This window comes from Trichosurus vulpecula, chromosome 5 (genome assembly GCF_011100635.1).
Source record: "Trichosurus vulpecula isolate mTriVul1 chromosome 5, mTriVul1.pri, whole genome shotgun sequence".
Taxonomy (NCBI): domain Eukaryota; kingdom Metazoa; phylum Chordata; class Mammalia; order Diprotodontia; family Phalangeridae; genus Trichosurus; species Trichosurus vulpecula.
Window position 1 is genome coordinate 96336157 of NC_050577.1, and position 72089 is coordinate 96408245.

Sequence of the window (72089 nt, forward strand, 5' to 3'; positions counted from 1 at the left end):
TGTCCCTTGCTATAGTGCTGATTCAAATCATGATTCTAAGCTTCACCTCCACTCCTTGACTGTGGTGCTCAGCACTTCCTTTTAGTTGCAATGCTGATTTCTGCAAGGACCTGGACCTTGAGAGACTAAAGAGATTTCAACAGGCAATATTAGGGGATAATGAATGTGGGATGGGGCTGAGGGGTGGAAGAACAAGGAACATGATGAGGATAATTTTAATGACACACGGAAGATTTGGCTTGTTCTATGTATAGCTCTAGAGAGAGTAGAAGAGATAGAATAGGGTGAATGATAGGCATTATAGAAAGGTAGATTATAGGTAGGTGGGGGGGGGGACACTAGTGAGCAAGGCAAACTAAACTGCCAGTGTGCCCAGGGAGGCTGGACTTTCTTTCTGTTCACTTTCCCTCAGAGAGGAGTGCCTTTCCTTTCAAACCCAACTGGCCAAGAACAGCTGCAGGCAGTTTGAAAATGAAAGCATCCTTACCCATTCTTTGCTGCCAATTCTCATTGCCCTGTGATTTGTTTCTAGGAGGAGCTGAATCATATATTATATGCCAGGCTTGTAACAGTGTTACACCTTTCTTCCACTTGGTTCTAGCACCTCCAATCCTAAGATTACCTCCCATAGTCAAACATTTAGTATCTATAAATCAAGGAATCCTCTCTCCTCCTTGTTTTCACTCTGTTTGTAAGCTTAAATACTGCTAAGCATTTCTGATGGCCAGCAAGTTTACATTAACAACCTCTACATTGAATGCAACAGAGTGAAGACCAGTTGGTTTAGCCTGCCAACTGTAAGAGAGGAAAATACCTTTGCTAGGAAGTATAAGAGGTCCTTGGTTCTTAATACCCTGGAGCAGATCACTGGCATGGGGACTCTGACTATGGCACATATAGTATATGATCAATCCAAATCTGATAGGCTGTCTTGGCTTATCTCTTTTGTCATACTGCCCCTGTCCATGCTCAATTCTCTGGTCTCTCTCTTCTGTTTACCCAGCTCCCAGAAGTAATTTTTTTTTCTTCCAAAAGAGTAAGCAAGGAAAGTCTGAGAATCAAGGTCACATCTTCCCACAAGTCTTTCTGTCTCAAAGGCAGGGCACATAGATGAGAACTATCTAACAGAGCTGTTCAAAAGTGGAAGGGGCAATATTGTGAGCTAGCAGTCTCCCAATCACTGGAAGCATTTAAACAGGCTGGATGACCCCTTAATGTTGCTGAAGCATTTCCTGGGTAGCATGTTGGTTTGGAAAGACCTCCAAGAATTTGGAATGAATCTTTGTGCTTCACATAATTAAATGTGATTTTGTATTTTTGTAAGATTTTTTCATAGACATAAACACAACTCAAGAACACGTGTTGATTTTTTATTTAGAAAATATAGCAGGGCAGCTGGGTGGTGCAGTGAATAGAGCACTGGCCCTGGAGTCAGGAGTACCTGAGTTCAAATCCAGCCTCAGACACTTGAGTAGCTATGTGTCGCTTAACCCTAATTGCCCTGCCAAAAAGCAAAAAAAAATATGTATATATACATATATAGCTACAATATCTTTATATCATGCTATGTGTTCTTAGTGATTGTCAGTGGGGTGATAGGTTGCTGAACTTAAGTAGATTCCCAGCCTCATGCTTAATTAGGAGACAGCCCTGAGTAGTAGGAAGCAGAGACAGATTCAAAGGTTCTTGTCAAAATGAACCTTAGAGATTATCTAGTCCAACTACTTCATTTTACTGGTCAGAAAACTGAGATCCAGAGAGGTTAAGTGACTTGCCCAAAGTCACGCAGGTGACAGAACCAGTGACAGAGCCAGGAACCAACAGAAATCCTTTGACTACAAATTGTGTTCTTTTTCTGATTCAAATTCTGTTATTCTTTTTACTGCATCCCAAGGAAGTACATTTTCCACTTAAGTAAAACAGCCCTTATCAATGCTAGGAAAGTAGAAAAGCCTAATTACAGATTAAGAGAAAGAGATGGGTTTGAAATTATTTTAATGTCTCCAAAAGCATTTTTATATTGTTAGAAAAGTTTTCCAGTGTCTTTATATCTATGACTCAGAACTGCAGATAAAATTCTTAGTATTTTAAAGTACAATTAGTTCATAAGAAGAATGTACAGGAAAATAGAATGAAAGAAAATGAAAGAAAAAATACAGGAAGTATTTAGATTAGGCATAACTAGGAATTTCTTGGCATTCAGAGTGGTTAATCTGGGTCAGCAAATTATTGAGCTGGAAGCAATCTGAGAGATCATCTACTCCTACTTATTCATTAATATTCAGAACCCTAGGAGAGCTCTGGAAATTTCTGGGAAGATCTTGAAAAATAAGAGACATCTGTCTCTTTTTGAAAACTTAAGTTATTTCTTCCTGAGATGTATGAGGGATGGCCAAAATGATCTTGCAACGTTGCTTCCAAGTCTGTAATCCTATGAAGAATATTCTAGGAAAATTTTGGCCTCCTATGCACATCAGTTGTTGAAATTGAGAATGGTAAGGAAGGAAAGAAATGTATTCCTGTACATAAACAAATCAATATGGTTTAAGCATCCCAAGCTGCACCCTAAAACACTGACCTCTTATAACTCTACTGTTCTTCTAGTGATGTGATATGGCTGTGAATTATTAACTACCACAATTTCCAAAGTAAGTTGTTAATCACCCAAAAGAGCAATGGTGAGAAGCTCGGGGGACTAAGTAATCTACTGAGTATTGTCAATAAAGAAGTATGTAGGAGAAGTGGCTCCATAGAATATCATCAAAGATATATATGAGGTGGGGTAGAAACATCTCCAGAGAGTTAAAAACAAATGACAGACAGATAGCCCAAGGGCTCCACTGCTACCTACTCAATGTCAAGAGATGAAGAAGATAAAACCCATAATGATGAGTGACTCCCTTGGGAAGGATTTACAGGAGGATGTGGAAAAAGCCTGGTGTAATGAGAAGAGTTTTTTTTTTAATCTTCATCATAGAACCAATGACTTTTGGAAATACTTTTTACCAAGTTTCAAAGAATATTTACAACTACAGATCGTGAAGCATTCCCCTAAAGCCAGACAACAGTCATAGTTGACTTAAGCCCCGTTTTTGCACACTCCTCCAAGGTTTCAATCAGTTGTCAACAAGTATTCATTAAGTACCTACTGTTTGCTAGGCAGGGCAGCTAGATGGACACAGTGGATAGAGGGCCAGATTTGGAGACAGAAAGACTTATTTTCCTTAGTTCAAATGTGGCTTCACACACTCACTAACCGGGTGACTCTGGGCAAGTCACTTAACCCTGTTTGTCTCAGTTTCCGCATCTGCAAAATGAGCTAGTGAAGGAAATGGCAAACCACTCCAGTATCTTGTCCAAGTGAACCCTAAATGAGGTCACAAAGAGTCAGACACAACTGAAACTACTGAACTGATGGTGTTGGGCAGTAGTGCGAGGGGTGGGGATAGAAGAATGAATAATGAAGCAGTCCCTACTCTCAAGGAGTTTGTCTTAATGGGGGAATCAATAAGCACTTATATAAATACAGCATAAATATAAAATAAATATAAATATATACAAAATAGCTAAATACTATTAGCGGGAGGAACTGTATAATACAAGGCACAAGCAGTTGGTAGAGGAGAGATCAGAAAAGGCTTCATGTAGAAAATAATGCTTAAGCTGCATCTTGGAGGAATTAGAATTCTGTGATCTAGAGAGAATGCATTCCAGACATGTGGTATAAGCTGTGCAAAAGTGCAGAGATGGGAAATGGAGGTGGAGAGTCACATTCAAGGACCAGAGAGAAGGCCAGTTTGATTGGATCAAAGAAATTAAGAGGGGGAGTAATATCCATTGAAAACTGGAAAGGTAGGTTGGGATCAGGTCTTTAAAAGATAAACAGAAAAGTTTATATTTTATCCCAGAGATAATAAGAGTCTATTCGAGTTGGTTGAGGAGGAGCATCTCAAGGTTAGATCTGTGTTGAAGGAAAATTACTTTGGCAGCAGTGGGTAGCACAGAGTGGAATGATAAGACTTAGAGGCACACAGGCCAATTTGGAGACTGTTGTAATAATCTAGGTGAGAGGTCATGAGGGCTTGAACCAAGGTAGCTAATGTGAATGGAGAGAAGGGTGCAGATGTGAGAGATGTGAAAGTAGAAATGGCAAGATTTGATAATTGATTAAATATGTGAAGTAAGGGAGAATGAGGAGTTCAGGCTAATGTTGAGATTATGAACCTGGGATAATGGAAGGATGATTGTGTCTTAAGGGGAGAAACAATGCATTCAGCTTTACAAATGTTGAGTTTAAGATGTGTTTGGGACATCCTTTTGAAAGTATCCAGTAGGCAACTGCCAATGTGTGACTGAAATGCTAAGGAGAGACTAAGCAGGATATATTGATGATAGGTAAATGACAGTTAAACCCATGGGAGCTGATGAGAGAGAGACAGATAGAGACAGAGATAGGTGGAGGGAGAGACAGAGAGGCAGAGACAGAGAAAGAGAACACCTTGGGGAACATCTAGAGTTTGGTCCAGTGGCAGGAATCATGGCAGCAAAGGACAGTGAGAAGGAGCAGTCAGACAGGTAGTGGGGGAGCCAGGAGAAAATAGTCCTGAAAACCAAGGGAGGAAACAGCATTCAAGAAGAAGGTATGGTCAACAGCCAAAAATGCAGAAGAGAAGATTGAGAAGAATGAAATCTGAGAAAAGGCCATGAAATTTGGCAACTTTGGAGAAAGCAATTTCAGTTGAGTGATGAAGTTGAAAGCCAGACTGCAAAGATTTGAAGGGAGAGAGGAAAGACAATGAGAATCTGTTATTTTTCTTAGGCATGAGATACAGCTGTTATGGTAGGTAGTCTGGTCCAGCAAGCCACCAACGCCCCCTTTTCTTACTCTTCTAGCCCAGAGGCACTGTTTGACGAGAGATTTCAACAAGTGGCTGCTTCTAGGGAGGTCAGTTGGGGGTGGGTGAGAAAGGAGCAAGAGTCCCAGGATGCACCGCGTGGGCCCAGCAACAGCTGTCGTGGGCAGTAAGAGACAACTGAGGTCTGATTCCGGGTGCAGGTGCTGAGGTCTCAGGCAGAACAAGCGGGAGCCAGAGCCAGAGCCAGAGCCAGAGCTGGGCGGAAGGCGTTTGCGAGAGCGGGAGCAGCGCAGCCCAGCCCAGGGGCCTCAGCGCGGGCCGGCCACCAGCTCGACTCCCCCTCGGGACCCGCCACCGCCACTAGCCTCTGGCGCCCTGGACTCCGCGCCCTCCCCGCTGACAGCTGACCGCATTGCAGGAGGGAAGACGGAGCGTAGGCGGAGAAGAGTCCAGACTGTCTGATTCCTCTCTGCCCAGTCTTGGAGAGGGAAGGAAAGGGAGGGGGGCGTAGGGGAGAAGGTGCAGCGTCCTCAGACTCGGAAAGCAGGACGACAAACCATGGCCAAGGCGACTCCTGTTAAGGTGAGAGATCTCTTCCCACAACACCCCCTTCCCCAGGATACACGCATTGAGGAAGAGACTGGGGTCCGAGAGAGACCCCGGCTCTAGCTTTGCACAAACGTAGATGAATGAGGGGAGCCTTTGACATTGGAAACTGGGAGAAAAGGGCAATTTGAATGACACTGCCTTGTCATGGTGTGTGGGTGCATCTTGACAATCCAGCCAAAAGACATGAAGCCTCTTCTGGCCCAAGCCATTCATGTTAACAGTTGTGAAACTGAGGCCCAGAAGAAATGAACCCTCTTTTAGCTCAGCTTTTGGCGGCAAAGCTCAAACCAGAACGATGGTCTTTAGGCTCTCAGTCCAACCCTCTTTACGCTGTGATCTCAAGACAGCTAGGATGGTAGGGTCAAATTTCCCTTTATAAGGAATGAGGATAATAATAGCTAACATTCATCTAGTGCTTTAAAGTTTACTAGGGTCTTTATACATATATATATATATACACATATATATATATGTTTGTGTATACATATATGTATGTGTGTGTGTGTATATATATATATATATATATAAAATTCCATGCTATGATAAGGAAGATTATTTTAACAGAAATCCTGCTCTTGGGAAGCTTAAACTTATTATACTAGAGGTTTAAGCCTTGGAAGCAACTATTTGTCTACTTACTGTAACACTTTAGATAAGAAAAATACAAGCAATTTGCTCTACACAAATTGCCTACTTAACAATCTTACCAAGTAATCTTACTTTCCTTTTTAACAGGAGTTCTGCCTCTCCTACCAGCCTTCCCCTCATTCCCATTTCACAAATGGCAAACTAGCTGAAATTTTCCTCTCTTGGGCCTGTCTTTTAATTTCCCAAAAGGGCTGTTTTGATGCTCTCCCTCCCTCCCTCTCTCTCTCTGTATGTGTGTGTGTGTATGTGTTTAACCTGGGAAACTGGAACTAGTTTCACATTAGGCATGAAAACATATTTCATTTCTTCTAAACTGGTGAATTCTTTTCTTGGTAAATGATGGATTTCTTATTCATTTCCCTCTGCTTTGGGGACAGATCAATGATGGTCTATCATATCTTTACAGGTAAGATATTAGGCTTGTTTACATATAAGAAGCACATATAAAAAGATGACTATTTTGAAACCATACCTTTTTATTACAACTGTAACTAAGTACTGTGAACGTGTGGTGGTCCTGCTGAGATCACTGTACCTCCAGTACTTCTCAGCCAAGGCCTGTGTTTCTGTCAATCCTCCTGGGTCCTATTTTGGGCAGCATGACTCTGCTTTCCTATCACTTGCTGCCAACATTTTGGTTGCAGTTGAAAAAGATCCCATGCTTTCTTGAAAGATGTATCCTCTAGGTGTTCCCCTGGAATACTTATGTCAAATAATGAAAATAAACACTGAGAAGTATGCATAAAATGTATCTCGAAAAATATAGTACTCTATTTTAAAGGAAAGTCCTTCATAGATCATTTTAAAATATGATAGAGGCAAAGAAGATGGAACAGAGGACTATCTTGGGCCGGAGTCAATCAATCAATAAGCATTTATTAAATGCCCATAGAGATTTTACCACTTAGTGGTGAGAAGCTGTTGTGGTTCTGATGAGATAATTTCTAATTCTTTTCTCCTAAGGGTCTAAATACCAATAGGTCTATTTTTTAGCCACCTAATCGACCTTTTTGACTCTGTGTGTGACAGGGAGAGAGAGAGAGAGAGAGAGAGAGAGAGAGAGAGAGAGAGAGAGAGAGAGAGAGAGAGAGAGAGAATGAGAATCTGTTCTGTTTTTTGTTGCAAATGGGAAAAGATCCCCAGATGTCTTAGATGTGTCTCCTCAAGTGGTATGCTGGAATGCTGAAATCAAGACCATTTTTAAGATGCTAAAAATTTACAATGAGTGGAATGTGACTCAGACACTTCCTAGCCAAGTGACCCTAGGCAAGTCACTTAACCTTCATTTGTCTCTTTCTTTATGTGCAAAATAGGGATAATAATAGTACCTACTTCTTCAGAGTTGTTGTGAGAATCAAATGAGACAATTGTAAAACAATTTAGCAGTGTTTGGTGCATAGTAGGTGATATATGTTTAAATTTTCTTTTTTATTATCAACTTAACAAACAGCAACAAATGAAAACATTTCAATATACAAAGTAGAAAAAGAAGATTGCTACAAAAACGTGAACTTCTACTATGCACAGCTTTTTTAAAAAATATATGTTCAGTATGAATATGATAATAACTAGGCTGTACTGCTTTTCTCTTCCCCCTTCTAAGCTCCTCCTGCTTGTGTATGTGTGTATTTTCTTAACATTTCATGGACATGTTTTGTTCTTTTCCTTTTTAAATAATCACCATCACTTCTGGTAAACTCCTCTCCCCACCCTTTTTAAGAAATAAGTATAGATAAGCAAAACCAGTCAACATATTGGCCATGTCTATGCATACCATGAGGCAGCTAGACCTCAGAGAGGATAGTGGGGTGCTGGAGTAGGGAAGACCTGAGTTCAAATGCAGCCTCAGACGCTTACTAGCTGCATGACCCTGACCAAGTCTGTTTGGCTCAGTTTCTTCATCTGTAAGTTGGGAATAATCATTGCACCTACTTCCCAGGATGGTTATGAGGATCAAATGAGGTGATGCCTGTAAAGTGCTTAGCATGGTTCTATGGCACATAATAGGTACCATAGAAACATTAGCTTTAATAATTATGTCTGTAAATATATATTTTATTATATTCTAGTAGGTGATATACAAATGTAAGTTATAATTATGTTTATGATTCCAGGTGTCTGTGACATTTGATGATGTGGCTGTGTATTTCTCAAAGAATGAGTGGAAGAAACTGGAATGGTCCCAGAAAGAACTTTATAAGCATGTCATGAGGACTAATTATGAAACTTTGATCTCTTTGGGTAAGAAAGGTTCATTATACATTTTGAGAATGACTTTATGGAATCAAATACTGCTAGATAGCTCACTTAGCAAACATTTTGAGTATTAACAATATGTAAGGCACTATACTAGTTGTGATGTATACAAAGATGAATTAGCCATTGTCCTTGCTCTCAAGGAGTTTCTAGTCTAGGCAGAGAAATGATATGTACACATTGTGTTTCTAGCCAAACTAGAGATGCAGACTGACACATGGAAATGAAATATTTGTTTTCTTGATAAAACTGTCTAAAATGATCTCACCTATATAATTTGATCATCACAGTAAGCTTCTCAGGAAGTAGCCAGGCCAAATATTAGCTGCAGTAGGGGGACCCAAGGCAGTGAGGCTGAACCTTGATTTATGTGCTTGTGGCTAGAAAAAGAGTCAAGTAGTATAGTGTAGCAAGAGTTGTGTGGTACAACAGCAACAGTGAGGCCAGGTTGTATAGTGACAAAAAGTCCATCCACAGAAGGGCTTCGGGTCTGGGCCTGTTGGTGCTTGCCTGAGCTCAGGGACATCCATCGGCTGAAAAAGGTGAGTGCAAAGGATTATTGTTATGCCAAGCTCAAGGCACAGCCTGCTTGCTGGGCCTTAGCTCTGGAAAACAGGGTGTCTCTTAATATCTTGACATTTCCCCCTTTTGGCCCTTTAAAGGGAGGGGATCTGACCTTCTGGCCAATAAAGGAGAGGCAGGTGTAAGCTTCTCAAAATGCCATGAGAGGTCTTTTGGGCCAGAACAAGATGTTGAGTTAAATAGGTCTTGTCTAGCCATTGTCTATTTGCAAGCAGAAAAGAGAGGGGGGCCAAGAATGTAGAGAGAGAAAATGCCAACACATGCTTGAATTAGGGCCTTGGTGGCTGGGCACATAACAAAAGGGAAGAGGGAAAAAATCCTATGTCAGTGTACTCAGCCCTCATCTGGAATCTTGGGATAGCTGTCTCATCTGGATGTTGGCTGCTTCTGGCTCTGTACTAGACAAACCTTGACTTCCCTGGAGGATTCTGCCATCTACTCAGGAGCAGGGGATTTCTTCAGATGATCCAAGAGTCCACATGTACAAGTCTGGCAGTTGTGGGAGTAGTCAGAAGGGCCTGGTAGGGGCCCTTAGCTTGAGATGTACAATTGTGAGAAAATTCCCTGCATCAATCTTTAGATCTGAGTTTCTGGTCAGCATCCTGGTCATAAGTCTCTAAATAGCACATAGAGATGGTCCAGTTTCCCAGCCACGCAGGGCTGGTTTCAAACAATGCAATAAGGTTTTCTCACAATTACCATAATTGCATAATTACATTAGGTCAGATCACATTGATGTCACATTACAGATCAAACTACTTAGAGGGCTCACAATGGACTAGTTTTGAGAAGGGAAATTTACATGTCACCAACATAACCAAGAAAACTTAAACATCAAAATCTTAAAACAAAAGACCAAAGCAATACAATAGTTATCATCAATATCAATTAGCATCAAGTCTCCTTGTATCCTAGTGACCATTCTCAATATCTATTTAATCAGTACGTTTTGAGTCCTAGATGTCTCATATAGTTATCTGGTCCTTAGATATCTTTTCTTGGACAATAAATAGGCTTTATTATTAGAACAACTGCAAAGGGGGCTCTGCTTTTCTGGTTCCAAATCTAGAGGTTCCTAGATAATTCTGACTTAATATAATTTAGTACAATCAGTTAAATTTGGCTCTTCAGTCTTGAAACTTCAGAGAATTTCAGTTTACATACCATTTGCTATTTCTATCCATACCTAAACTGTCTACCTAATATAAGAATCTTTTAAAATTTTATAAGGATCCAACCATAAAATGAGCTCTTCTGCCTTTCAAAGTTATCAGACAGATACTTTAATAATGGGAAAATAATTTCACTTTCTTTACCATTATCCATATAATTTATGTGTAAAATCTTAATCCAATTTTGAGAATTTATTACTAAAACATACTGAAAGCCTGAATTTCCATGATAGAAAAATTTGGAAACCAATCATACAGTCCTTTCTTTCTCAAAATTTACTATTCCATTTATTTAGAAAAATTTTTACATCTTTGTCAAATCATTACCCCCTTAGGAAGATATCATCCCTATAACTGGATCACAAATGAAGGTTAAAATTGTAAGATGTTCATACTTGCATCCTATTATGGTAACTCAGAGATGTTTCAATATCAGTCTATTGTTTAGTAGATTTAGTATGGTAGTTACAAAACTTCTTGATTATAGAAATTTTGTATAAAAGGTAAAAGAGGGACATAGTCAGAACAATGTCATATATCATAACAGGGGAAAACACCCTTAGTTCTTCTTGATTCCAGGCAGGAGTTATAACTGATAGCCAATCATATAGTCACAGAGTGGTAAAAAAAAAAAAAAGGCTCAGGATTAACCAGGTGGGGAATTTTCCTTTTCAGAAAGGAAATAGCACTATGTGGAAATAGATTCAGGAGGATATTACCTAGACCATGCCAAGGTCATACCTAAAACTTTTCCTAGGCACAGATATCCACCCAGACTGCAGCAATGCTATTTTCTGCTATTGGCTTCATGACAATTCAGACAACTATCCCTGTAATCAAAACTCTAAACAATAGTAAACTGCAGTCCCAAGAATTTTTACCTTAAATAGCAAAAGTTCACTAACTACAACTTAGGGCTTGAATATCTTTCCTGATGTTTCCCTAACAGTTAACATTTCATTTATCCTTTACTTATAAATTAAAACTACCCGTATTCTGGGGCTTCAGACGTAGATCAAATACCTGATAATTGACTCATCATTAATACATTGAAGCTACATTTTTAAACCACCCTGTACGCTTTCATAATAGCCGAGAATTTAAAATGAAAATTTGCTATTATATACTATTATCATCTGATTTATAACAAAATATACCTTATTAAATATTTTTTAAAATTTCAAATATTTATTTTTTATCACATCCTTTTAAAAGCCCAATTCATGTATAACAGCATCCAGATTAAAAAGTTGTTTTATCTAACAGCATTTCTGTTACAATAGTCTCTCAAATTTCACAATATAAGAGAATTTAGAAATACAATAATATCACAAACAGTATTATGTATTTAAAACATGAAATAAAACTTCACATGACATCCATTTCCAAATTATCCCATAAACCTTTGACATTTTAAAACCACTTTAGAGTTATCAGGTATGGAATAATTACATTCAATTAAAGAAATAATGTAGTGCTTAACATATGCTAGTGACTCTGTTAAGCACTTTACAATCATTATATTATTTTGATCTCACAAAAACCCTGGGAGGTGGGTACCATTATTATTTTTCTCTTTACAAATCAGGAAACTGGGGCAAACAGAGATAGGATAACTTGCTTAAGATTACACAGCTAATAAATTTCTGCAACCAGAACATAATTCAAGTTTCCCTACATTTTTCCAGAATTTTTAACACCTGTTTTTGGGAATCTGATCTGAGATGAGAGGTGTTAACAGAAAGAGGGAGTGCGTCTCTGACCTGGAGGAGTTACTAGAGATCCTTGGTTTAAACAATCTTTTCTCTTTTCATAGTCAGATATGTCAAGGAAGGGTTAACAAGAGGTTGCTATAAGGTGTAAACTGTTTACCTAAATTTTTTTTCATCTTCACTGTAGCAATACTTCTAAACTAGCTGCCTTCCTTCATTGCCCAAGAACAATGTGGCTATTAATCTTGCCATTTACTTTTATAAAATCTAATCCTTATTTTTCCTTAAAACACATTCTATATAGTGATACCCCAAAACTTACTAAGTAATTTCAGAAATGAGTGAGTTCCTGGAATTAGTCCAAATCCCAGGAGTTCTCCTCTGCGATCTTAAAATGATTAAGCTTCAAACTTCCAAAATACGTACAGATGTTTTTAGCAGTTCTACAAACTTTGATTATCTGACTTATTTTTCTTGTTAGCTGATCTCCCACATAAAGCCTAAACCGGGAGTTGGTCCTGCTTACTGGGACTATTGCTTCAAGTATAAAAGTTCATTAATGCTTCCCAGTGTTCTAAACTCTTTGGCTATAGCCCTTAGAAGTTTTTTCTGGCTGCTGCATTTTAAATCTTTCAAGGTAACAGAATCTACACAGACATTTTACATTACATAGTCATTTTACATTTTACAAAGTCACAAACACAGTCAAAACGACAAAACAGGTACAAACAGAACAAAGTGTGTAGTCACAGTCCATACAGAGGCACACAGTCACAGAGACATGCAGTTTCAACTTTACAGAGGTGTGCAGTTTAAAAAACAACAGAGGCATGCAGAGGGGCAAGAGGCACGCAGTTACAAATTTATAGAAGCATGCAGTAAAAAACCAAAATAAAAAAATAAAATAAAAACAACACAGCAGAGGCACGCAGAGAGGTCAATTAATAGAGGTGTGCAATTTAAGAAAGAATATTCTTACCAGGGTGAGCTGAGACAAACCGGGTCACTGGAGGGGCCCTGGAGTTTTCCTCACAAAGAATGATGAGCTCCACCAAGCCAGAAAATCGAGATTGGAGCAGGGAGAAAGACAGAGGACTCACCAGATTTGGGGGGTGAGAGGAGGAGGGGGCGGAGTCAGATTCCACAGAGATAAATCCCAGTGGTGCCTAGTTCATTCCCTCTGGTGCTGGGGAGTCCAAGGGCCCAGTTCCATGTCTAATCCCACTTCTGATACCAATTAACGTAAACTGGACTGAACAGGTCTCTAAGCTGTGGATGACCAGAGCCGAACAGAACAGGCTACAGACAGGAGAGTCAGGAATCAAACAGAAGTTTAATTTCAAAGTGAGGGAAATGACTTGCAAGTAAGGAGGCAGATTAGACACATGTGCTGGGGCCACACCCCTAGTGGTAGTGTAACAACAGTGCATAGGCACAACAGCAACAGTGTAACAAGGTTATCTAGTGACAAAAAGTCCATTCATAGCAGGGCTTCCTGTCTGGGCCTGTTGGTGTTTGCCCCAGCTCAGGGACCATCAGTTTCAGAAGGCACAAAGATTGTTGTCATGCGAAGCTCAGGGCACAGCTTGCTTGCTCTGGAAAACAGGGTGTCACCTAATAGCATCTTGACACAGTTTTCTAAGGGGCAGCCAGCAGGATCTTTACAAATTGTTTAGTGTCCTATAGTGTGTATTTCAGCTTAATGCTATTGATTTAGTCCATTTTTACCTTTTTCTCTGCAGTATTTTTCCCTGGTTTGGGTATTAGTACTGCATTTATCTCTTAAAACAGATCTGGTAGATTGATTTATTTCTCAATTACTGAAAATAGGTTGTGTGGCTTTTTTTTTCCAGTAGTGTAGCTATTAACTATTCTTTAAACATTTGATAGAAATTTTCATTGTAAAACTCTGGAAGAGTTTTTGTTTGTTTTTGTAACTGTTACTAGATGGCTTCCTAGATTTCTCCTTCTGAGATTTGGTTATCTAAGGTCTCTTTTTCTTGCTTTGCTAATTTGTTATATTTTTTGAGGACGTTGTGGGTCAAGATATTGGTAGAAGTGGTAGATATAACAGCATCCTCCCTCCTTTTCCTCCTCGCTCCCACAACACCCAACACTAGGAACTAGTGAAAGTGAGGAAGTTGTGTTATGCACCTGAGGCAGTTGTAGTTAACATTGCTGCAGGTGGACACTCAGCTGTGAGCTTTTGGGGCAAGAAGAGTATAAAAGTAGTTTTTTTTAAGACTTTGGCTTGGAGCTCTTGACTCCAATCCTTCTTGACTACTTTTTAAGCCTTCTTTTCTGCAGGTTTTACTTGTCTTAATCTCCTGGATAAAAGAATTGCTTTTACCTAAGGGTATTGGAATACCATTTTTGTAAAATCAATCAATAAACATTTATTAAGCACCTACTACGTGCTAGGCATTATGCTAAGTGCTGGGGATACAAAAAAGTGGTAAAAGACAGTCCCTGTCCTCAAGGAGCTTACAATCTAATGAGGGAGACACATGCACACAAATCTATTCAAAGCATGCTATATATAGAATGAACAGGAGATAATTAACAGTGGGAAGGCACAGGAATAAGAGAAGTTGGGAAATCCTTCCAGTAGAAGGTAGGATTTTAGTTGAGAATTAAAGGAAGCCAGAGAGATCAGTAGTCAGAGCTTGTTGTTGTTTGTCCTTTGTTTTTGAAGAGGATGGTGACCTCAGAGAGATGATGCCATAACTTGCAAGTGAATTGGATTTAAGTAAGGGAGGGCTGTGCAAAGTCACCAGCCTCACTTTCTCCTCCGGAGCCATCTGGGTCCACGGGCAAGATATAGACCAGGACAACTGGAGATGACCCCCAGACCTATGCTTTAGTGGCTTAATGGAAGCTGAACTGGAGTGGGGAGAGACCTGAAGCAGGCTGATGACCAGTATGCTATTGCAATAATCAAGGCATGGGGTAGTGATGGCCTGCACCAGGTGGGAACAATGTCAGAGAAGAGAAGGGGACTATTCCAGAGACAATGCAAAGGTGAACTTAACAAGCCTTGGCAACAGATTGGATATGGGTGGAGACAGCTGAGAGAGAGTGAGAAATCCAGGACTCCTAGGTTGTGAGCCTGAGGGACTGGGGGGATGGTGTTATTGAATAGGGAAGGAGTAGTGTGGGCGGAGCAGGGTTTAGGAAAAAAGTTAACGAGTTCTGTTGTGGACTTGTTGGGTTTAAGATACCTACTGGACATCCAATTCAATATTTCTGAAAGACAGTTGGATATGTGAAATTAAAGTCAGCAGAGTTTGGAACAGAATAGGTAGGTCTAAGAATCATCAGCATAGAGATAGTAATTAATCCATGGGAGCTGATGAGATCACCAAGTGAGTTAGAATAGGAGAAGAAAAGAAGGCCCAGGACAGATTCCTATGGGACATCGATGTTTAGAGAGTGTGATATATAGGAGAATCCAGCAAAGGAGACAGAGAAGGAGCAATCAGATAAATAAGAAGAGAACCAGGAGAGAGAGGTATACCAAAAACCTAAAGAGAAGAGAATGTCAAGGAGAAGAGGATGACTGACAGTGTCAGAGACTGCAGAGAGTTAAAAAAAAAAAGCATGAAGATTGAGAAAAGGCCATTAGATTTGTGGATTAAGAGATCATTAGTGATTTTAGTGACTTTGAAGAGAGCAGGTTAGGTTGATTGATGAGATAGGAAGTCATATTGCAAAAAATTAAGAAGACTAGATGAAAGAAAGTAATGGCAACTATTACAGATGGCCTTCTCAAGGAGTTTAGCCATAAAATGAAGGGATGATATAGGACAATAGAAGTTGGTAAGACTGCTGACCTCTCCATGAATTCAGATCTGGCCTTAGATACTTATTAGTTATGTGATTGTGGGCAAGTCACTTAACCCTGTTTGCCTCAGTTTCCTCACCTGTAAAAGGAGCTGAAGAAGGAAATGACAAACCACTCCAGTATCTTTGCCAAGAAAACCCTAAATGGGGTCATGAAGAGTCAAACACGACTGAAACAATTGAACAACAACTTCCTACTGAGTATTATCCTTTCTCTTTAACCTCCATTAACTGAACCCTGATTGTATCTTTGTGTTGCTATATTCTAGACTCACTCTCTCAGAGCAAGGATGTCTCAGATACTCCTTAAGACTGAGGAAACTGAGGGTGGAGCTAAGATGGTGGAGAAAAAGCAGTGACTTGCCTGAGCTCTCCCCAAAGCCCCTCCAAACACCTTTAAATAATGCCATAAAACAATTCCTGGAGCAGCAGAACCCATAAAAGGACAGGGTGAAATAATTTTCCAGCCAAAGACAATTTAGAAGGTCAGCAGGAAAAGTCTGTTTCACCTGGCTGAGGGTGGAGCACAGTCCTTCTCAGGCAAGCACAGCCCCAGCCCCAGCAAACTAGGCCTTGGGAGTCACTGAATCATCAGTGGTAGCAGCTGCTTCTGGAGCTCTCAGCCCACAGACAGTAAGAGGATCAAACAACTGGTCAGAAGGAGATTACCAGAGTCTCTCTGCTAGCACTGAGGCAAGACCCTGTTGCTTTGCCCATACTTGGATCCAGGTCACAATCCTGGGTGGCAGTCCCAGGGTGAGGAGGAGCTCTAGCACACCAGAGCTTGCAGCTGCAGTGGAGAAGGTACCCTTGTCACAGTTGCAGGGCAAAAAAGAGTGCTTGTGGTCACCCACAGACCAGAGCATAGGCCAGGAGAGTAGCAAATACACCTCTCCTTAGATCATACCACCTTGGAAGAACTGAAAACTTACAGGTCCCTAGAAATATCTCTGGAAAAGCTGCACAAAACTCCTGAAGCTTGGACAGTGTGCCTTTCACCTTGGAAGCAGAGCCCTACTTTAACAAAGAGTTAAAAGTCAAGAAATAGTCTAGGAAATGTGAAAACAACAGAAAAAAATCTGACCATAGAAAGTTACTGTGGTGTCGAGGGAGATCAAAACACATTCAGACAAAGTCAAAGCTCCTACATCCAAAGCCTCCAAGAAAAAATGTGATTTGATCTCAGGCCATAGAAGAGCTCGAAAAGGATTTTGAAAATCAAAGAAGAGAGGTAGAGGAAAAATTGGGAAGAGAAATGAAAGTGATGCAAGAAAATCATGAAAAACAAGTCAACAGATTGATAAAGGAGACACAAAAAATACTGAAGAAAAGTTACACCTTACAAACAGACTAGGCCAAATGGTAAAAGAGGTACAAAAAGCCAATGAGAAGAAGAATGCCTTCAAAAGTAGAATTGGCCAAATGAAAAAGGAGGCACAGAAATTCACTGAAGAAAACTACTTATAAAGTAGAATTGACCAAATGGAAAAAGAGGTGCAAAAGCTAACTGAAGAAAATAATTCCTTAAAATCCAGAATTGAGCAAATGGAGGCTAATGACTTTGTGAGAAATCAAGAAACAATAAAACAAAGCCAAAAGAATGAAAAAATAGAAGACAATGTGAAACATCTCATTGGAAAAACAACTAACCTGGAAAATAGATCCAGGAAAGATAATTTACCTATATCTAATTGCTTGCCTTCTCAATGAGGGGGGTGGGTGAGGATTGAGGAAGACAGAGAATTTGGAACTCACAGTTTTCAAAAATCAATATTAAAAATTGTTTTTACCTGTTACTGGGGAAAATACTGAACAAATTCAAAAAATAAAGGAAGACTGAGGAAATCAAGAGAAAGTGATGCTTGAACTGCATTGTATAGAAATAAAGGAATTCTTTAAAGTAAAATTGAGGATAAAGTATATTCAAGGCATGAAAGACAGTCAGTGAAAAGGTACCAAGATGGAATATGGAGACTATTGTCTGTGAAGAACAGAGAAGAAGGCCAGTTGGCTGGATGAGTATGTGAAGGAAGTAATGTATAATGAATCTGGGAAGATAGGTTGGGGCCATGCTGCAAAGGGCTGCAAAACTAAACAGAAGAGTTTATACGTAACCCTAGAAGAAATAAGGAGCCACTGGAGATTTCTAAGGAGGGGAATGATGTGGCCAGATCTACACTATAAGAAAATTACTTTGGCTACCATATAGAGGATAAACTAAAGTGGGTAGAGGCTTGAGAATCGACCAATTAGAAGGCTATTGCAAAAATCTAAGTAGGAGGTAATGATGGTCTGAACTAAGGAAGTAATCATATATGCAGAGAAAAGGGGTCAGATGTAAGAAGTATTGAAGGGCAGAAATGACAGGATTTTGCAACTAATTTGATATTTTGTGTGAGAGAAAGTGAGGTGTTGAATTTAATACTAAGATTATGAACCTGGTAGCCAGAAGAGTGATAGTAACTTTGACAGAAAAAGGAAAGTTTGGAAGAGTGAAGTGAAATAAAAATAGAGAAAATGGTGAGTTTTATTTTGTATTTGTTGATTTAGAAGATGTCCAGTAGGAGTAAAACTCAGGGAAGAGACTGGGATTGGACATAATTAGGTGTCATCAGCCTGGAGATGATCATTTAACTCCTGGGAGCTGATAAGGTCACACACAGAGAGAATAAATAGAGGACCAATAATAAAGCCTCAGGAATGCCTAGGTGGCATAATGTAGATGAAGAACCAGCAAAGGAGAATGAGAAGGAACATTAAGCAGACAAGAGGAAAACCAGGAAGGAGCAGAAAACCCAGAGAGGAGAGAATATCCAGGAGATGTTCGATGGTGTCAAATACTGTAGATAGGTCAAGAAGGATGAGAACTTTAAAAATGATCAAGAGATTTAAGAATTAAGATATTATTAGTAATTTTGGGTCGAGGAGTTTCTCTTGTGCAGTGAGTTCAGAATTCAAATTGGAAAGGGTTGTGGCATAAAGGAGAGGAAAAGAAATGAAGGCAGAGTATGTAGAAAATTCTTTATATTTTGATTATTTTCCTTGTATTCATGTATTAATGGCAACTATGTTACATTATGGTTTATTAGGAATGTGTTTGATATTTTTCTTTTTAATATTTGTTAATGATTTCTTTGTGTCCTGTAATATGATGAGTTTTTGTAAACATATTTTGTGATGAAACATACCTTAAAAATGCATATGTTCTCTGTGATTCTTATTTGGAAGATTCTATGTCTTTCCAATAAAAGTCTGTTCAAGTCTATTTTCCTTTACTGTTTTTTCCAGCATCGGAAACATATTTCTATAATATTTCTATTCCTATATTTATTTCTATATTTTTCTCAAATATTTTAAAATTCAATTAGATTTTCCTTTATGAGCTTAGGTGAGTTGTAGGTCACAGCAACATAGATCTGTAACTAAAAGGGACCTCAGAGGTGATCTAGTCTAAACTTCTTATTTTACAAATGAGGGAACTATAGCCAATGGAGGTTAAGTGACTTAACTTGCCCAAGATCACATGGGTTTTATTAGAGGTAGAATTTGAACTGAGTTCCTCTGACTCCAAATTCAGTGCTCTTAATGCTATTGCTCATCACCTGATAAGCTTATAAGCAGAAAATTATTTTCATATTTATCTATCTTGACATGATGTTTTTATCTTACTTGAAATCATAAGTAAAATTTCTGATTTGGGGGAGACTCAATGCATAGTAAAAATATTTTCTAGCCCTTCATTTTTCCTCTGTCTAAATTTTTAAAAAGTGTTTCTTGTATATGGCAAATTGTTAGATTTTATTTTCTTTCATTTCCCAGGGAGTTTAACCCATTTACACCCAAGGTTGTGATTTTTAAGTTAGTGCTGTTTTTTATTTAATTCTTTCGTATTGATTTTACATCACCCTACTTCTACTTTTTTGTTTTTCCTACCTTCTGAGCTCAGTACTTGGTCTCTGTGCTTAATTTTGTTTATGATAATTTGATTCCAGTCTCCTCTCCAACCAGATTCTTTTTCCTACCTCTTGTTATATTGGCCTATCCTAGGTCCCTTTAGTTGAAAGTAATTGTGATTTTCTCTTTCTTTCTTTTTTTGGGGGGGAGGGGAAGGATGCCTTTTTTTCTCAGTCCAAATAAGGGTACAAATCAGAATCCTGCCAACTCTTTTATATTCTCTCCACTTCTACCTCATACTTCGCTTGAGTAACATTCATTTGTTATGCCCTTTTCTGGGAACTTCTTATTTCACCCTTCATGATTCCTTTCTGCTTATAAGTTCTTAAATCAATCTACTATTTATAGTTGGCACTTAAGGTTGAAATTATCGTAATCATCTATTATTAGCTGTACCATTCAACTAAAATCTAAATGGCTCTTGGAGGTAGGCTCCTGAATCTAAACTAACAGGGTACCATTAGTGTGTGTGGCACACTTCATTAGGGTGTAACCCTGGAGAATTTTTTGAAAAAGTTTAAAAGGCAAACATTTATTGACTTCTAATTCATGTAGGACATTATTTTTATTAAGCAAACTAAAGCTAAAACTTAACTAAAGTTTTAAAATTAAATTTTACTTTAAAAATATAAACTTTGCAAAGACTCTTTTTAAAAAAATCATTTAATTCTTACTCTTATCCTAACAACCTTTTCAGCCTTATATTCTTTAGCCCACGAAAGCATCTTTCCACCTAGAACCAGTATTCTTAGCCCTTATTTTGCCAGAAAGAGCCAGCAGTGAAATTTAAGCACACAGAACCAAAGGTGCAAACCTTTAAAATTTTAAAGTTTTTCCTCCTTGCTCATCTATGCTAACTGAAGCCTTAGGGCTATGTATTACAAACTGAACCGTGGAAAACAAAGTGACCAGAGGAGTCAAAGGGGGAAAAATTAGTCAATTTTTCCATGACTGTAACAACAATGCTACTTGCCGCTACTGTGGCTGTGTAAGGCCAATAACACCAGCACACACAGGAGGGCTGCTAGAACAGGTTCCTTCATCTGTTTTTCTAAGGAAAGCAACTTTAAGGGGTTAACAATCTTACTTTAATTAAACATACATATGTCATTCACTTAGTTCAGGGGAAAAACCAGCACCTTGAACTTCAGAGAGAATACAAACAGAAAGTACGAGCATACATTATATAAACAGAGCAAATAAACTCAAATCAGTAGAGAGGCTTCTAACCGTGTAACCATAGCAATACATACAGTAACCAGAGAGAGAGAAGCACCAACGTCTAGGTTTTCAAAGCTGGAAGGGCTCCTTGACGGCTACCCAGAGTCTCCATACCAACACTCTTCCAATGAGTGCGCCCTCTGAGTATATATACACTTCTTTAGGGTCAGAGGGCATCACAACTTTGAGACTCAAACCCATGTGACCTAGGCTTTCATGTGATTTAAGCAGGTCATCAAAGAGTCAATTCAATCAAAGACTCTTGATTGAAACAAAGGCAAGGCTCAATCAAACGCACTTGATCTCCTTAGTGCTGAGAAGCACTCAAACAAAAAATAACAAAAAGTCCCACTTTGCTTGCCATTACATTTGAAAGGCAAAACTCATCAAAGGTACTTGATTGCATCAGTGCTGAGAAGCACTCCAAAACAAAAGACAAAAGGTCCCAGTTTACCTGCTGGTTCAAACAAAGGTGAAACTCTGCCTTAGCATTCCAAAAGAGAAAACAATAAAAAAAAAGTCCCACCCTTCTTACCATTACACTGACCTACCTGCAGCCACCTGATGTCCCTGGGCAGGAGCCTTTTAGGAGTGTAAGAAGGAATGCAAAGCTCCCTCCTGACCCAGATATTGTTGTTCCTGACTCAGAACCAAAGCAGGGCAGGCAGTAATATGCAGAGTTCAGAAGACGATTGTTGAGAAGGCTTCAGACCTCCAAGATGGCAAAGTCACTGGATATGTCTCCTTCTTCCTTCCACACTAGAACCTTGGAGAAATGAAGGAGTAGGCATAAGTATGAAGTGGAGAAGGAAGTAGGAGTATCAGTGCTGGTGACTGCCGAAATCATCCAAAAACCCTCACAGACTAGGAGTGCTCTTCTAACTTTTAGAAGGCTCTAGATCCTAAGCATCAAGGTGAGAGAGGGTTGCTGCACATTAGAATGTGTCTGGGCACACTCAACACACCCCGTATGCAAGTCTATATAAGGGACATCTTGGGCAGGAACATTTGGGCTAAAACTGGTAACATAATGACACCACTAAAGACATCAGCAATAACTTCTGTCCTGTGAGGAACTTCCTAATGATTGAGATCTAAGACTCTCTCAGGGTTGCATTATCTTATTCCTAATGAGAGTATTATCTCTCTCTGTCTCTCTGTCTCTGTCTCTGTCTCTCTCTCTCTCTCTCTCTCTCACACACACACACACACACACATTCTTCTATGTATATTTTCTCTGATTTCCATTTATTGCTATCAACTTGGATAGATGGGTTTCTTTGCTAAAACAAAACCAAAAAAACCTCCTATTCTGATTTTGTACATTCTCATCCATCCCAAGGCTATCCATTTTTTCTCCATCTATTCCTATTGTTTGTAAGCAATGATAGTAATAATAATAATAATAGTTAGCATTTAGATAACACTTTACCATATCTCATTTTATCTTCTCATCAACCCCTAGAGGTGGATGCTATTATTATCCCTATCTTACAGATCGGGAAACTAAAGCATACAGAAGGTAAATGACATAATGCTATGAGGCTGGATTTGAGTTCAGGTCTGCCTGACTCAAGGTCTAGCACTGTACCACCTTAGCTGCCTTTAAGTTCACTTAAGTGTGATGAACTTAAAGAAATGTAGTTTCTGTGAAGTTGTCTCACTACCGAGTCCTTACAAAATGTAATATCTGCCTCTTTGTTCTCTCTGCATAGATTATACTATTCCCAAACCAGTCTTGATATCCCATATTGAAGAAGGAAAGGAGCCAATCTTCAAGAATCTGCGAAACTTGCAGACAAGTGTGAGACCAATCCAATCTGGCGCTGATGAGCTACGTAACTCTGACAGCACTGAGGAACAGCAATCTGGAGATGATGGGCTATGCAGCTCCAATAGCATTGGGGAACAGCAGTCTGTCTCTGGTAAGTGGGAAGGGATTAAGACCTTGTGGCAAAAGAAAGCATTTTTAAAGAAAAAGAAAGCATTTCAGTAAAACAAATCAAAATTTTAAAAAGTCTGACAGTATCTTTAATGTTCCACACCATTTGCATTGAAGAGAAGGAGGGAAATTTTCTCTATATTTCATTGCCAAACCTGGTAAATACAAAGTTCAATTTCAGAATTGTTTGTTTTTGTATTTTTTTTCCTTTCCATTTACCTTGTTGTAGTTTTGTGTGTTGTTTTCCTGGTTCTTACTTAAGTCCTCCTATGCTCCTCTATATTCTTCCTATCTAACATTTCTTACAACACTAGAATATTCCATAATATTCATATATCACAGTTCGTTTAGCAATTTCTCTAGTGGGTAGGCATTTTTTTGTTTGTAGTTCTTTACTATTCAATTAAATTCAATAGACAATTTATTAAGTGCCTATTGTGTTGGGCATTGTGCTAATCAATAAGGGTACCAATAAGAAAAAGATAGTCTCTTTTCTCAAGGACATTACAATCTAATGGGGAAAAAGAACACACAAAAGGAAGCTGGAAAGTGTTTAGGGGGTAGGGGAAGGAGATGGATGGACATCAGGAGGTGGCCAGGATGGGAGCATCTTGTTCTGTGGAATTGAAACCAAACAGAACTGCAGATAGAAAGTAAACACAAAAAAGTAAATCACAAAAAGTGCTGCTTTGAATATTTTGGTGTATATGGGAGCTTCCTTTTTGTCTCTGACCTCCTTAGGGGATGCGCCTACCAGTTTATTAAATAGTCCCTTCCCCTGACAGACCCTTTAAGGATGACTATTTCTATCTTTTTCATCTTTGCCAATTTGATGGGTGTAATTATTATTAATTATTATTAATGATTTGGAACAATATTTCATTTGGCTTTCAATTCTTTTAAGAGCTGTTTGTTCACATCTTTGACAATTTATTCACTGGAGAATGGTCTTATATATTTGTGCTAATTTCCTATGTATCTTGAATGTTAGTTCCGTATCAGAAAGATCTGATACAGAGGTAATTCACTAACTTCAAGCAATGGTAGAACATAGCCTAGGGAAGGAAATCAACCATGGCTAGACTCAAATGTCTCTTCTTTGAGAATTGTACTCTTGAGGAGGTAGAACCAAGATGGAGGAATACAAGCAGCAACTCAGCTAAATTCTTACAACATTCCCCTCCAAACAACTTTAAAATAACTCCTGAAATCAGATTAACAACTTCAACAAAGTTGCAGGATATTAAATAAACCACATAAATTAGTATTTCTATATATCACCAACAAAGTCCAGTAGCAAGAGATAGAAAGAGAAATTCCATTTAAAATAATTGCAGACGGGGGTGGGAGTGGGGGTGGGGGTGGGTGGGGGGGGTGGAGCCAAGATGGCGGCAGGTAAGCAGGGACTAGAGTGAGCTCCATACCGAGTCCCTCCAAAAACCTATAAAAAATGGCTCTGAACCAATTCTAGAATGGCAGAACCCACAGAACAGCAGAGGGAAGCAGGGCTCCAGCCCAGGACAGCCTGGATGGTCTCTGGGTGAGGTCTATTCCACACGGAGCTAGGAGCTGGGAGCTGGGAACGGAGTGGAGCAGAGCCCAGCCTGAGCAGCGTGGAACAACCAAACTTGGAGTCAGGCGGATGGGGCCCCTAGCGCCCTGAATATGTGAGCTGCAGCAGTTACCAGACCCCTCAACCCACAAACACCAAAGACTGCGGAGAAGGTTAGTGGGAAAAACTGCGGGAGTGGAAGGAGTTCGCAGTTCGGCTTCCAGCCCCGGGGGCAGCGGAGGTGGGGCAGCTACAGTTGCTGCTGCTTCTGGCCCCAGGCCCACCTGGTGGGAGGAATTAAGTGGCGGATCAGAGCAGGAGTGCAACAGCCTGCTGAAGATCTAAGCCCAGTCTGGACTGGGGGTCCTTGGGGAAGGAGGAGTGCGGCTCTGACAGAGCTGGCACCTCCCCCCCAAACGTGGAACATAGAACTCGTTAGTCTACAAGCAGTCATACCCCACTAAAAAACTCAAGGGTCAAGTTAGTTGGTTGGGAATATGGCCAGGTAGCGAAAGCACGCCCAGATTCAGTCTCAGACTTTGGATTCTTTCTTTGGTGACAAAGAAGACCAAGAAGACAACAAAGTCATAGAGCCTACAACAAAAGCCTCCAAGAAAAACATGAACTGGCCCCAGGCCATAGAAGAACTCAAAAAGGAGTTGGAAAAGCAAGGTAGAGAAGTAGAGGAAAAATTGGGAAGAGAAATGAGAAGGATGCGAGAAAACCATGAAAAACAAGTCAATGACTTGCTAAAGGAGACCCAAAAAAATACTGAAAAATACACTGAAGAAAACAACACCTTAAAAAACAGACTAACTCAAATGGCAAAAGAGCTCCAAAAAGCCAATGAGGAGAAGAATGCCTTGAAACGCAGAATTAGCCAAATGGAAAAGGAGGTCCAAAACACCACTGAAGAAAATACTACCTTAAAAATTAGATTGGAGCAAGTGGAAGCTAGTGACTTTATGAGAAATCAGAATATTATAAAACAGAACCAAAGGAATGAAAAAATGGAAGACAATGTGAAATATCTCATTGGAAAAACCACTGACCTGGAAAATAGATCCAGGAGAGATAATTTAAAAATTATTGGACTACCTGAAAGCCATGATCAAAAAAAGAGCCTAGATACCATCTTTCAAGAAATTATCAAGGAGAACTGCCCTGATATTCTAGAGCCACAGGCAAAATAGAAATCGAAAGAATCCATCGATCGCCTCCTCAAATAGATCCCAAAAAGAAATCTCCTAGGAATATTGTTGCCAAATTCCAGAGCTCCCAGATCAAGGAGAGAATACTGCAAGCAGCCAGAAAGAAACAATTTGAGTATTGTGGAAACACAAGCAGAATAACCCAAGATCTGGCAGCTTCTACATTAAGAGATCGAAGGGCTTGGAATACAATATTCCAGAGGTCAATGGAGCTAGGATTAAAACCTAGAATCACCTACCCAGCAAAACTGAGTATCATGTTCCAAGGCAAAATATGGAGTTTCAATAAAATAGAGGACTTTCAAGCTTTCTCAGTGAAAAGACCAGAACTGAATAGAAAATTTGACTTTCAAACACAAGAATCAAGAGAAGCATGAAAAGGTAATCAAGAAATGGAAATTGCAAGGGACTTACTAAAATTGAACTGTTTTGTTTACATTCCTACATGGAAAGATGATGTGTATGATTCATGAGACCTCAGTATTAGGGTAGTTGAAGGGAATATGCATATATATATATTTATGTATATATATAAGTGAATGTGTATGTATGTATATATCTATGTGTATATGTATGTGTGTGTATGTATGTGTATATATGTGTGTTTATGTGTGTATATATATATATATATGTAAAAGAGAGAGAGCAGACACAGGGTGAGTTGAAGATGAAGGGAAGATATCTAAAAGAAATAAAATGAAATTAAGGGATGAGAGAGCAACATACTGAGAGAGGGAGATAGGGAGAGATAGAATGGGGTGGATTATCTCGCATAAAGGTGGCAAGAGGAAGCAGTTCTGTGGGAGGAGGGGAGAGGGCAGGTGAGGGGGGAATGAGTGAACCTTGCTCTCATCAGATTTGGCCTGAGGAGGGAATACCATACATGCTTAGTTGGGTATCTTACCCCACAGGAAAGAAGAGGGAGGAAGATAAAAAAAAATAAAAGGGGGGGGATGATGGAGGGGAGGGCAGATGGGGGTGGAGGTAATCAAAACAAACACTTGGGAAAGGGGACAGGGTCAAGGGAGAAAATTCAATAAAGCGGGATGGGTTGGGAAGGAGCAAAATGTAGTTAGCCTTTCACAACATGAGTATTGTGGAAGGGTTATACATAAGGATACATGTGTGGCCTAGGTTGAATTGCTCAACTTCTTAGGGAGGGTGGGTGGGAAGGGAAGAGGTGAGAGAATTTGGAACTCAAAGTTTTAAAAACAGATGTTCAAAAACAAAAAAAAAGTTTTTGCATGCAACTAAAAAATAAGATACACAGGCAATGGGGCGTAGAAATTTATCTTGCCCTACAAGAAAGAAAGGGAAAAGGGGATGACAGGGGAGGGGGGTGATAGAGGGGAGGCCTGACTGGGGAACAGGGCAACCAGAATATATGCCATCTTGGAGTGGGGGGGAGGGTAGAAATGGGTAGAAAATTTGTAATTCAAACTGTTGTGAAAATCAATGCTGAAAACCAAATATGTTAAATAAATAAATTTAAATAAAAAATAATAATAATAAAAAAATAAAATAAAATAATTGCAGACAATATGAAATACTTGGGAATCTACCTGCCAAGACAAACTTAGGAACCATATGAACAGTTATAAAATATTTCACACAAATAAAGTCAGATCTAAACAATTGGAGAAAAAATAATTGCTCATGGGTAGACCAAGACATATAACAAAAATGGAGGTGGACAACATTTTCCATTATAAGTCCTTTGAAATTGTCTTGGTTCATTGTATTGCTGAGAATAGCTAAATCATTCACTGCTGATCACTGTACGATATTGTTTTTACCATATATAAGGTTCTTCTGGTTCTGCTCATTTCATTTTGCATCAGTTCATGTAAGTCTTCCCAGGTTTTTCTGAAGGCATCTTGCTCATCATTTCTTATAGCACAATAGTATTCTATCACAATCATATACCACAGTTTGCTTAGCCATTCCCCAATTGATAGCCATCCCCTCAATTTCCAATTCTTTGCCACCACAAGAGCTGCTATAAATATTTTGTGCATATAGGTTTTTTTACATTTGCTTTGATCTCTTTGGAATACAGATCTAGTAGTGGTATTGCTGGGTCAAAGGGTATGCACAGTTTGATTACCCTTTGGGGTATAGTTCCAAATTGTTCTCCAGAATGGTTGGATCAGTTCACAACATCACCAACAGTCTGTTGGTGTCCCTATTTTTCCCTCCAACCTTTGTCATTTTCCTTTTCTGTCTTATTAGTCAATCTGATATGTGAGGTGGTACCTCAGAGTTGTTTTAATTTGCATTTCTCTAATCATAGTGATTTAGAGCTTTTCTTCATATGACTATAGATAGCTTTGATTTCTTAATCTGAAAACTGCTTATTCGTATCCTTTGACCACTTATCAACTGAACAATGACTTGTATTCTTATAAATCAGTTCTCTATATATTTGAGAAAATAGATTTTTATCAGAGAAACTTGCTGTAAAATCTTGCACCCGTACCCCTGTTTTTGGCTTTTCCTCTAATCTTGGTTGCATTGATTTTGTTGTGCAAAATCTTCTTAATTTGATGCAATCAAAATAACCATTTTATATCCTGTAACACTCTTTGTCTCTTATTTGGTCATAAATTCTTCCCTTATCCATAAATCTGACAGGTAAAATATTCTATGCTCCTCTAATTTGCTTGTGATATCGCCCTTTATGTCTAAATCATGTATGCATTTTATCTTGATCTCGGTAAGTAGTGGAAGATGCTGGTCTGTACCTAGTTTCTGCCAAACTTTTTTCCAGTTTTCCCAGCAAGTTTTTCAAATGGTGAGTTCTTGTCCCAAAATCTTGGATCTTTGGGTTTATCAAACACTAGATTGCTATGGTCATATGGTGCGTATTATGTACCTAGTTTGTTCCATTGATCCACCACTCTGTCTCCTAGCCAGTATCTTGATGATAATTGTTTTGTAACATAGTTTGAAATCTGAAACTGCTAGGATGCCTTCTTTAACATTTTTTTCATTGATTCTTTTGATATTTCTAACCTTTTGTTCTTCCAAATGAATTTTGTTATTAATTTTTCTAGCTCTATAGAATAATTTTTAGTGATTTGATTGGTATGGCATTGAATAAGCAAATTAATTTAGATAGAATTGTCATTTTTATTATATTGGCTTGGCTTACTCATGAGCAATTACTTTTTCTCCAGTTGTTCAGATCTGACTTAATTTGTATGAAGTGTTTTATAATTGTGTTCATATGGTTCCTGGGTTTGTCTTGGCAGATAGATTCCCAAGTATTTCATATTGTCTTCAATTATTTTAAATGGAACTTCTCTTTCCTATTTCTTTCTGCTGGACTTGGTGATATAGAAATGCTGATTTATGTGGGTTTATTTTATATCATGCAACTTTGCTGAAGTTGTTAATTTGATTTCAGAAGTTATTTTAAAGTTGTTTGGAGGGGAATATTGTAAGAATTTAGCTGAGTTGCTGCTTGTATTCTTCCATCTTGGTTCTACTTCCTCAAGATTACAGTTCTTGAAGAAGAGACATTTGAGTCTAGCCATGGTTGATTTCCTTTCATAGGTTATGTCCTATCATTGCTTACAGTTGGTGAATTACTTTAGATTAAGCCAAAGGCAGAACACCTTGTCTTAGATCAATACAACTTGAGAAGCAGACACCAATGCAGTAATCTAGTCCTTTCATTTCTCTATTTTAAGTTGTTTTTAGTATGGAAATAAATAAGATCATATCTGTGTGGTTGTTTGCCCAAACGGAGCTCTTTGAGAAACAGAGCTAAATTCATATCAGAGACTTCCCTCTATGCAGCAGAGGAATATAATTTCTCCTTTCTGAATAATGTTTCTATTTGCATTTATTACAGGAAGCCTTTCCTGAGCCCAGTGGTAGAAATGAGGGATGAATGCAATAACATGATCTCTGTATTGTATTTCACAAGTCTAAGAAAATTAGCACTGATATGGTTTCTGAACTTTCTGTTGCAACCTATGGTCCAGTCACTGTGTTTATCTGGGGCTCAAGGAATTGGATACAGGCAGTTTTCATTTTTGCGCTGGCTTATTTAATTCATGACTATATTGTCTTAATTCTTTCTCAGTAAGTTCTCTACATCCTATATATGTTTGGCATGTTAACAAAAGGACTTTGCACAGGGAAAAACTATAGCTTTAGGAAGGACACTTAGTGGGGTGGGGGATAGTGAGGTGGAACAATACCTGGATTTTCAAGATAGCCCAGGTCACAGTTGGATTCACTTTTACTTTCTCATAAGTAGTTCCTTAACCCCATTATAGATTAGACGTGAGTAATAATTGGACCTTTGCTCTTTCTTTCAGGAAACCAGGGAGTTATGCAGCTAAAAGCAAAGGAATGCAATTTTGGTGGTCCTCGAAACCAAGACTTATCTGGATCATCATCAGCTAAACAGGGAAATGTTTTCTGCAGGCCTAACCGAAGAAACACCTTGAGAAACCTCTCCTCCCAAAACAGAGAGCCTTCAGTTCCAGAAGCTAATAGCACTAAGGGATCCACTGAGAGGGTAGAAGAGGAACATCTGGGGACCGTCAGTTGTCAGGAAGCCCCCAATGGGCATAGATTCTATCCCTGCCATGTGTGTGGGAAAAGCTTCCAGTTCAAAGGTCACTTGGTAAAACACCAAAGGAGCCACTCAGACAACCAATGCCAATGCCCAAAGTGCAAGAAGAAATTCAGCAGGCAATCTGACCAGAGACAGAAAGGAAAGAACAAAAAAAAGAGAAGGTACAGAAAAAGAATCTATGAGTGCAGTGAGTGTGGCAAGAGCTATGGCTTGAAGAAGAACCTGAATGCCCATCAGCGTAAGCACAGTGGGGAGGATTTCCTTCAGGAATCTGAAAAGAATAAGAACTTCACCCACAAGGTCAACCTAAAGAGGCCTGAGCGCATACGCAGCAGGAGGAATGTCTTCACTTGTAGGGAGTGTGGGAAAAGCTTCTGCCAGGAGTCTTACCTGCGAACCCATCTAAGCCTGCATAAGGAGGAAAAGCTGTTCGTCTGTGGTGAGTGTAACAAGTGCTTTTCTTATCAGTACAAGTTTATTGAACACATCAGAGTTCATACTGGGGAGAAGCCCTTCCAGTGTACCAAATGTGGAAAGAGCTTCCGCCTGAAGGTCAATCTGAAGATCCACACGAGCCTGCATAATGGGGTCAATCCTTACCGTTGTAGTGAGTGTAAAAAGACCTTTGCTCACAAATCAAGCCTCGTTAAACATGTGAGAAGACTTCATAGACTGGATAGGCCTTTTAAGTGTCCCGAGTGTGACAAGACCTTCAAAAGGAAGACCACCATGAGACTCCATTATGGTTTACACAAAGGGGAAAGACCATTCCCTTGCACAAAATGTGACAAATGCTTCAGCCAACAAATTAAACTCACTGAACACATGAGAGTCCACACTGGGGAGAAACCTTACCGGTGTCCTGAATGCGGTAAAAAATTTCGCCTGAGGAGAAGTATGATTGCCCATCATAGTGAACACAGTGGGATGAAGTCCTTCATCTGTGGGGAGTGTGGCAAAAGATTCCTTATGCAGTACATGCTCACTGAACACTTCAGGGTCCACAGTGGGGAGAAGCCCTTCCAGTGTGGTGAATGTGGTAAGAATTTTACCCGTAGAACCAACTTGAATGCCCACATGCGTATTCATACTGGAGAAAAGCCATTCTCCTGTAGCCAGTGTGGCAAATGTTTTCCTCATCATTCTAAGCTTGCTCAACACCTTCAAGTGCACAACAAGGGAAAAACCTTCCAGTGTCCTGAATGTGACAAAAGCTTTCGCCAGAATAGAAGTCTAAAGGCCCACATGAGCCACCACAGTGGGGAGAAGCCTTTTACTTGTAAAGAGTGTGGCAAAAGCTTTGCCTTGCAGCATGTCTTCAATGAACACATCAGGGTTCACAGTGGGGAAAAGCCCTTCCAGTGTCCTGAATGTAGCAAGTGCTTCTATAGGAAGGCTACCATGAAGGTCCATCAGAACAGACATAAGCAGAAAAAGTCATACCCATGCCCCAAATGTGAAAAGTGTTTTTCCCAGCGTTGTGAACTCACTGAACATGCTAAATCTCACCAAAAAAAGGAGGCCTTCCAGTGTTCTGAGTGTGACAAGAGCTTCTCTCAGGAAAAATCTCTGAAGGTTCATGAGAGTCTGCACAAAGGGGAGAATACACTTTCCTGTGATGAATGCGGTAAGAATTTCACCCGGAAGTGTGAGCTGAGTAGACACATCAAGATCCACACTAGGAAGAAATCCTTCCCATGTCCTGACTGTAAAAAGATCTTTGTCCATAAGTCATCTTTGAGGGCACACCACCACATACATAAGAAGGAAAGACCATTCTTATGTTCTGATTGTGGCAAGAGCTTTGCTTATGTGGGTGCATTCAATACCCATACTGCAGCCCATGCGAAGGAGAAAGCCAAGAGTTCCAGGTCAGAGAAGAATTCCAGATCAGAGAAGAGTTCTAGATCAGAGAAGAGTTCCAGGTCAGAGAAGAGTTCTAGGTCAGAGAAGAGTTCCAGGTCAGAGGTGGTCCCCATTAGTTCCAACTCTTTGGACCAGTGAGCATCATTAGAGTTAATTTTAAGTATAAGTCCATAATTTGATGGGAAGCTATACTAGGATGCACACCAGCCAGATGTGTGGATGGTTCAGAAGAAATGGAAGGCTGAGTAGATCCAAGAATCTGAGAGACCATGAAGAGCCTTCCTTACATTGAAGCCTCTCTTTGCCCTTTCCTAAGAATGTCCTTTCATTTGAGTTCTTATTGCTCTTATTGACTGATATCTTTAGTGCCTTCTAAAGGTGTGGACAACCCTATACCCATTGCTCCTTTTTTCCTCCTCTCCTTCTCCAGGAATTTCATAACCTTATACACAGAGAACATACTAAAAAAGACCATGAATGAAGACATGGGAAGGGGTTGAAGCTCTTCTCTAGCTTAACCTAGTCTCATTTCCTTTTCCTAGAATTCTTTGATTAAACTTGACAGGATCTTTCCTATGAAGTTAATAATTTCTGCTAGGGAGCAGATTCTTGAGGGATAGCTAACTCTATCTGTTTTTTTTAAGTAATGACATCATCCCAATTTTTAGGATAATTATCCACTTAAGTCTTAATCACTCCCTTCAGAATTGGATTAAACCTTTCTACCAAGAAATGACATTGCTGGTGACAAACAGTAGACTTTATATTTAACATGACTTTATTTCCATAGGTATTTGTCACTTCTGAAAAATCTATTAGGATCACTAAAGAAAATCCCAGATGAAAAAAATTCAGTAAAACCTTGGTCATTTTTTGTTCCTTAGTGGAGGCCAACACTAGTGCAAGAATTGTTTTGTTTTGTTTTAATGGTAAGTGGACTTAAGGAACACACCTACTAGACCTATATACTCTATGGAAAAATTTCCCTAAGAATAGGCAAATAAGGCTTTAGTTTGATGTTTACTTTTGAACATTCTCAAAAGACTTACAACTTTCCGTCACCTGCTGTGTTATCTTAGACCAGGAGAAATTTAGCAACTACCTTCTGATTTTTAATCCTTAGATGATTATCTACATGTATATAAGTATATATACATATATATATGTATATGTGTTTGTGTGCATGCATATACAAATATATACATATAGATCTATCTAGAGAGATAGATCTGTTTCTATACATAGTAAATGATGACCAATTCACAACTCTTTTACGTACTAAACATTTCCTTCTGGTGTCTCCCTAATAACACTTAGTTCACAAAGTTTGAACTGGAAAAAATCTTCTTAACTGACTACTTTCTAATTACTTGCCTTTTTGAAGCCCACAGCTAATGATAAAACTAACTTGAGACTGATGACCAAAGATTACACATTATTCTTCCCTATAAATTTCTTGAAATTTGGCCTCTGCTTTTTATTCCTAAAGGGATAAGTCTCTTTCCACACACCTCTCCGCTTAATATTTTAAAACACAGTTGAACAGAATTCTTTTAAAATTAGGATTTTAATAATGGTACAAAGAAAAAAAACAGATGTATAAATTTCATTAGGAAGATCAGAAAAGTTGTATTTGGACCAAGCTAGAAATAGCCTGCAGAGTCTTCAGTCAGCAAATATTTATTTTTATATCCTGCTATGTACAAAGGACCACTGCTAAGTAGTGTGAGGATTTTAAAAGAGCTTCTGCCATTGAGTACTTTATAATCTAGTGGGAGAGGGAAAACATATACGTAAAAAACATGAAGTATACAAAGGTATAAGTAAAGTGGTAGAAATAATTTCCTCTTGGTGGTTGTAGTAGAAGAAAGGCAATGGGCACAGTGGCAAGAACATTGGACTTAGGAGTCAGAAAATCTGGGCTTAAATTAAGGAGCAAAACCTATTTATTTGCTGTGTATAAGCAACCTATTTGAAACAAATCTTTATGCAAAGTTTTAAAAAGGTATTTGTAGTATAATGGCCTAGTACTTTCCACAGGATCAAAAACCCTATCAATAAGCACTCATGATATAGCTGAATCTAGTTAGAAAGCAATAAGGATCTTTGAAAATATCAAAATCACACTTAGTTGAGTTGTATAAAAAGTAGAGATGACAGGAACATGAATTATGAAAAGTTGGAGAAACAGCGTATGATTCATATTTCTCTCGCTTACGCATCTGATTTTAGTTGCTTCAAAATCCAACTCTTTTCTGTTTTGGTCAAATAAGTACTTGATCCTGAATGCATCCCTTGGTTATTGAGTGCATCTACTCACTGGACTCTTCTAACATAAACGCTTTTTAATAAACCCGTATTATAAGAAGATTTGTGTTAAGAGCAAACCAAAATTCAATCCAATTGGATAAACAGATAAAAACCTACAATTATAAATATACAAATGAAATATAATAAATATAAGGAACAATTAAGTAGAAGGAATTATGCCAGGTTCTGGAGTGAGGAATTTTGACAAAGCCAAAATTGAGCTGGATTTGGAGTCTAAGAGTTAAATCTTGGCTTGAATCTTGGTTCTGCTACTTTGCTACCTGTATGACTTTGAGTAAGCTGCCCTGGACCTCAGTTTTTTCACTGTAAAATGAGAGGGTCACTTTAGATCAGTGGTTCTCAAACTTTTTGGTCTCAAGACCCCTTTAAACTCTAGGAACTCCCTCGATCCTAATAAGCTTTTGGTTATATGGGTTGTATCTGTTGATACATACCGTAGTAGAAATTAAATTGCCTTAGTGTTATTATGAAAATAGTTTTGACCATGAGAACCCTCCTGAAGGGATCTGCAACCTCCAGGGACACTGCACCACAGTTTGAAAACCATTGCTTTAGATGATCTCTAAATTCCCTTCCCATCTCTAAATCTGTGATCCTATAATTATGCTTTACAGGAGTTTTTTTGAAAGCCAAAATGACAATCATTATCTCAGAAAAGGCAATTAAAAATAGGTTTGGTTAAGAGAAACAGAAACTGCTATATGCTTGAAGATATTATAGATAATGAGTGATATAGCTTCTGAGTATTTAAAGAAAAAAGTAAATGAATTTTAAGTCCTAAATATTAAGACACTAATTGTTGGGGCCTTTCAAATTTAGAGGACTCTAATAAATAAGCAAGAAGTTAGAGATATGAGAAAAATTTTCCTTTCAAAAACTAAAACTAATGGTCATCTTTAGGAGTATACCTGTTTTGCAGTATTACATATCATCTCTGCAAAAACCAATCATATGATAGGGCATAAGGAACTCATAAATAAATGCACGAAACACCAAGTGGATGAAGAATGCATATTGTTCAAACTAGTATATGCAGTTATATGTAAAACTTATAAACCTTGTCCATCAATCTGGAATGGAAATCACACATAGATAATTGAAAAGGAGACAGAGAACAAGTTGGATTGTTGTTGGGAAGTTGCAAAGTTTTAATGACCCAAAGCTTCTCCCTGAAACAGATGCTAATCTTCAGATGATGTTGTATGGTTGACAGTCATAGACATCTACAGTCTTCAAAGAATTAAGATGAGGATCACTTAAAGGGTAGTGGAGAAGAATACAGTGGGTATGAGTAGGCTGCAACATGTTATGAACCAGGAATTATTCAAGGGAAGTGGTTTAACAGGTTTCATCAAATTAATATTTGGTCAGATAAAAGATGAGCCAGTCATATAGTAAGAGGAAGGGACAACCAGGGAAGGGGACCCATAGTTTCTATTTTGTAGCCATAAAATGGGAAGAGTACACAAGGAAGGCCCCCAGCATGTTGGGATTTACTATTGTTGTACAATCAAATCAGTGTTTTATAAGTTTTTCATGTTTCTGTGATAAAGCTGTGTGTATATGTATATATACATATATATGGCTTATATGTATATGTTCACTGGTGTTAATTGGGTTTGGAGGTTATTGTCTCTGTTTCCAGTAATTTGGTGTTGTCTGAATAGAATCAAAGGACAATGGGTATTTGAAGTTCAGCTCTTTTGCTTTCCATGTATATGCCATTTATATGTCCATTCTATATGCCTCAGGGTCATCATCTGTAAAATGAGGGCATTGGACTCAGTGATTTCTAAGGTCCCTCAAGCCCTAAATTTATGATTCTAAGAGTTTAGAGAGAACGAATTTCATTGAGAGAACTCTCTGATTGTTATGAGTAAAGTAGGAATAAAAGATTCTTTTCATTTTATTATAGTGAAACATTTATAAAATTTCCTATTAGAAAATTTTATCAGACTTTTCTCCTAATGCCAGGCCAACATAATATTAGTTGAGAAGGATTATATAGGCCACTGTAAATTTGTGTATCAATATGTGAATCTGTATGAAGAATTTTTTTCCATATAAGAAATCAAAAGGATGGCTGAAGTTGTAGTTTCTAAACTTATCTGTATATTTTATATATTTTATTTCTTCTATATGCATGCTTTTAATATTTGTTGGGTCAGAAGTTTTAATAGGCTAGAAAATGGTCTTTGGCTTACGAATTAGAACTATTTAATGTTTTCTAAGCTTATGTCTATGTTTTGCATTTTAATTTTATCTCTTCCATAGGTAGACATGATTTTATTTGATGTTAATTTGATGGGTCACAAATTTTAATAGGATAGAAAATGGCTTTTGGTTTACCAGTTAGAGCTATTTCATCATTTTGGGAATTCAGACTTCTCTCAGTGGCATAATGGGATACATTGTCATTGATGACAGAAGGTCCCCTATGTAGGGGTAGGAATTCAGGGAACGATTTGAGTATTTAGACCACTGATCCAAGGATGGTAACAGAAGCTATACTTTGTTCTAGGTAAAAAAAAATTGAAACGTTATCCCCAGAAGAACAAAGTGTAGAAAGGGATCAGAATGCAGGGAGCCAAGAGCCTAAAGGTGTAGTATGTCCCTTTCCCCCGCCTTTGCTTTTTCACTGGTAGTTTGTTCTGCCATGTAAAGGTCTGTTTTAAAATCAAAGGAGAGCTTCTAATTGTTTTATCCTCCAACATAAGTGAGATTTTAACGTAATTATTTTTGTTCATGAGCCCCAGAAAAATCAAAGATCTCTCAACATTCAACTGTGATTTTATTTTCCTTTTTCAGGAAAAGTAACTGCTGCAGTTGTCACATGGTTGTGAAATCAGTTCTTGCCATAGGCTCTGTCTTTAATTTTTTCCCTTTTATCTCCATATCCTGCCTCTTCTCTTTCCTTTTGTTTAGAGCTGAGGTTTAATCCTTAGTCAAAAGTAATGAGTAGAGATTACATTCCAGGCGTGGGGAGCAGCCAGGACAAAGGCATAGAGAAAGAGGTGGAATACCACGTGTGAGAAACAGACAAAAAGCCACCTTAGCTGGATTATAGAGGGCAAGAGGAAAGAGGCTGGTGATATAGATTGGAATAAGGTTGTGAAGGACCTAAAAAGTTGAATAGAAGAATTTATATCTGATCCTAGAGGCAATTAGGAGCCCCTGGAGTTTACTAAGTGAGTGACATAGTAAAACCTTAGCATAAGGAAAATCACTTTGGCAGCCTTCACTACACATATACATGTGTAGTATGGTTTGGAGTGCCAGAGACTTAAGGTAGGAAACTCAATCAGGAAGCCATTGCAATAGACTAAGGAAAAGGTGAGGAGGGCTTGAAATGAAGTAGTGGTTGTGTGAGTATTAAGACAAGGATGGATGCTAGAGATGTCGGAAAGGTAGAAATGGCAAGATCTGTTAACTGATTGGATAGATGAGGTGATGAGAATTGAGAAGTGGAAAATAACACCAAGGTTACAAACTTGGGAAACCAGAAGAATAGTGCTGCCCTAGATAGAAATGGGGGAAAGCCAAAAGAAGTAAGTTTGGGGGGCAGGGTGGGAAATAATGAGTTCTGTTTTGGACATACTGAATTAGATATGTCTATGAGACATTCAGTTTGAAATGTCTAATAGACAGTTAGTAGATGATACAATGGCCTCAGTCTTTGATACATCAACAGAAAGAGAAGTAACTGTAGGGTCTTGATCTCTGCTTATATAAAGACTAATACAAAGTTTCCATTTATCACAGAACTAAGATATGTAATGTAGCTGCAAATTCTCACCCTTATATAGGAGACTTCATATAAAGACAGTGATGTTTGCATTACTATATATATTTATGTACATATATATATTTCTATTGCAATACTTTGGCTTATCAAATGTTTAATAACGTATATATTTGTACTTAGAGACACAGATAGATATATTAATATTTAAATATATTATATATTATATTATAGTATACAAATACATATATACTTTTGCCTACCTACTGCATGCCAGGACTTTTAAAAGTTTTTTAAGAGACCTTACAAGGCCTCTCCCTCCTTGCAATTGCAATCAGCAATTGACAAGGCCATGTTAAGTAGCCATCTTCACATGTGTGGTGTGAACTATACATTTGCTAGGCCAACTACAAGCTAGGCTAATCCTCTCCACCAATTCCCCACCCCTCCCCACATAATGATATCCAAAGACCTTGTGATACAGAACCAGAAGCCAAGAGAAAAAATTGCACCTACCTTATCAATTAAAATATTGGCCAACCCAAAGTGGGAAAGAGGAAATCAGAGCTAGCACTCTAAAAAGCTGACCCCCCTTGCCCCCCACCAAGTACAAAGTCATAAAGACAGAGTCATCATGTATACTGTCTCACAGATGTTCTGTGCCTTGTGTCATGTTTCACCTTAATTAAGGACCAGCTGCTGTGGATGTGTGTCCTTGATGTTTTGTTGAATTAAAATAAAGACATTTAAATATGAGTATTGCTTTCATTTCTACGATGATGGAGCATATGATTTTTTTCAATGAAGTATAGAATTAGAAAATGGGAAGTGAGTGGTCATTCCCATTAATCTTATATGCCTACCTACTGCAGAGCTAAAGCCTCTCTTGATAACTTATCTTAATGCAAATTTAGTGAGGTTCAGGATACCAAGGCCCAGCGCAAGGATACATGGAGCTAGGGAAACAGCATAGAGCTGTATATAGCCTGTATGAGCTGGCAAGAGCTGATTATTAAATATTCAATGTGAGCATTTGTTGCAACAATTCAGCTAGCAGCTGTTGTGGGGTGCAAGACCAGCAACTGGAGCTGCCAGCACAGGTTCTTTAGTCTGCTTTACTAAGGAAAGCAACATTAAGGGGTTATCAATCTTACTTTAATCCAACATACAAATATCATTTACTTAGTTCAGGAAGAAAAGCCAGCAATCTGAACTTCAGAACAAATACAAACAAATTACAAACATACATTGGAAACAGACCAAATCATAATTCATAGTTACCAGGAAAGCATCAACATCTGGGTACATAAGCCGGGAGGCTCTTAGAAAGGCTGCCCAGAGTCCTACGCCACTCTTTCAGTGGCTGAGAGCCCCAAGGGAGAACGCCAACCTCTGGGTTTATATGTTCTGTTCAGGGTCAAAGGCATCACCACATGCAACTCACCCATGTGATCTAAAAGCGTCACAAACATGCGACTTAAACCCTCATGGACTAAAAGCCTCTGACGTCACAAACATGTCACTCAAACCCATGCAAACCAGGCTTTCCCTTGAGGCAAGAAGGTCATCCAAGACTCCTAATCTAATCAAAGGAACAAACACCAAACTCTTCAAGGGTACTTGATTAAGTGCTAAAAGCCCGCCCTAATTACTGATACAGCATTTCCACCTCAGAAATTGGCAAATGCTATTTCACAGATTATTGTCTTGATTGGAGTAGCTAAGTCTTTCACAATTGTATCCTTACAGTATTGCTGTTACTGTGTACAATGTTCTCCTGATTCTGCTCATTGCATTTTCCATCAGTTCATATAAGACTTTTCAGGGTTTTCTTAAACCATTCTGCTCATCATTTCTTATAGCACAATAGTATTGCATCACAATCATATACCAGAACTTGTTCAGCCATTCCCCAAATGATGGCCATCCCCTCAATTTCCAATTCTTTGCCACCACAAAAAGAGCTGCTATAAATATTTTTGTGCATATAGGTCCTTTTCCTTTTTCTTTGATCTCTTTGGTAGAGTATCCCAAAGAGTAGTGGTATTACTGGGTGGAAGGGTATGCACAGTTTTATAGCTCTTTGAATATAGTTTCAAACTGTTCTCCAGAATGGTTGGACCAGTTCATAACCCAACCAACAGTACATTAGTGTTCCTATTTTTCCACATCTCCCTCCCATCTCCCTATCCCCCAGTATTTCTGACATCAAACCATTAACTACTCTGAGTCTAGTCATCTAGTCACGTCTGAATCTCTCCTATAGTTAAAATCTAATCCATGTCTCTCTATCTTCTCCTCAAGAATAGCATGAGATACTTTATCAAAAGTCTTATTAAAATCTAGGTAAACACATCCAGAGCATTCTCATGTGCTTATTTCATAATCCTATAAAAAAAATACTAAGTTCATCTGGAGTGACCTGTTCTTGGTGAAGTCATATAGGCTCTTTGTATCACTGATTTCCTTTCTAGGCATTTGTCAACTATCTCTTTAATGACCCTTTGTTAAAATTTCCCAGGAATCAAAATCAATCTCATCAGCCCATAGGTTGCAGACTGAATTCTTTACTTAAAAAAAAAAACAGGATAACATCTGTCCTTCTCCAATCTTGTGATACTTCTTCCATTTTCAGATATTGCCAACAGCAGCTCAGCAAATTAGGTCTGCCAGGTTTTTTTGTTTGTTTGTTTTTTTATTATTCAAGGGATAGAGTTCATCTGAGCCAAGATGACTCAGATACTTAAATACTGACTTAAATACCTCAAGGTTAGCTACACGTCCCTTTACTGTGCCTCTTTTCTTGTTTTGTGTATCAATTCTTCAACTTTTAGTAACTTTCATTTCTTTATTTTCAGCGTAAAACGTTCTCCTTGGCAGAGAAAATAGAAACAAACTAAGAATTGAGAAAGTCAAATCAAGACGCATTTATTAAATACCTATTATGTGCCAGTCACTATGATAAACTCTGCCTACACTTCTTCTTTGTATCCATCACACCATTTGGCGTCATAGTTAGTTGTGTACTTTTCTCTCCACCCCTGCCCATCTACCCTCCTTAACCCTCCCCACACACAGAGACTGTGAACTGCTTGATGCTAGAGTCTTGGTCATATTTATTTCTATCTTCTCACATAGCCAACTTAGCACAGTTCTTACTCATGCATCGATGGAACTGCATTTAAAAATGTAAACACCATTCTTAGCTCACAAGCTGTACAAAAAAAAAACAAAAACAAACCAAAAAACTGTAGCCGGGCTGGATTTGGCCTTGAGGCTGTAGTCTGCCTGATGCCTATGTAACCTCATCAGCGTAAGTGCTCCTTCTAACAGTGAAGATGCCAACTCCTTCAAACCTTCTCATCCTGTGGTCCACTCAAACTTCCTCTAGTTCTTTCAATATGTGGGATCTACCTGTCATAACTTTTACATCACCTTGTTGTTTTGGTTTTTTTTTTTTTTTGCAGGGGGGAAGGCAGGGCAGTGTGGTTAAGTGACTTGCCCAAGGTCACACTTGGCTAGTGTGTCAAGTGTCTGGGGCAGCATTTGAACTCAACTCCTCCTGACTCCAGGGCCAGTGCTCTACCCACTGTACCACCATATATACATATGCATACCTTGTTTTTTTTTTTAAGTGATCATAGCAAATCTCTTATAAACTTATTGACTCAACTGATGTTTTTCTTTTTTTTTTCTGCTTTTTAAATTACACTCCCAAATCTTCTGTCCTCATGTTCTGCAGATGAGTTTGTTTTCTAAGTCAGTACACATAGGTCACACTTAATATAGGTTTTAAAAAGTAAACTTTTATTAATATATTTTGTTTTAATATGCCTTACATTTCTCCCTGTATCCTTCCCTCTCCTAGAGAGACATTCCATATTTTTTTAAAAAGAGAAAAAAGAGAAATCAACAAAACTGATCAACACATTGAATAAAAATCTGACAAAATATTCAGTGTTTCATACCCATAGAACTCTTCTAGGCCCTGTCCCAACTCTCTGTAAAGGAGACGGGAGAGGTGTCCTTTCATAATCTCTTCCTTGGGACCATTCTTATTCTTTGTAATTTTTCAACATTCATTTTTTTCTTAATAAATAGTTCAGTTCGATCCAATGAACATTTATTAAGCACTACTATGTGCCAAACACTGGAGATACAAAAAAAGGCAAAAGAGCTTACAGTCTAATGGGAGAGACAACATGGAAACAAATACATACAAAACAAGATATATACAGGACAAATAAGAAATAATTAACAGAGGGAAGACATAGAATTAAGAGGGGTTGATTATTGAATTCGGATATGTTATCCACTTCCTAAGGGAGAGATGATGGACTCAAGATGCGGAATGAGGAATGCTTCGGGACATGGCCAATGCTGGATACTTATTTTGCATGAGTAGGCCTATTTGTTAGAAGAGTTTTGTTTTTTTCCAAGAGGGCTGGGTGGCATGAGGAGAGAAAACATATTTTTGTTTATTGAAAAAATAAAATTTAATCTGGTGCAGCTTTAGGTCTCCCCAGGCTGAGGTCCCCTGGATATCTACCAGCGACTCCAAGGCCAATCAGGTGATGTAAGCGGCTTTGAGGGATGCTTCGGAGAACCCCAGAGAAGAGATTCCCACCACCCCGGCCGCAGTTGGATCTTTGGCCCCGGACTCCTCCGACACGCCTTTATTCCTCCACGCTGGAGGGGGAGCTGTGTCAGGATCCCCGCTAAGTGGCAGCGTCCCAGGCTGCTGCGGAGCTGGAGTCCCAGGATGCACCGCGTGTACCCGGCAACTGCTGCGGGTTACAAGGGGATATCAGCTGGGGCCGGGGCCCGGGCCGGGCCGCTGGTGCTCAGGCGCCGGGGGCAGCCCAGCTCGGGGCCGGCCCTCCGGGGGCTCAGAGCGGCCCGGGACGAGCTCGGCTCGCCCGTTCCTGCCCCTGGCTCCGCGTCCTCCGCTCTACGGCCCTTTCCCCGGCCGGACATCCTGGGCCGGGCCGCTGGCGGAGCGGGGCGGGAGGAAGGAGGAGGAAGGGCCAGAGCCTCTGCAGCCCTTCGCGCCGCAGCCTCCCCGGGGCCCAGGCTCGACACCGAGGGCCATGGCCGCGGCGGCGCCTGCTCCGGTGAGACGTGCCCCGGCGCGGGCCCAGCTGGGGAGCGGGCTGGCGGGGGCAGGAGCGCAGCAGCCCCCGGGTATCCCCGCGTTGTTGCGGCGTCCAGGCGCTACAGACCTGGGCTGCTCCCGGGCAGTGATTTCTAGTTCTTCCCTTCGCCTGAACGCTAAGAACAGCCCGGTTCAGATGGGCAGTCACCGGGCTGGCCGAGCCGGGAGCGCCCCCGAGCTGCCAGGGCACCCCGTCATTGGGGCTGGGGAGGCGGAGGCAGCGGTGGAGCAGCGAGTCCTGCGCTCGAGGAGCTGCCGGGGGGGAGGGGGGTGGGTGGCGCGGGGGGCGCAGGATTCACACCAGAGCTCAACCTTGAGGTTGCAGAGAGGAGCTGAGGGGGGTGGGCTGCGGGCTGCGTTCAGGAGTAGAGGACAAAGGTCAGGTTCAGGCTAGTTTGGTTGGTCCGTAGAGTTCGGGGGCTGCTTGGTCCGGTGCAAAGTTCTGGCTCTGCAGAGGGGGAAAGAACGGGGCATGTTTCACTTGAAGACAAGACTTGGAGGGTGGGTGAGAGGGTGATCTATCGCTCTCTTGTAAGTAGTTGAAGCTGGGTTTCTTTTTTTTGTAGCATTTAACTATTTAAAGCACTTTATTATAAGCGTTATTTAACCATTAGTGTCCCAAAACCCCCCAAGAAGGCTTATTATCTAGGCTGTGATATGCAGTTGGACAATGCATAACCATCAACCTGGCATCTTCCCCTTCTCATAAACCTGTGTTTCCAGACATATCTCCATTCACACATTATGTGGATAACTCCCACCCCACCGCCAAAATTCAATTCCTATGAGAAGAGAAAAGGAATGTAGCCTGGGCAAGTCACTTAACATCTCTGGACCTCAGTTTCCCCATTTGTAAAATGATATGATTGGACCAGATAGCTTTCAAAGCCAGTCGCAGACACTTGTGTGACCCTGGGCAAGTCACTTAACTTCCGTTTGCCTGTTTCCTCAACTATAAAGTGGGAATAATTATAGCAGCAACCCCTCGGGGTTGTTGTAAGGATCAAATGAATAATATTTGTAAAAAAAAATACTTATAGCAGTGCCTCGGATATAGTGGGCATTATAAATGCTTCTCCTTTCTTCTTCTGAGGGCCATTCTAACTGTAGATCTACAATCATATGGAATGCTACATATGCTCTCAGACTGGTTACAGTTAAGCAAGAACAACTAATAGCACGACCACATCTGATAGTTTATGCAACACTGTCTAATGTGTGTGTGTGTCTGCCTGCCTGCCTACACGTGTGTCTTGCACCAGCATGGAACGCTGGACATCAGCTGGGCTCAGAATTGAAGGAGGAATAGAGGGCACGCTGGATTGCCTTTTGGAAATTACAAAGTCTTGATTATCCAAAGTTTCTACCGAAAACAAAAATCCCGTTGTTTTTTTTTTTTTAAACACCAGTGATTTTCTGTGATGCTATATGGCTGCAAGTCATGGAAGTCTATAGTTTCCAAAGAATTGAAGTTGAGGATCACCTCAAAAGCCAATGGAGAGTTACATGGTGTGTGGAAGCACACCATGATACATTACAAAGGAATTAAACAAGAGAAGAGGTATAAAGGATATCTTCCAAGAAACATAATTGAAGAAGTTTGGCCAGTAAAATAGATTGAGGGAAAACTAATGACTAGCCTACATAGTGAACCCCTGATGACAGATTTATGGGAGACCAAGGATATGAGCCACAGGGTAGGCAGGCACAGATGAGTTCCTGCATTACTGGAGGGTAATACATCTACATTAAATATTCTGTTGCGATGCTTAGCACAGTGCCTGGCACATAGTAGGTGCTTAATAAATATTAATTGATTGTTCAAAGTACTAGAAAAATTAGTAAAAGTGACATTAGAGATTTCTGCAGTAGGATTAAAGTTTATAGATCCACTAATCATAGATACATTTGAATACTGAAGAATATAACATTTTATTTAATGCTTGCATCTTGTTGAGGTAGAACAAATCTTACAGTTGAAACTAAAAATCAGAGAAGACTTGGCCAAGGTCAGACAGACAATTATTGGTCAAAGCAATAAATAAGAGAACTACAGGCTCTTATTACTACCTATCTAGTCTTCTGATTTCTAGCACAATGTTTTCAACTACATATCATTGGAAAGCCATAAATAAAACTGAAAAATCATGAGGAGAGACTTTTTTAAAAATTGCAATTGACAAAATAAACATAGAGAAACCAATGGCATACCACTAATAATTAATGTTCTTATCCTTGTATATATTCAAGTGTGTTATGTATTTTTTACATAGTTATGAGTGAATGTATGGGCAGCATTGTGGCATAGTGGATAGAGCTGACCTCAAGAGTCAGGAACCTAGGCTCAGGTCACCCCCTTTGACACATGCTGGCTGTGTAAACCCAGGCAAGTCACTTAGCCTCTCAGTGTCCAATGTAACTCTCCAATCGACATTTATTAAGCACCTACTGTGTGCCAGGCACTGTGGTAAGTGCAGGGCCATAAATTGCAAAGAAAACGCCCATTTGCATTTGTAGAGGAAATTTCTCATATGGAATTCCCTACATCAAAGAAATCAGGTTTGATCCCTTCCCACAATCAGTGTAAATAAAGTCTTCCATATCCTTCCATATTCTTTTTCTCTCATTTTGTATAACTTTATAAAATCTTTTCCATATTTCTCTTTTTTCAATGGTTACGTATACCATTGCCTTTAACATATGACAACCTGTTTAACCATTGCTCAGGCATTGAACATTTACGCTGTCTTCTGTTTTTCATTAGCTGGGATTTTAAAATTTTAAACTTTATTTGTGACTTAATTTTTATACCACAGTAAGTATCCCACACATTCTTCTCCTGCCCACCACCAAGAGCAAACCCTCATTTTGTAACAAAGAAAACCCATTCAGCAAAACCACCTGACCATATCTGATGGCATAGGCCTATCGTCCTTTACAACTTTTTAAAGATCGTAGTTAACCACTTTTTCTCTAGTCAGACCAAGACTGGTCATTGAAATGGCTGCTTGTAGTGTTTTTGTTATATTAATATAGTCACTGTAGATTTTATTATTTTTTAAATTATGGGCCTTTTGTTTTTATATGACTTTCATTTCCAAATATTCTCTCCCATCTCCCACAAAAAGTCATCTCTTATAACAAAAGAGGAGAAAAAGCAGTTCAAAATTAATCAAACAAATCCTGCATTCTATGCAGTGGTCCACATCCATAGTCTCTTATCTCTGCAAAGAAGGAAAGAAAGTGTATTTTCATATTTCTTGTTTGGGGCCAAGCTTGGTTAGTACAATTTTGTAGTATTCCATTTTGATTTTCTTGTTCTTTCACTCTAGTATTTCTTTCCATTTCTTATTCTTTCCAGTGTTGCCCTTGCGTATATTCTTTTCCTGGTTCTGCTTAATTCACTTTCCATGCTTTTCTGTATTCTTCAAATTAATTGCCATTATTAGAATACATTTGTAGTCCCCTCTTTAAAAAACAAACAACTGCAAAGTCTCTGTAAGAACAGCAATAGCATTAGTAAAACTAAATGTCAGTATGATGCTTATGATTCCAGGTCCCAGTGAAGTTTGATGATGTGGCCATATATTTCTCAGAGCAAGAATGGAATATCCTGGATGATTGGCAGAAAGACCTTTACAAGCATGTGATGAGGGCCAATTACTCAACCCTGGTTTCCTTGGGTAAGTTGTATTTACTAAAAAAATTTTTAGACAATTTTATAGGATTGGAGGGCAGCTAGGTGGCACAGTGGATGGAGTGTAGGACCTGGAATCAGGAAGACTTATTTTCATGAGCTGAAATCCAGACTTAGACACATACTAGCTTCCTGACCTTGACTTGCCCTGAGCAAGTCACTTAACCCTCTTTGTCTCAGTTCCTCATCTGTAAAATGAGCTGTAGAAGGAAATGGCCAATTCCAAATAGGGTCACAAAGAATCAAACATGACTGAAAAACTCCTGAACAACAACAATGGAATTGGATGGTGGCTATCCAGGGGAAGGCTCACTGGTTAGCCCTTAGTGCTTTATCTTCTAAGAGCCTATGATTGTTGAAAACTAAGACTTAGACTGATAAAAATAAGTAAGAAACTGCTGGCAAATAAAATGCCAAAACTGTATAATGAAGAAACCAGTTTGATGGTATATATTGCACGTACTGTAGGAATTCTGACAAATGAGAGATTAATGTTTATTGGAATATTTAGAGGAAAGCTTTGTGCAGGGGTAGGATTTTATAGTCAGTGAGAATGAGGAAGGGCTTGTTGAGATTGGAGAGTATTCAAAAAAACCCAGAGATTGACTTGACTGTATGATGAGTTTGTATTGAGGAATAATAATCAATACATGCTTTCAGACCAAACACCCAGGGAAAATAAACTGCTTTTATGTGACCTTTGTTGACAGACTATACCACTCCCAAACCAGATTTGATATTCCGGATCGAACTAGGAGAAGTATTATTTGTTGGGAATTGGGGAGATTTGGAACAAGCGGAAATAGGAGTCAGCCTGAATGCTTATAAGCATTTCAACTTGAAAGTCGCTGAGAAGAAACTGTTTAGGGGTAAGTGAGAATAAATCAGTATCACTTTTTCTAGGCCACAGTTTTGAGACATTTGAGAATCGTGGAGCTAAATGTTCAAGGTTTCCATAGCCCTTGAACTAAAGTTTTCCATTATTCTGAGAACTGTTATTTCTAATAGATTAAATAAGGTGACTATTCCTCCATTTTTCTTATCATGTTTAGGGAACCTAGAATTCTTAACTCCAAAAATTAAAAACGTTATGCATTAGAAGCAAATAGAGTAATAAATGCTGTTTCATGTTGGCTTTTCTTCCCAGCGGACCATTAGCCTGGATGCCTTTCCAGAAGTGTCAAACATGCAGCCCACAGTACATTGAATGCAGTCTAAACCAGACTAATATGTAATTGGGAAATACTTAACAAAATAAAAAACCCCACAATAAAACATACATAACATTTCATTTAAAACTGTCAATATGTTGCCTGCAGAGACCTATATATATCAATTAGTGATCCCCATTTCTATTTGAGTTTGATGCCAGTACTCTAGACTACTAATATTTTGCTCCCATAATAATATAACTGGGTTCTATGGGTACCTGGTCAGCTCTACTAGGATGAGAATAAATTATGTATCTAAAACCAAAATAGGACCAAAGCTAGAGTTAAGGCTAACAATCAAAAGAAGCAAGTTTGAGCCCTGTTGTACTCCTTTTCCTAGGGAAAACGAAGTAGCTGATAATTTCACCCGGATTAAGCAATAAACAGGATGCTTTATCCTGGTTAAAGGGAAAAGAATAGCCTTAAAGACTTGGGCCTAAGAAATGATGAAATTAATATATCACTCTAAAGAATTATATAAATATAAACTATTATTATTACTGCTGGTGTTATTATGTCCAATTAATAATCATAACAACAACTGTAAGAATAGGTATACTTTGTAACTGTGTCGTTACAAAACAGTTTTACATACATTATGGCATTTGATTCAATTCAGCAAATACAAGGGCCTTTATAGTTTGTGCATTTACTTATTTTTTACTTATTTATGCATTTGCTTAGTCTTGATTTTCGGGTGAAGAAAAGTTCAGAGAAGTTAAATGACTTGTCCAAAGTCATGCAGATTTAAGTGACTGGTTCACTTTGCGAGCACATAGCCAATATTCTTTTTTACTACCTATACTACCTCAGCTTTGATTTAAAATGTGGCCCTCCCCCCATTTCAACAGTTGCCACTGTTCCTTCTTGTCTCATGATTTTTAGCTGGAGAACATACTCCATTTCCATGCCTCAACACAGGTCTCCTTGGCAAAGAGAGTAAAAATCCTCAGTTAACACCTTTGGTCTTTTGATAAGCTTCCACTTATCCTTCTTGAAAGCCTGGTGGTCTCTTTGTTCTGTCTTTTAGGAAATCTTTCTTAAGCAGTGGTAAAAACAGGGGAGGAATATAGTCCCCAAAGCTCCCTATCTTTCCATAGGGCCTGGTCAAAGGTTGGGGTCCATATACCTCTGCTTCTAAGAACTCATCTCTCATATTTAGTACCTTTAGTAGACTGACTGGAAACAATAATAAAATGCATTTTTAAAGTGGAAAAAAAAAGTCTGTGTAACTTGCAGTTTTTGCCATAGGCTAGAGAAAATGTAACAGCAATTTATGTTGTCAAAATACCATTCTGTTATAACCCATACTCTTATATTCCCTGGATTAATCTGTTCACCTAATCGTGTTTGACGTATGTTACTAGACACATAAAAACCTCGAGTCCTTATTTTTGTCAATATTATCTCTGAGTATGCTTTTCACATTTAAATTGGGTCCCAGCAGTCTGTTGGTTAGTGATCAGGGATTTGGGGGCAAAGTTATAGCTTCCGTGAGAGAGAAACCTAAGAAAAGCTAAAAGCTGGATTACTGGGATGGCTCAGAATAGACTTTCTCAAGCCCAGTTATAAAATGGGGAAATCTCTACTTCACTCTAAGAACAAGTAGTGATGGGATCTTTTCTTTTTAATTCTAGGGAATCATGGAGCTGCAAGGACAAAAATGGAGGAAGGTGATTTAGATGGTCTTCAAAGTCAGGGTTCAGAGGAAAGAAAAGAGATTTCCTCCAAATCTTGTCAAAAAACCACTGTGGAATGTCTGTGCATCCAAGGCATGCAGACTCCAATTCCGAAATTAGAGGACTCTACCCAGAGTGGCAGATATGAGAGTCACAAAACCTTCAGCTCACCTAATCACCAGGAATCTCCCTTAGGGCAAAAGATTTGCTCTTACCCTGTCTTTGGGAAAAACTTCCAGGCAAAAGGGCATCTAGTGAAGCATCATGGCAACCACACAAAGAACAATCCATGCACATGCTCAAAATGCAAGGAAAAAGTTAGAAAGCAGGCTACCTTACATTTGCATTATGGGAAGAAGTGCTTCCAGTCTAGCGAATGTGAGAAGAACTTTAGTTATAGTGTGAACCGGCATTATCGTCAGTTCATACCTGTAGGGAAAAAACTATTCCAGTGTTCTGAATGTGATAGAAGCTTTCGATGGGAGGCTGGTTTGAAATCCCACCAGAGCTTGCACAGTGGAAATGGACAGTTTTCCTGCAATACATGTGGCAAGGTTTTCATTCGGAAAGCTAGGTTTATCACCCATATTAAATTACACACAAGTGAGAATCCTTTCCATTGCCCAGTGTGTGGCAAGAGGTTCTTTAAGAGGAAGTACCTCCTCAGACACCAGCAGCTACATTCGGGAAAGAGGCCCTTCCAGTGCCCTGAGTGTGGTAAGACCTTCTGTCGAAAATCCTACATGAAGGCCCACCAGCGCTTACACAGCACAGAGAGGCCATTTGCCTGCACACAGTGTGAAAAGGATTTCACTCACCAGTATAAACTCACTGAACATATGAGGGTACATAGTGGAGAAAAGCCTTTCCAGTGCCCTGAGTGTGATAAGAGTTTCAGTCGAAAGTCCCACATGAAGGCCCATCGACGTTTACACAGTAGGGACTGGCCCTTCTCCTGTAGAGAGTGTGGCAAAGGCTTCACCCAGCGGTATAGACTTACCAGACATATGAGGGTGCACAGTGGAGAGAAGCCTTTCCAGTGCACTGAATGTGGCAAGAGTTTCCGACAGAAGGCAAGCCTTCTTCATCACCAGCTTATGCATATGGGAGACATAGCCTTTCTCTTCAAGTGCCCAGAGTGCAATAAGAGCTTCCACCAGAAGAAAAGTCTGCTCAACCATCAACTCATGCACACAGGTGAGAGACCCTTTCAGTGCCCCAAGTGTGATAAGAGATTCCGCCTCAAGGGCAACATGAAGGCCCACCAGCGCCTACACAGTGGGATCAGACCATTCTCCTGTGGAGTGTGTGGCAAGGGCTTCACTCATAAATCTAAGCTGACTAGCCACACCAAGGTACATACTGAGGAGAAGCCCTTTCAGTGTCCTCAGTGTAATAAGAGCTTCTGCCACAAGAGGAGCCTAATTAATCACCAGTTGGTACACACAGGGGAGAGACCCTACCATTGCCCTGAATGTAACAAAAGCTTCTCTTCTAAGGCCTATGTGAAGGCCCACCAGCGAATCCATAAGGGAGAGAAGCCATTTTCCTGTAGCGAGTGTGGCAAGAACTTCACCAATCAGTTTAGGCTCACAGAGCACATCCGGGTGCACACTGGGGAAAAACCATTCCAGTGCCCAGAGTGTGACAAGAGCTTCCGTCAGAAGAGAAGCCTTATCAACCATCAGCTTGTTCATACAGGTGAGAGACCCTTCCAGTGCCCTGAGTGTAATAAAAGCTTCCGTTGGAAGGCTGGAATGAAGGCCCACCAGCGTCTCCACAGGGGTGAGAGGCCATTTCAGTGCCCTGACTGTGACAAGAGTTTCTCTTTGAAGGCCTATCTGAAGGCCCACCAGCGAATACATAAGAGGGAAAAGCCATTTTCCTGTAGTGAGTGTGGCAAGAACTTTGCTGATCAGTTTAGGCTCACAGAGCACATCCGAGTGCACACTGGGGAAAAACCCTTCCAGTGCCCTGAATGTGACAAGAGCTTCCGTCAGAAGAGAAGTCTGACAAACCACCAGCTCGTACACACAAGTGAAAAACCTTTTCAGTGTCCTGAGTGTAACAAGAGCTTCCGGTGGAAGGCTGGAATGAAGGCCCATCAACGTCTGCACAAGGGGGAAAGGGTGTTTTCCTGCAGTGAATGTGATAAGTGTTTTTCTAAGCAGTCTAAACTTGATGAACATATTCGGGTTCACAGTGGAGATGAGCCCTCCTAGTGTTCTGAATGTGACAAGCTTTCATCAAAAAAAAAAAAAAAAAAGAGCCTTGATAACCACCAGGCCCACCAGTGCCTAGCTAATAGTGAGACACTTTTCTCCTGCAAGCAGGAGAGGCACAGGCTTCTCCTGGCAGTTTAAGCGCATCCCGTACATGGGTTTACCCACTAGGATCATGTCCTGGAGTTTCCCAAGTGAACTAGACACTGAACTTGGCAGCACTTTGGACCAATTACAGGGTCACTGGAGCTGAGACAGAATTGACAACATCAAGGATGTCCTTGAGCTTCCAGAGCGTAAAACGTCCTCTCTCCCTCCTCAAATTTCCTAAAGCACTTTGTCTAAATCTCTCCACTGCCTCTATTACACTCTCCTTTGTGTATCATACTTATCTATGTGCATGGGATCCCAACCCTCCCCTCTAATTGCAACCCCTCCCCGCAAATGTAAGCAACTTGAGGGCAAGGACTTATTTTTTATCTTTGTATCCCCAGCATCTAACACAGTACCTTGCACACAGTAGGCACTTAATAAGTGTTTTAATTGAATGTGGCAGAACCATTGGCTATCTGATGAACTGCTGCAGCTGACAGACAAGCCTGAGAGGTGGAAGTCCAAAACTGAGGGCTTTTGTCATGCAAAGATGATGGGCCACCTAGTAAACTTTGAAACTTCATATTGCAATCATGCTTCTTGTTCATTACTGGAAAAAATCATTTGGTCCCATAATCCAATTCCTGATTCTTTCATAGTACCACTGAGAAGCTTCTCCAGCAAATATTGAGAGCACCTTGAAACTGGAACCCCATTGGGAAATAAAAAACTAGCTAGGATAGAATCCTTCCCCTGAAGTGTGGAGAATAGAAATATTAGCTGGCTGTTCTTTCTGTTACCCCTGCATTGTACCTGACTTCTCCTCAGGCCTATAACTCCTGTTGAAAGTAGCGGTGGACAAGCCACTTGGTGCTTAGGTTCAAATTAAGAGGTACAGAAAGTAATGACACTCTAAAGCTAAAGACTTAAGAAGGTGTGTTCAAAGGATGCCTAGGATCAGGCACTGTTTGGTGGTCTCTTGCTCTAATGGATACATAGCAGGACCTGAATTGATACACAGTTTAAAAAGCCATGCATCATCCTGGACCTAATTTATGATTTTTGGGGACAACACACCCCATAATTTTTAAAAAATGCATACTAGGCAGTCAGAACCACCCTCCCGTACTCTAAGTTGACTCAATGCCCCTGGAACAAGGGATTGTACAAATCTGGCTGGATATAAAACTACTGGCAGTGCTTTTGAGATACATGGCACAGTCTTGTGCCCGGTCCTTAAAGGGAGTCAGACTCAGAGAAGCTTGTGACAGGTGACACCCATAGCTTCTCTTGGAGAGGATCATATGAGCCAAGAGAAGCTAATTCCTGTAAGTTGTAACTTACGCAGAAAAGCAACAACTTAGAACATGAGCATGTATCTTCCACAGCCCCAATCCTTGACTGCATTAGACAACATCTAGGAGAGAGAATTAGCCTTTTGGGAGAGGCATAAATAGGTAAGGTTATCTGTTGGCTGTTATTGTGATTACCTGTGTCACTGTGGACATCAGACTATAAAGTCCAAGGCCCTTCGCTTAAAGCCTACACTGTATATGTCTAGAAGCTAGAGCTAGTAGGGGTGGACCTTGAACCATTTCATTATTTGCCATTTTTTGACCCTATCTTTAATGCTAATATCTGCTGGTGGAGGCCCAGGCTTGTATACATAGCTTTAGCCACTAGGGTTCTTTCCAGGTATGCTACATAGTTCCTTTTGGGGGCTCTTAAAAACTGATGCCCTTTTTTGTTAATGCCACCACCATTTACTAACATCTCTCTCCCCCCATAGAGCCCTGCCTCGTAACAAAAATGGTTAAGCAAAAACAACTGTTTGGCAGTGTATTCAGCATTCTGATCCCATAGTTCCCCACCTTTACTGAGAACAAAGTGTTTTGTCATCTGTTCTTAGGACCAAAATTGGTCACTGTAATCTTGAGTTGTGCCTTTTTGTGTTATTTTCATTTGCATTATTGTAGTCATTGTGTATATTGTGCTAGTGTTGCTTACTTTGTTCTGTCAGTTTGTATAAGTCTGTGTTTGTTGTCTTTTACGGTGCAACAGTATTCCATTACATTCCTCTACAACAATTTGTCCAGCTGTCCCCAATCAATGAGCACCCACTGTTTCCACTTTTTTTGCTACTACAAAAAGCACAACAGTCTCTTAAGTAAACTATAAACCTACCATAAGTATAAAACCATATGCTAACATAAAAATTCCTAACAATATCATGCGCAGAAGACTTGCCAGAGGCACAAGTAAAATCATTGTCTCTGCATTCTAAGGGGAAAATCCCATCAGGAACAAGAATTCAAAGTAGTTTGTTTTAGGACAGATGTTGCTGTATGGTCTTGGTTATAAGTTAAGATTCTGCCCTAGGCTGTCAAAACTATCTGCACTACACTATCTGCAGAGGGGTAATGTCACCCAAGAAGAAGAGATTAATTCAAATGTCTGTCTTATCCATTCACTGTCTTTTTAACACTCTAGGTGTTAAGGAAATCTAATCCCCAAATAGGGCCAGTGGGGTAGGGGACACACAAGATTCTGGGACTGAAGTCATGCCATTGGATTCACTGGCTTTCTCGCTACTGCCTAAGTACACTTTACTGGTCCCTGTTTCCAATATGAAGGTTAACTGAGCTTGTTCACTCATCTACCCAGGGTGTCCAAAGGAGGGCTCAGACATCCTCTTATCCACAACAGCCATCAAACAGCCCTATGCCAAGCCCTCCGGATTCTAGTGAGGGACGTAGCCTGTGACATAGGTCATTTCATGTTACATAGACAAACTGTAGAAGGTAGACCTAAGTGATTTCCCACTGTAGATGTCATGCCCTCTAGTTGAAGGCATTTTGGCAACTCAGTGCAGTTCATTAGACCTTGCTGTCAGTTGTCAGGGTTGCATGTGCAAAACTACAGACCTGAATCTCTTCTAGTCTTTTGGGGAAGAGTTGTTAGTAAACAGGCCAGTCTTAGACCCTTTTCATTCATACTCAAAACTGGGAAGGAATCTCTTTATAAAGCATTAAGTGTGAGGAAGGAACCTCTTTATAGAGTTTGTGGTACCCAGGAGTAATTTGCCCTGCATGCAGTAATCATGAGGATATGAATTGGTCAAGCAGTCTAAACGTTTTGCCACCTGGCTGCATTCCACATCATAGTGTGAGTTTGCCTATCAGGCTCGCAAAAGTCAACATTTTTAATTTTGGGTGTAATCCCTTCCCCAAGCTGCATTCTGAATTTTAGCTTTAAACTTGTTCTTGATGGCCCAAAATATAGAAAGCCTAATGGATAGGGTCAGGGCAGAAAATTTGGAAATTGCTAGTCAAATTTGTCATTTCAGAAGCTCTCCAAGTGGGCACTGTATTCAAGGTTGCATTTGGGAGGTTTTCTCCACTACCAGTCAGTTAAGATTTAACCTTACCTTTTGTGGAATAATTCTAGTCTCCTTCCTATTTGGAGAGCAGTGACTTGCTCCAGATAATAATCTGCTGGGTTGTTATTACAACCCTTAACTTGTATGTACTACCTGTCAAGGGCAATGAATATTTGAGAGCATTCCCTGGTCTTACTGATCTATCTAAGAGACATAGTTCTGTTCCATTACTCTCTAAAGTAGGCAGGATTCTCAAAGGAGATGTTAAAAACTTTAATTCTCATTTTGGTTTGAGGAAGAAGGCAAAGATATTGGCAGTTGTTTCCATTCCCTTAACCTTTTTCATGTCTCCTCATTTCCCAGTCTGTCATACCATACCATGTGGCCAACTCTTCAGGTGTTCATATGGCCTCCGTGGTTATGGGTGTCAGCTAGCCAGTGAAGTGGAGGCCAGCAAGCACACTAGCTCTGAAAGAATGGAAATGTGATAGAGAATATCCAGGTTATGAGTCCAGTTTTACAGTGCTTAGACAAAAAAAAATGTATGCCCTGACCAGACATCATGGCACCCTGTAGGGAAAAATCTAGTTTCTGTTTCAGGCTATGCTAGTTCAGGAATGCTAAGCAAGATAAACCCCTAACCGGTATAGCTTACTATGATTGACTCAAATGAATGCCTATGAGGACCTATTTCCAAGCTCTGGTTAAAGAGTGTCTCCTTCTGGGGCAGCTAGGTGGTGCAATGAGTAGAGCACCGGCCCTAGAGTCAGGAAGACCTGAGTTCAAACCCAGCCTCAGACACTTGACACACTTACTAGCTGTGTAACTTTGGGCAAGTCACTTAACCCCAATTGCCTTGCCTTCCCCCCTCTTAAAAAAAAAACAGCTCCTTCTCCACCCACTAATACCATCTATGCCCTCAAAACTACCTCGTGAAGTAAGAGCTGCAGGCAGTATAATTTTATCACTAAAGGAAAAACAGCTCCCTAGAAGTGACAGGCTAGTTGTGATCATGCAGCTAGTAAACAAGAGGTAGATATTTAAGCCAAGGCCTTTTGACTCAGAATCCAATGTCCTTGCCGCCACACCATAAGCTGCTTATCCATAGCACCCATGACAATACCATGCACATGGTAGATGCACAACAAATGTTTATCAAAAATAGCAAGTGTTTCAAATTCTCTAGCTGAACCCTCATGATACAGTAATCCATTTATTACTGATGGAATTCCCATTAATGCCTACCCAGCCAAAACAGAAGACAAAAGTTTATAAACCAAGCACCAACATTTAAAAAAAGTTTGTCACTCCAATAACAACTTAGTGGAATGGGCATCCAAATTATGTATATCTTTAAAAGCTTGTGACTCCTAATATTAAAGTAGCAAAGACGTGACAGCATGGTCCCTCAATCACTATCCATAACAAAAATCAACAATTCCACAGGTAATATCTGTTGATATAGTAAATCTAATTAGATTTAGTGAGAGGCACTGCCAAGCTATTGAGATACAAACACAAACTAAAACAGTCCCTGCCCTCAGCAAATTTTCATTCTACCTAGAAGTACATTTGCACAATAAGTAAATATGAAATTACTTGACTTGAGATGTAAGCACCAGCATCTAGGGAGGAAGGAAATGGACCATTTACTCAGCACCTGCTGAGTGCCAGGCACTATGCTAAGTGCTTTAAACATGTCTCATTTGATCCTTACAACTCTGTGAGGGCTATCATTATTCCCATTTTGCAGTAGAACAGACTGAGGCAAAGATTATGTAGCTTTCCCAGGGCCTCACAAGGATCTAAGGCCAAATTTTAACTGGGGTCCTCTGACTCAAAGCCCAGCATTCTATGGTTCTGCACCACCTAGCTGCCTCTGGGTGGGGCTGGGGTAATCAGGAAAGGTGTTTCATTGGAGAATACGCTTGAGCTGACTCTTGAAGGCAGCTAAGGACTTTAAAAGCAGAGAGGTGCGAGTATATTTCAGGGAACAGCCTGCCCAGAAGCTAGAAGGCTGGAGATAGGAGTACTGAGTTGAAAGACGGCAAGTAGCACAGTTTCCTGAAGCAGTGGAAATAAGGAAATAAATAATAGGAAATAAGCTTGGAAAGGAAATCTACAGCCAAAGGAAGGACTTTAAGTACCACCAAGAATTTGTATTTTGAGGCAATTAGGAGTCACTGAGATTTCTTCAGTAGGGAAATGAGACCATCACTCTTTTGGGGAGATTATTTTTGGCAGCTATGGAAGATGGATTAAAGGGAGAGAATGCTAGCAAGGAGACCAGTTTTGAGGAGATTTTAATACTTCAGGTTTGAAGCAATGATTGCTCACATTGGCCCGGGAGGTGTGAATGGTTCTGAACTTGTAGCTGGTAGGTATTAGAAGGCCCACTGAACCTAGGTCTTCCTGACTCTAAGACTGATCCACTACTCCAGTCATGCTTTTAGTTCATGACCAATTTGGCTTTTGTTTGTAAATTGGAAGTATTATCTAATTTAATAAATGATCAAGCACCTTACAGTGACCAAACCCTCCTCTTCACCTGGTGGCTGTGATTTCAAGAGGATATAGCAGCTTGCCTTAAAGAAACTCACTTGAGAGTGACCACACACCACTCAAAACAATATAAAGTGTGTTGTACTTATTATGGCAGCCTCTCATTGAGAGGGTACATGTTTCCTCCCCTGCATTTTCCATGTCTCTCTGGCTTCTAAAGATATAAATACAGAGTTTATAATATAGTGTGAAAGATAGCTGTCAGAGATGGATAGCACTGTGGATTGAGAAAACTTTTTAAAAGGCTACATCAGTCATCTCTCCAACATCTTAAATTCAAATTGCAAGTGGGTACAACAAACATTTATTGAGGGCTCACTATGTGCCAGGCATTGCACTAAGAGCTAGGGGTACAGATAGAAGCAAAATATAAACAAAAAGAAAGATATGCCCTGCCCTCAAGGAGGTTAAATTTTAATGAGTGAAGACAATACATTTAAGGGATCTGGAAGAGGGGAAGGAGGTCAGTGGGAAAATCAGAAGGAGAGCCAGGAAAGGAATGAAAGATGACTGGCCTGGGCCCTTCTTGAAAATAGAGGTTCCAGGAGGCATTTAGCTGTCTGGACTAGAACTTCTAAATGCAAAACCATGCAACTCAAAGAGAAGATTGGAGGAAGCTGACTAGCCCATGAAGGAAGTCATCAAGCACCAGCTTTGCCTAGGAAAGTAATGGGAATTCAAAGGAATTGCAATGGGAACAGTGAGTCAAGGTGAGAGGAAATGATGAAGAGTATCTCCAAATCTGAAAGCTCACCTTTAATTGGAGGCTGAGTTCAGCTGCCCTACATTGACAGAACCCAACAGGACCCTGAGTTGGAAGTAGCCAATACATTTGAAATCCTGCTGCACTTGAGTCAGAAAACTTGAATTGGAATCCCAACTCTGCCTTCTCTGGGCCTCTTTTCCTCATCTGTAAAATGAGGGAATTGATTCCTTTCACCTCTACATCTGTGGTCACATCACCAAGCATAGTTTAGTGACAGTAGATTCTGAAATCCAGAAGGCTATGACTGTGACCTCATTTTGTTATCAAGGTCCTGAACATATGCCATGCATGGAACGTATCTCAGGATATATCCTGTCTCTACCTGTGCTGTCTTCACTGAACATCAGACAGGAGAGCTCAACTTGTGTCATTTTCTTCTCATTGTTAGCAGGCATCTTCAAGGACTTATTTGGAATGCTTCATCATGCCCCAGGAAGCTCATCATTGGGAAATCTCATCATCCTGTAAGACCCAGCCTTGATACTCACATCTCATCAGTATCCTCTGCCTCTCTGAGTATCAGAGAGGAGCCATGAACCCCAAAACCTCCATTTAAGGAGGGGGCTGAGGTCAGCCATCTTTTTATTGGTTGTACTCTTTTGGACTTCTCTGTTAGGCTCCCCCCAACCCTATCTTCCCTCTTTTCAGCTTTCTTTTGTGTTTTGTCTTCACCCATTACACTGTAAGCTCCTTGAGGGGGGGACTGTATTTCATATTTATATTTGTATCCCCAGCTGTTGTACCAGAAGCGAGTGAGACACGCCACAGAGTATAAGTTTTAAATGGAGAATTTATTAGCCGGCAGCCATTGGGGTCTTGCTACCCAAATCAATGCCCCGTTTTGAGGTGAAGGTGTGGGTTATATAGGAAATACGGGGTACAGAGGTTAATTATCTCCTGGAACCTACAGGCCAGGTCACAGGGTGGGGGGAACAGGAACAAAAGGTCCTGACTGATCAAAAGTAGGATAGTCTTATTGACATTCCTTGGTGGAGTCACGGAGCCCCAGGGATATCTACTAGACAGAAAGGGTCTGCCAGGTTATCCTTCAGTGGGATGGTCCTATCTATTGACATTCCTTGGAGGAGCACAGGGCCCCAGGGATTTCTGCCAAATGCCGAAGAGATCTGAGTCCATTCTTTCTGGGGGTGCTTATCAGTAGCTAGGGGGTTTCTCAGGGGTTCCTAACAGTAACTGATTTTTCCAGTATTACACAGCAAATAATAACCACTTAATAAACATTTATTGACTGACTCACCTAAATTTTTATTCATTTTTGTAGACTGTCAAAGCTGAAAGGGATCTTAGAGGATCATCTAGTATAAACAGAACGAGCACTTTACAGATTAAAAACAACTGAGATTCAGAGAGGAGTAATCTGCCCAAAATCACATAGTAAATTACAAAGTCTTTGGGCCCAGGGCTTCTGACTCCAGATGCAGTGCTCTTTTTACTATTCCCTCAACTATTCCCATAACTGGCTCTACAAAAACTAGGTGAGCTTTCTCCTGGGTGGGTAACTCTGCTGTTAGACACCATGGCCAATGTGTGTTTGGGGCAGGGTAAGAAAGGAGCCAGAAAAACCCTTTCTCCACAGGGAGAATTCATTCACTGGGGCTTCCGCTGCTGGCCCCAGGCTTCAACTACCTCAAACTCCTCAACTGTTTTTAAGACTTAACTGTTTAGAACACCAGAGGCATGGCTAATTTATTTCCTTGTCTATTGTTTAGGATCCCTTTAATTCCATTGGTGAAAGTGTTTAACCTTCATAAAAAGGATCTGGAAGACAAGCATACCCAGGATGGCCTGCTGGCACAGGTTCTTTAATCTGCTTCTAAAGGAAAGCGACTTTAAAGGGGTCAACAATCTTCTTTAATTACATTCAGTAGTTCAGGGGAAAAGTCAGCCCCCTGAATGTCAGAGAAAATACTATCAGAAAATACAACCAGAGAAATTAGCATAAAGACCAACAGACAATGCTCTTAACTGCCTGATCAAAGCAATATTGTTATACACTTTACATACATCACTGGATCGAGAGAGCCTTTATATCTGAGCAGTCAGGGGGGCCTGAATATATGGCTACTCAGAGTCTCGACCAGGGAATCAAAAGATCTTTCTCATAAGCGAATCCCCAAAGCAAAATACCCAGAGTATATTTACACTTCTCAGAGCCAGAAGGCATCACAGTCCTCATGATTCAGTGCCTAATCAACTTAGTACCAAAAGGTGTGAAAGTCTTCCTACATGCAAGCCTCCCCTAAGCAAGCTTCCCTTAATGGGCTCCATGTGAGGCCCATTAATGGGCAAGTAAGCTTTTATACCCCACTGATCTTATACTCCATTATTCTTACAAAGATCTATCTCAGATTCTTACTAACTGCACAACCTTAGAGAAGTAATTTAATTCCTCCATGCCTCAGTTTCCTCAGTATAAAATCAAAGAGTTAGATTTAGTGGCTTTCTAAGATCCCTTCTAGCTCCAAATCTGTGATCCTTTCCACAGAGACAGGCATCACTTGAAATGAGAAGCAGTTTCAATGAGTGTGATCTCTGCAGCAGAGAAGAGAGCAGATTATGGACTCAGAAAAGAACTAGCCCTAGTAATTGCAAGTTGAGCTGGGAAGCAAAAAGATGGCAGACTAGACATTTTCTCTGATCCCCATAACCTCTCAAATCTCTCCAAAATAGGAATTATGCACCAAAGATAGAGCAACTCCAACTGTCTCTATTGTCTAGGTCACAGAGAATCTAAAAGAAGATAACCCCCTTCCCAAAAAACCCCACAAACAAACCAAGAAACTGACACTTACTGACCTTGAGCTCACTCAGCACCCCTTTCCCACATTCCACAAGAATGAAGAGGCTGCATTAGCAGACCCAAGGACAACACAGGCTTATATCAAAACCCACCCCTGCATCCTGGTTCTTCCTCCCTCTTTCTAGTGATGTGGAAGCCCCAGCTCCAGGGTTCAGAAGTTTGTTTAGGTCTCCACAGCCAATCAGGAGCAAAAGCCTGCCAGGGGGCTACAACCTGGAAGTACCAATGCTACAGAACACTTAACTGCTGATACTAGAGAAAAGAAGCTCTGAACTGCTGGGCTCAGGCCAGAGAACTGAGGAACAGAGAGTAGGATAGGAGTTGGTATTTTGCTTTGGGAGTTCACTTTATGAGAAAGATCTTTTGATTCCCTGGTCAAGACTCTGAGTAGCCATATGTTCACAACTCCCTGACTGCTCAGATATAAAGGCTCTCTCGATCCAGTGATGTATGTGTGTGTGTGTCTGTGCGTTAGGGCTATACAGCATTGCACCAAACTTGAGGGAAATGGCATAGCGTCCAGTTGGAGCAAGTTCTGACCATTCAAAAGCCAGTTGGGGCAGAGACTTAGAGTGGTGAACTGTGAATTGCCCAGTGTGGGAGGAAATTGAGACACTTTCAGATCCAGCCCCCAAAGAAAGGAGAAGGAATCAGGAAGTGATAAGAAAAATAAGGGGAGAAAATGACTAAAGGTGTGAAAGATTTCAAGAAGAAGAAAACTCAAAGACTTTGAACATAAACAAAGAAATCAGCAGGAAAACAGTAACATAAGGAAGTATACCCTCTAAATCTAGTAAATGAGTTCAAGCATCAATGAATAAATATTGAAAAATAAAGGACAATGATCCAACACTCGATGAGACATAGAACCTTGTGGAATTTGAGAACATGGAGCCACAACACACTATTCCTGAGTGGTTTAAAGGAGAAATGAAAACAATGAGAGCAGAATTTATATCCTATATAATAAAAATAATGAACAGAATAGAAAAACTTGAATTGCAATGACAAACCTTACCAGAGAAATAAAAGAGAGATTGGGAAAGCAAATACACATAAATGAAGGATGTAATGAATAAGAAGTCTGAGAGACATAGTTTCTGGGTAATTAATAATCAATTTATTAATTATGGCTATCAAATAAAAAATTAGATCAGTGGCACTCTCAGAAACCAAAGATGAACATTGGGGAACATTGATTGCTTAAAAAAGCCTTTGAAAAGGGGCTATACTTGAGGGTGGAAATCAACTCTGATCAATGAAGGAGTGAATAAAGAGGTGGGCTGAAAAAGCCTTTAGCCCCTTCTGCTGAGGACATGAGGCTCAGCTGCCTCCAGCTTTCTGGACAAAGGCACCCATCTCTACCCAGTCAATGAACAACAAACTGTGGTGGGGTAAGAATTCCACCTAGATAAGATTCTCTTTATAAGGTTTTCTAATTGGATGGGTTCCCATCCCAAATCCAGAAGCATGTACCCTGAGGATTTGGGCAATCTCATCCATCAGCAATATCCTTCAAAAACTGACTGAATAACCTACAAGGGGTTGATTTCTGAATGAGCAAATAGAAAGGAAAAACTTTAATCCTAATTTAATAATTGGTTATTAATATATAAGAAAAAATAAATAATAATCATTTCTCTCAAAGACAACCTAGAAGAGAAGCAAAAAACATTTAAAAAATATGCTCACCATCCAAACAAAAAAATATACTAAAGACAGGTATAATGAAGAAAATAATATAAAAGAATTGTCCAGAATTCCTAAACACAGAAAATGAAATTCCAATTGAAATAATTCACAACTCAGCTCAAGAAAAACACAAGGTTGCAAACTCCAAGTCACATATTGATTACATTTAACAATTCAGTTCAGAAACAACAAGTTTTGTAAGCCATCAGGAAAAAGACCTTCAAATACAAAGGAAAAGACATTAGAATAATGCAAGATTAAGGGACAGCCAGCTTGCACAGTGGACAGAATGCCAGGCCTGGAGTCAGGAAGACTCATCTTCCTGAGCTCAAATCTACCTTCAGGCATTTACTAACTGTGAGACCCTGGGCAAGTCACTTCACCCTGTTTGCTTCAGTTTCCTCATCTGTAAAATAAGCTGGAGGAAGAAATGTCAAACCACTCTAACATCTTTGCCAGGAAAACCCCAAATGGGGTGACGGAGAGTTGGACATGACTGAAACAAATGAATACCAAAAAAATTCTGCATCCACTACAAAAAGGAGGAATTGAATAATATGTTCCAAAGAACACTGGAGCTCAGAATGCAGCCCAGGAGAGGAGTAAGTGGTGCATTGGGGTCAAATCAAGGGCTAGCAATGAGAAGAAGGTGACCTCTGTGCACTCGGAAAGAGAACAGCCTGGAGAGGAGTAGGTGAAGAAGAAGGGGAAAGGTTGAAAGGAGAAGGAAAGGAAGGGGGCCTTACTTTGGAGGCGAGATGAGTGAGGTTCCGATGATGTATGTTCCTGTTAGTGAAGAGAGATGCTTAGTGAGTAAGATGAGGACCTTACCTTAGATGAGGGCTGGGAGATTTGGTGCTTAGAAAGTTCACTTGTCCTATGTCAAATCTGAAAACAAAGAACCAAAAAGTCACAGGGGTTATGTAACCACTGTTAACTCTAAAAATACCAATGAGCTCACAGAGGTCACCACAACCACAGTTAACTCTGAGAAAGAAAATAAAATAAAAACAAGATAAACACAGGAGCTAACAGTGGTAATAAACAAAAAGCTTTCTTTATTTTGTCGGAGGAGAGAAACTAGACACCTGTCAGGGCCCCTCTAGGAGGATACATGCTTTAGTGAGGCCAAATCTTAATATATGATAGCAATGGCTACACAGTGAGCTGTACCCCTGCAATGAGGGGTAACAGCAAAAATAAGACAAGTATGATTCCTATCAGGGCTTTATGACCAGAATATGGGTCCTGCAGGTGCTTGTCTGAGCTCAGGGACCACCTGGTGCTGCTGCACGACAATTCTGGGATTTTGCTGCAGCTGAGTTCATCCAAAGGGTGAGCTTGTTGTTATGCCAAGCTCAGGACACAGCTTGCTTGCTAGGCCTTAGCTCTGAAAAACAGTGTCTCCTAATAATAAAAAGAGAGGAGTGAAAAAGGAGGGGGGGTCTGGGCTTGGGGATCCTCACACCTGGGAATGAGGATGGGGTGGGGGAAGTTGGAAATCCTGGAGGCCACTGGCACCTGGAGGAGTGGGACAGCATGGACAGAGGGAGATTTCCAGACAAATGTAGACAAAAAGGTCAACAAGAGAGGAGTATAGATCAGTAGTGGGCTGCATAATCAGGGACATGGTTGGGGAGGGGCCCTAACAAGGGCCAGCGTCTTCTCTGACACCAGCAATAATTGGCATTGTTCTAGGAAGCAATGCATAATGGGAAAGGAGAATCCATGGGGCAAGCTCTCTAAGGTTGTGGCAGAAAGTGCCTAAAAGGCAGGGCCTAGAACGGATATACTGAAAACTTTGACTGCATGAAGAATACAAAGAAAAGAGAGAAACCGGATAATTATAGGGGATAAGAATCAGAGAATGGAGATCTAGAGTAAACAGACAGAAAAGATGGATAATGAAGTGAATGAGAGAAATTCTTTTTGGAAAACAGCACAAAAATGAAATTTAAAAATGAAAGAACAGGACTAGCTGAAGGGGAGGAGAGGAAGGAGGAATATCAAATGACTAGAAGGCATCAGGAGACAGGAAAAGAGCTGGAGGAACAGGACCACCTTAAAAAATATTTAAGTAAAGTAACTGAAGGAACATAGTATTATGTTTACAGAAGAAGAAGGAATTTTAAACTGAAAAGCTTCTGCACAGACAACATTAATGTATCTAGGATAAGAAGAGAAGTGGCTGAATGAGGGAAAAAATCTTTCAGATTTTTCTGATAAGGATTTGGTATCCAAGATACATAAACAATTAATAAATACATATGACTAATAGACATTTCCGCAATAGATAAAAGATCAATGGATGTGAACAAACAGCTCTCAAAAGAACTGCAAAGTATTCACAGCCACATTTAAAAAAAAGCTCCACATCACTAATAATAAGAGAAATGCTAATGAAAACAATTATGAGATTTCACTTCGCACCCTGCAAATTGGCAAAAATGACAAAAAAATGACAAGTCAGTGTTGGAAGGGTTGTGGAAAGACAGGCACAATGATACATTTTTAGAGAAGCTACAAACTGGTACAAATATTTGTAAAGCAATTTGGAATTATGCAAATAAAGTGACTAAAATGTCCATACACTTTGAACCAGAGACTGGTTCTCTGAGTTTATACCTTGTAACTGAGCTTATAGCCCACAAAACCCATGGATAAGGAAAAAAGAGTCCCAATACATTCTAAACTATTTATAGCAGCACTTTTTGTGATAATTAAGAATTGAAAATAAAGTAGTTGTCCATTAACTAGGGAATAGCTAAACAAATTGTGGTACATGAATACAATGAAATATTACTGTGCAATAAGTAATGATGTGTTATGAATACATAGAAGAATGGAAAGATTTATATGAACTGATGCAGACTAAAGTTAAGCAGAGTCAAGAAAACAATATACACACCCAAACTTATTTGGCCTACTGCTCCCTTAAAAAAAAACCTCAGCATCCCCCTGGAAATCTACTTTCTTTAACCCTTTAACAATTAAAAAAAATTTTTTTTTGTCATTTCCAAAAATATCCCCCCTTGTAGTTCCAGTGCCTCCAGGGGGCAGTATTGCCCACCTTGGGAACCTATGAATTAATGTATATGGAGAGAACTCCAAAAAAAAAAAATCAAAGGTAAATGTAACCAAATTGTAAAGATCAAGAGGAACTCAAATTAAGAGATATGATAAGATATCTCCAACATATTCCTTCATGGAGACAGGAATCCCCAGGAATAATATATTGCACATGTTTTCTGACTTTTTCAATGTATTGATCAGTTAGAAGACTGACTTTTTTTTTCCTTTTTCTCTACAAAAAATACTATTTGTCATGTGGAATGGCTTTCTGAGAGGGGGTGGAGAAGGGATAAATGGAATACTATCATGAAGAAACAGAAAATATAAATAAAATTTTTTTAAAGTCAAACTACAAAGAGGAAAGGTCAGAGGAGGGAAAGGACTTTGAGGCCTGGCAATGTTAGCAATGTGCTCCCTATAAGTTTCATTGCCGTTGTACAGTTTATTCTCACTCTTCCCATGAATACGGAATGTACTTGTGGGAAAGTGCATATCCTCGAATTTCTGGGGGAGATATTTTTATAGATACTGTTTTTAGTATTCCATTTTAATGTCCTTAGTAAGAGCTAACTGTATCTACTGGCTGACTATTAAGGGGAAGAACACTTAGGAGCTAAAGTAGAAGGAGTACAGCCCCAACAGGTAGCATTTAAACCTAAGGCAGCAGCCATCAGTGTGAAAACAAATAGGGGGAAATCTGAAACTTTATAGTCTGCGTTCCCTTACAACAAATTACCTCTCAGTCACTGTCTAACTACTAGCTAGATAACTATGTAAAACTCAATTAGAGATTAGCTATGAGTTAGAAAATAATCCACGATAACATTTTATGAGAATCTACACATAGTCACTGGAGAAATGGTGACTGTGTCTCATTCACTTACTATCCCCTATATGCTTTGGGTTTTTACAAAGGAAATCGGGAATTCCAGAATTCCACTAGGATCACTAAGCAAGGATTTATCGGAACTAGGATGGTTGCCAGCCCCATAGAAAATAGCGAAATAGAAGAAGCTTACCTTTTTGCAAATTAAATGTTTTAATGAAATTAACAAATATATATATATATATGAACATATTAATATACAAAAAAAGAAAATATGATCATATATCATACCATGAATTTCTGCTATATGCAGCTTATTATTTAAAAGTATATAGTATTATTAATAGGGCAGCTAGTTGTTGCAGTGAATAGGGCACCAGGCCTCCTGAATTCACACCCAGCCTCAGACACTTACTAGCTTTGTGACCCCAGGAAAGTCACTTCACCCTGTTTGCTTCAGTTTCCTCATCTGCAAAATGAGCTGGAGAAGGAGATGGCAAACCACTCCAGGATCTTTGCCAAAAAACCCCAAATAGAATCAGAAAGAATTGGATGTGACTGAACAATGACTGAATAACAACATATGCCAGATACTGTACTAAGTGTTGGAGATACAAAGATCAACAGAAAAAAAATCCCTGCCCTCAAGAAGCTTACATTCTATTGTAGCCCTGATATCAAACTGGCTCTGGATGAAGGCGGGTTGGGTGGGCCCTTGACTAGGCCATATCACAGCAGGTGCTGAGGAGATGCCACTGCTACTACCACAGAAGTTGGCTTCGGTTCTATGCCTAGGATTCCTGACACTTGAGAGACAGTTTCCCTCTCTTTGATATAAAACTAGGCTTCATGGCCAGGGCTATGACCGTCCCAAGTGGTAGGCCTAGAAAGGGCACAAATCCTGACCCCTGTTCTCGTGAAACAGTTAAACAATCGCTCTTTGATACACAAGTAGGGTAGGGCAACCCAATCTTTGTCTCTCCTGTGTGTAGACCTGGGAAGAGAATATATCCTGATCCCTCTGAGATAGCTGCCCTCTCTTTAATATATAACTAGGGTAGGACAATCAGAGCTTTGTTTCAGGGCATCAGATTTGAAGGACGCTGACAGCACTGGCAATGCTTCAACAACATAGAGACTTTAAGTTTAGCACTTAGAACAGTTACCTAGAATAGTCTGGCACGCTGGGGTAAGTTTCTCCCCTAACCTGAACAACTCTGGCCTCTCTGGCCACTTGACAGCTTCCTTAGTGGTGGCTTACCTCACTCCAGATTTTCAGGGTCTCTGTCATCAGTGGAGAAATATTCCAGCCTCCTCCTCTCCTGAGGATGCCTCTTTATAGCTTCTAGGCTCGGACTGTTATCTCATCAGTAAAGGTCTGCCTGAATCTCTTGACATCCTCACACCCCTGGATTCTGACCGCTATGCCCAAATTCTCAGCTCCTGCTATTTATTATGCTTTACTTAGTGCTACATCAATTTACTTGCCTACTGAATGAAGACCATGGGGCTAGGGCTGGTAGAAACACAAACTTGAGATGAGGCAAGCACCTGACTGTTAGTCTTATAGACCAATCAAAGGGTAATTTAACACAGAACCTGTAACCCTGTGTTAGAGGCTCCCTTGTGACATTCAGGGCCTAAGTACACTTTAGGGCCTCGTTATTTCTCTAGCTTATTGCTACCACCCAGATAATCTGGAAATTTTGAGTTTCTCCCATACTTCCTAGGTAGGCACAAAACTCTCCTTAGTATAGTGGTTCTTAACCTGGGGTCTGAATGAGGGAAAAATACATCTATTTTCAATAATCTCTAACTGAAATTTAGCATTCCCTTCTATTATAAACATAGGCAACAATACTGCTTACACTCATTATTACTTCTAAACTACTTTAGTTATTATAAAGCGAACTCTGGAAGCTTTAATCCCATTTTTAACAACACATGCCATCTCTCTCATCTATCCCCTTTGCTCCACTCATAGAACAACCATCTTAGTTTAGGCCCTGTAACAGCAAGCACCCTGGCACACGCAGGATGGCATGCTAGCACAGGTTTTTTGATCTGCTTTCCTAAAGGAAAGGTAACTTTTAAAGGGGTCAACAATCTTACTTTAATTACAAATAAGTAGAAAATAATAGCAGAGAAATTAGCACAGAGATTCAACAGACATAGCTCCAACTGTCTGAACAAAGTAATACAACCACCTACATACACCACCAGATCAGGGGAGCACCAACATCTGAGTAATGGGGCAGGGGGCTCTTAACAAATGGCTACTCAGAGTCCCATCCAAGGAATCAAAAGGTCCTTCTCAGGAGTGAACCCCCAAAGCAAAATCTCACCTCAGAATATACATACACTTTTGGCTAATCGGCTCAGAGCCAGAAGGCATCACAACCCTGGTGATTTAGTGCCTAATTAGCTTAGTACTAAAAGGTGTGAAAAACTTCCTATGTGCAATCCTCCCTCTAAGCAAGTTCTCTCCCCAACATGGGCTCTATGTGACTCAGGCTGTATCACAGCTGTGAACTGGGCCAGAGCTCAAAGCAGCAAGACATCTGTGGTTGAAATGCCTGTGTACCTTTAGACCTGGGAACACAGCCGCTGTTCCAAGAAAAAAAGGGAACACATATAGTCACATAGGCCTCTTAATGGACTGGGAAAATCTTATATTCCATTAATCCTATACTAGTCTATCAAACTGTCTATCCTTGCTGATGAGAAGCAGATGAAACAAGAAGTGTGTACAGTTATCTTGGACAACATAAGAATTCATATTAGGTTGTAGAGTCTGTGTTTTTTAGCACATCTGGCAGGTCTGAGTTAGTAGATGGAGGGTACTTTTCCCAGCTTAACCGCTGGTCACAGAATTTCTAATGATGCTGTCATTAGCCGAAGAACAGGAATTTCTTTTTATACCATACAGGTGGTGTTTATGTGCCATACAAGTTAAGGTAAAAGTGAAATGTGCACTGTCCCTTAGGACATTTGTCAGTCTAGATGACACCTCTATTTTTCAAGAGTCTGACAGGGAGGGAGGCAAAGAAGAGCTGTCTGGACTGAGGCTAAGCAGGGGTTGGGGGTGGCGCTGCTGTCCAGGCAGCTGGTGCAGGGACACCTCTCGACTGCTTCAGCCAATGAGGCTGCTAATTAAACTAAGTGAAAAGTGCTGGTGGAAACAGCCAACAGAAAACATCCAAGGGAGGCTCTGAGGAGAAATGTCATGCTGGCAGGGAATAGTCATGGGGAAGAAAATGCTTTATGCAAGGGAAAAAATATTATCAGACCATGGATTATGGGGTGGGCAATGGGCCACAAGAAGACACTGAGCCATGACGAACCACGTCTACAAACCTGCATAGAACTTCGTGTCACCTAAGTCACCATGAAAAATGTCAGCTTGGCCTTTATTTCAATGGGTGACTCTACCTGTAAAGAGATTTTCCTTCTTTTAACTCACATCAAAGGCCGCTTATGTTCCACTGACCAAAGGCAAACTAGGAGGCAGAGGGGGTGGCAGGAAAAGTATCAGACTGAGCCAGGAGATTGGAGGTTCGTTACTTGCTCTACCACTTAGCAGCCCTGTGACTTTAGGTATGTCACATGACTTCTGAGGCAATTCACTTATCTGTAATTCTTAAAGGGGGCAGGGGAAGCAGCACCAAATGAGAACTACACATAAAGCATTTTGAAAACTTAAAGTACATGTAAAACGTATTTTTCATAATTAGTATTACACTGTTTGATTAGTAATGAGGTTGATATCTGAAAAAATGAGTAAAAAAATGAAGGCAGAAGCTCTGCTACATGTTTAGCAGTAGATGAATTTAATGTTCTATCTATATTGCTAATCATTATGTCAGTTCCAAATAGTTACCAGTAACATCAAGTTTCATACTTTTAGTCATGGAAGGAGGCACCTGATGCCAGCTCTGTGCTGACCATTTGTTCTTGCCTGACTAGACATGTCTCCAACCCTTTGCCCAAAGGATGAGGAGAGTTTTAAAAACTATCACCTCTAACTAGGTGCTTTTACCTATCACCTCCAATGGAATATATTACCATTCTAAAAGTATACAAAGATAAATCCCTATCCGTGGATCATAAATCTTAATTAAGAGTTCTCACAATCCTTAAAACAAGACAGGTAATGAAAAGAAAGGCTCCCATCCCACTTCTGCCACCCAGGCCTTTTCTAGTCCTAGGTCCCACTGGTAGCCATCAAATGAGTTGGGCTGGTGGGAGGGCCAGGGATAGGACTTCCATCTCTGAAAAGCGTGGAGGAGGCACACTAACACTGAAGAAAATGGGACACCAAGTGGTCACCCAGGGGTGGGGTGTGTGGGTGGAGTGGGGAGGGCAGTGAAAGCAGGACCCAGTTCCTATACAGCTTGATGTCAACAGAACACCACGGCAGGTCAGTTAGTCAAGCCAGGGTATGGCTAGCAAGGCTGCCTTGATGCTTTACTTGTGTGTTTCTGGTCTGCAGCCCTGTACAAATTCCTTATAAGATTAAGTCTAGGAAATTAAGCTAGATAACCATTTTGGGGCCAAACTCCTATGAGAAGTTATTGGGATCCTCACTAGATGCATGACTTCTTCCCATTTTAATATGGAGACTGCCAAAATAGAAAATTACCTAAGATTAATTTGGGTTTAATTTGTAGCCAGTCTCACCCTGAGGTCTGGGAAGCTTCTTTTGAAAATGAAGGGTAGGAAGAGAACAAGGAAAGTACAATTCTTACTTTGCAGATCAGAAAGTTGGGGCTTAGAAAGACTAAATGATTTGTCCAGGGTCACATAGCTAGTAAGTGTCTGAT

At 40.0% G+C, this 72089-nt stretch overlaps 1 protein-coding gene across 1 annotated transcript; it reads left to right on the top strand.

The window, feature by feature from the left end:
- Positions 1-5414: 5414 nt before the first annotated feature.
- Positions 5415-54235, top strand: LOC118850954 (zinc finger protein 850-like). The gene is made up of 8 exons (XM_036760565.1): positions 5415-5438; positions 8228-8354; positions 22569-22778; positions 29890-32077; positions 42704-43205; positions 46803-46929; positions 47654-47812; positions 49792-54235. Exons 1-8 carry the CDS (start codon positions 5415-5417, stop codon positions 52053-52055), a joined length of 5601 nt encoding a protein of 1866 aa, XP_036616460.1. The 3' UTR covers positions 52056-54235.
- The last annotated feature ends 17854 nt before the right edge of the window (positions 54236-72089 follow it).

What these genes read in the sequence shown, in the direction of transcription:
- LOC118850954 (XM_036760565.1), top strand. Translation starts at nt 5,415, where the DNA reads ATGGCCAAGGCGACTCCTGTTAAG. An exon ending in CCGCGGCGGCGCCTGCTCCG is followed by an intron (nt 43,206 to 46,802) that starts GTGAGACGTGCC and finishes TTATGATTCCAG; the next exon opens with GTCCCAGTGAAGTTTGATGA. An exon ending in TGAGAAGAAACTGTTTAGGG is followed by an intron (nt 47,813 to 49,791) that starts GTAAGTGAGAAT and finishes TTTTAATTCTAG; the next exon opens with GGAATCATGGAGCTGCAAGG.